At 42.0% G+C, this 72089-nt stretch overlaps 1 long non-coding RNA gene across 1 annotated transcript; it reads right to left on the bottom strand.

The window, feature by feature from the left end:
* Nucleotides 1-27388: 27388 nt before the first annotated feature.
* On the bottom strand, nucleotides 27389-60847 carry LOC124249545 (uncharacterized). Its single transcript, XR_006891420.1, has 6 exons — nucleotides 58935-60847; nucleotides 52471-52591; nucleotides 51938-52123; nucleotides 47339-47651; nucleotides 38307-39568; nucleotides 27389-27700 (listed from the first exon to the last, which is right to left on the bottom strand). It is a non-coding gene; the product is annotated as an uncharacterized LOC124249545 (long non-coding RNA).
* Between the last annotated feature and the right edge of the window lie 11242 nt (nucleotides 60848-72089).

Raw genomic sequence — 72089 nt, 5'->3', positions numbered from 1 at the left:
CTCAATGTCTGGCATATACCCAAGTGACATAGACACTAAAAAGTCGTTAGCTGACAAATGATTCAGAGTGGCATTTACTTCTCTATTGTTCTTTGGCTGTGTGATGTTTTTTAACCAGCATTACACTTGCTTTGAGGAATCCTATACTGAAGCCCTACTCTGAGTAAATATTACCCTCACTTACATTTTTAAATGATGCTTATTATACTATAAGCTCATAACTACCAAAATTGTTATGTTGAAAATAGTTTTTTTTTTTTTTAGGAAGATTAGCCCTGAGCTAACATCTTTTTGCTGAGGAAGACTGGCCCTGAGCTCACATCCGTGCCCATCTTCTTCTACTTTATATGTGGGACGCCTGCCACAGCATGGCTTGACAAGCAGTGCCATGTCCGCACCCGGGATCTGAACCAGTGAACCCTGGGCCGCCGAAGCAGAAAGTGCAAACTTAACCGCTATACCACGGGGCTGGCCCCCTGAAGACAGATATTTTTAAAACCCCATCTTTGGACCCTTCTTGTGGACGGCACTGAATAAGTTAGGAGCATTTATAGAGATAAGGGTACATTGAAACTTCTCCATCTCAGCCCTCAGACGGAGCCCAGAGTCCTCCAAGGACTTACTCTGTTCCTCTAAAGCAGTTGCTATCCCTCAAACTCCAAACAGTTGAATAAGTCAGACTCTAAAGGGCTCTTACACATCTCTCTCAAATGTATATAGCAAAGGAAAATAGCAATAGTAAATCGTTCTGATCAGAGAAACCATTCAGAAACAAATAATAAAATTCAAGGCATATATCCTTTTGATGTGGGTTGGTATTGTCATCTCAGTTTTAGGAAAGAAAGACAGCAGGCATAATTCCCTGTGATGCACCATGCATGCCTATGCATGGTGAATCAGCATGGGTAACTGCGTTAAGGAAGTATGCCCATGGTTTTTCACAAAGTTAGCATCCACTCTTTGGACAGGATGATTGGATACATGTAGCCAAAGCTTCTGGAATCCTATTAAGTTGTGAGTCACTGGGCTCATCTCTAAGTAATAGTCTTGATGTTGCAGGATGCTGTGATCATATAAACCCAGAGAGAAGAGTGGAAAATTATTCCTTGGCTGAGACATAAAATATTTAGGGACACCAGGATTCAATATGGTAACTGATGCCTTTAGAGACCCATACTGCCCTAAGAAATAAATGCCTCTCCAGCTGTCTCTCCACAGATAGGTCAAGTGTATAATGACCTTCTGAAACCATGTTACTTCAGCTAGAAAACATTTGGCCTTGTCTTCATGAATTGTTTGTTCTGTTACCCTCGTGTTTTAAAGGAAATGTTTGCTCCTCTTAAATGAGTCCAAAAAATAAATGATTGATTTGACCTATTCAACTAACTAGCAAACTTAGTGAGTAAACAATTAAAAAAAAACAACACTTGAACAAGTAGTGAAGATATGTATGCAGGAATTGCCCCTTCAAAGCCCTTGCTTCATTCACATGTGTATGGAGTAAGACAACATATAAGCACAAAGAAATCACATTGCCATATAGGCAGAAGGTCATCATCCTCCCCACATGAGCACAGGGTCATCACACTCTACATGAACACAAGGTCATCACCCTCCTACGTGAGTACAGGGTCATCACACTCCCCATGTGAGTACAATGTAATTTACACAGCCATGTAAATCCACAGTTGATTGGTTCCAGGGTAGATAACTGGCCCACACCAATGAGTCTATTTCTTTGAATTTCTTTGTGTACTTTGGGCAAAGGTAACCCAGTCCCTTTCAGGTGACCAAAACTATATGTATAAAACTAAAACATTGTCCACAGCCATATTTTCTCATCTACGGAAAGCCTGATCTATGGTGAAATAAGATAAAAAAGCTGACATATAGAATAAAAGCAGAACTGAAAGAAAGAGCCCTAAGCACATTTCAGTCTTCGGCTTCATTTCCTCCTAAGGGTCTGATGCATCCAGGCCCTTTCATTGTTTTGGTAATTCAGCTTTCCCATGCAACCTATTCTATAATCTACCATGCTTCCAGTAAAATCTCCTTTTAATATAAGACATTTACAATTTGGTTCTTTCAGCCTCCAATGACGGTTTTAATTTCTGTATCAGAAAAAGTATAAATTTTGTTGAAGTAACAAAGAAACTTCAAATAGCTTTCGAATATAACGTTTCATGTTTTGTTCTCGTCTGTTTGCCATAGAACTCAGATTCATCGAGCCACCATCTCAAATACGACTGGTCACTGTGGCGAAGGGAAAGAAGATTTTTGAGAGTCTCACTTTGTTAACAACTTATGGGTCAGGAATAGCCGCAGACCTACCCAGCCACAAGGGGGCCTGGAAGTGTAGTTCCACCATGTCACTAGAAAGCAGAGAGCCAGAAATATTGGGGAAATATCTCTAATCACCACCACACCCACATTTCAATGTCACCAGAATGAAACCTGGTATTATAGTGATCAAATATAATACGTACTGAAGCAAAGAGAAGTCACTTGTGCTGCTCGCGTTGTGGTGGGCTGCAAACGTTCACCTCCGCACCAGTGAGGTCAGCTCTGCTGAATAATACTGGTGTGTTGGCACCAGTACCCTCAGGATTCAAGTTTGGTGATTTAAAAAATAAGATAGTTTCAGCTGTGAGTTCTTTTTTAATTGTTTGAATGAAGCTAATGATAAGGTTAAAAGTGAAAATAAATTATTTGGTTACTTTTTGAGTTTTGATGCCAAAGTGCTTAACATGCAGACAACACAACTGATACTAAGGTTTAAAATTCTATAAGATACCCAGTAACCATAATCTAATGCATTCAGATTTTTGGATTGCAGGAGATGAGAAGCAAAGCCACCCCCCAATCCAGCCAATCTACGTTAGACATATAGTGGGAGCAAAAAAATAGAGCTTTGTATTTAAAAGCATTTGAAGTTTCTTTGTTGCTTCAGCAAAATCTATATTTTCTAAGTGATAGAGAAATTGGAACTGTTATTGGAGGCTGGAAGAATGCTAACAGTACAAAGCACTTGATAAAACTGTTGCCCATAACAACTTGGAAGGCAGTGAGACCCCTGGTGAACTTTCACACATCAGAGAAGATGCTGTAAAAAGGACGTTAGCAGCATGTTTGTTAAGTCAGCTGAATTCGACAAGGCACAGCAAGAGGAAGACAAGCTCTGAAAAAGGAATAGAGAAAATCCAGGAATTGGGGTAGGGGTAGGGATGGAAAAGGTAACATCTTATTATGTTAAGCAGTAAAAGATGAAACTGAGAGGATCTTTGAGCCAACTAAAATTCAGCCTTGAATTAAGGGTCAAATCAAGGACATGGCCATAACACCCATTTGTTAAAACCTCTGAATGAAATAAGGTGTCTCAGAGCAGAGATCCATTTAAGTTCCTGGTACCCAGTAGACATCTTCAACTGAACACAACAGTTTGAAGAAAAGAGATTAGACATCTGGTTCTCCCACTGAAGCCTGATAGACATAGAAACTCACAAAGAAAGAAGGGCATGATATCAAGAAAGCAGAATAATATAACAAACACAAGAAACGTCTGGGAAAAAACTGCAGGTGTGGCTATTGGCACAGAGAGTTGACTAGGATCAAATAAATAAGAATCCTAGTGAGTTTGTGAAGAGTTCTATTGCCAAAGAAACTCTGAGCCTGGTCTAAAAATGTTTATGGCTATTCAAAACCCAAAATGACATTTGGATTCCCACCATGGAGAGGAAGCTGGCTGAGAAAGCCATTCAGATTCCAAGAAGGGCATGTTCTGAAATATCATTTCAAATTTGTCTAAATTGAATTATGGAAAAAGAAGAATTTCCCGCAGGGACAGACACAGGGAAGGCCCATGAGAACATGAGTCAAGGAAACTAGTCCAAGAGTGTGAGTTAATCGAGAAGTATTCCCCACTCCCAGAGTAGAGGGCCATCACATCTGGCTAGTAAGAGCTCAGAATTGCTACACCCCCAAATCAAAGAGTTTATTTCAGTTATCCTGTCTCTATTCCACTATTGTATATTGGGCGTGAGGGCTGGAGCATGTGGTGGGTTGAACAGTGGCCCCCCTAAAAGATATGCCCACACTCCAATCACCAGAAGCTGTGAACATGACCTTATTTGGAAAAAAAGGGTCTTTGTAGATGTAGTTAAGAATCACTGACAGCTTGGACTGAAAGAGATAGAGACAGGAAAAATTGAACAAAAGCTATTGGACTTCAAAATTTCTACAGCCAGGAAACTGACTGATAGAGCTACTCTGCTGCAAACGCGTGCTACCCTTCAAGAAAAGGAAGGATGACTCCAAGGGCAGAAACAGAGCACAGAGGCCAATGGAGCCATCAAGGGCCCAGAGGGTGGAACCTTGAGCCATGAAGGCTTACTCTTAGGATTTGAAACCTGATGGAATTCGCCCTGCTTGATTTAGAACTTGCTTGGGACCAGTGACTTCTTCCTTCCTTCCAATTCCTCCCTTTTGGAATGGGAATGCCTATCCTATGCCTGTCCCCACATTGTGTTTTTGGAGCAGGTAACTTGTTTTCTAGTTTCATGAGTCCTTAAATGGAGAGAAATTTAACCCCAGTCTCATCCATACATGTTTTAAATGATTTAGGTGATGACCATGGGAACTTTTTGAACTGATGACATTTAGATGAGATTTGTGACTCCAAGTTGATGTTGTTATAGATTGAATATTTGAGGATATTGGATGAGGTGAATGTATTTTACATGTGGGATAAATATGAATTTGGGAGGCCAGACGGAAGACTATAGAGGGTTGAATGGTAGCCCCTCAAAATATACATCCACCTCTTAATCCCTGAACATATTAGTGTGACCTTATTATGGAAAAAGAGTCTTTCTAGATGCAATTAAGTTAAGGGTCATGAGATAAGATCATCCTACATTATCTGAATGGACCCTAAAGCCAATGACAAGTGTCACTCACAGACACCAGAGTACAAGGCCATGTGAAGATGGAGGCGGAGATTGGAGTTATGCAGCCACAAACCAAGGGGCACCTGAAGCTCCCAAAAACTGGAAAAGGCAGGGAAGGATTTTCTCCCAGAGCCTTTGGAGGAGGTACAGCCCTCCTGGCACCTTGATTTCAAACTTCTGGCCTCCAGGATTGTGGGAGGATAAATTTCTGTTGTTTTTAACCACCAATTATTGGTAATTTGTTATGGCAGCTACGGTAAACTAATACTGGACATTAAACTTGCCTTGTAATTTAATTCATCGAGTTCTGCAACAAGATGAGTCACATCCAGACCTGATGTGGAGCATTACCATCTGAGACAGGGACTGCCGTGCATCACCCAGAGCCCCCAGACTTTCAGCTTGATGACATGTCTAAGTAGAATTTTGGTGTGTCTCCCATGAGGAAGGGCCATATAAATAGTGCTGGCCAACAAGTTGGGAGCGGAAATGACATGTCATTTCAAATGTGGGACACTCAAGACCCTCCTTCCTTTACGATAGTGAGCACTAACATTTGAGGTGGTGGCTGCTCCCTCAGCCTGGATCCCAGCACGAGAAGATGAAAAACAGAGCTCCCAGCCAACCTATAACCAACATATAAATTTCACTGATATAAAACAATAAGACTCATTTTGTCATTGCTGCTGCTGCAGCATCACCAGACTTCCTGACTGTCAATCTTAAAGATTCAAAAATTCAAGTGAGCATCTACTGTACGTCGGCACTGGGATGGATATAAAGACAACCCAAAAGGCATTTAACCTTTTCAAGGAATTTACAACCTGGGAAAATTTCGAGCCATATAGAGCAATCCGTATTTGTGCATCAGAATTACCTATGGAGCTGTGCACCCCACGACAGCCCTACTGAGTCAGAATCTCTGGGGAAGAGTGGAGTGGTTTACAGCTGGAATCTGCGCAGTTTAATAAGCTCCACGACGTGCTGTTATTACAGCTCAGATTGAGACTCAGGGAGCAAGACCAATTATTATCTCATGTTTTTGGTCGCAGAACTCCTTCAGATGGCATCCTATTCAGAAGCTCAAGATGTAAAACAGTAAAGGTGGATTTGTCCTGGTTGAGTGGAGTGGAAGCCCCAACCTCACATTTTCCTCGCTCCTAGGTTGAGCCCTGAGATAAGGAACACCCAAGAGACTGGAAAGAGCACAGTTTCAAAATAGTGACTAACATAGAGTATGATAAATACAGTTAGAGTAAAATGTGGCGTTTGGGAGATTCAGAAGACAGTATAATCATACAGGGCTGGATCAAAGAAGGCTTCATGGAGGAAGAGGCATTTAAGACAAACTGAAAGACTGCTCGGGCTTTAACAGGTAACAGGAGTAGGGGGATGAGTAGTAGAGGGTAGAGATCAGTGTCCCCCTCCGTGACTGCTCATTTGCAGAGTCCCATAACTCTTCACGAGCCGCTAGACTCAAGCTCCGCCAGAGCAGCCTCTTCATCTGTTTTGTCCACTGTTGCAAACCCAGCTCCTGTAACACCCGAGGGGATGTTCAGTAAATATCCATTAAATAAAATGAAGGCTGTCTGCCAAGTGTCACTTACCTTTAGTGGCGTGTCCTTCATCAAAGTTCTCCTTTTGGCTAACCTTTCGGTTTGAGGTGGCGAATCTATGTAACTGTACACAATTCAACTTCAAATATGACAGTAGAAGCACGAATTTAAGTCCTTCCATCTTCAACTGGTAGTCACTGATCCAATCTTTATTTACAATTTTAATATTTTTTCATGATGGATTTTTAGTTATTTAAAAATCTAGCATTAAACTATTATTTATCTTAATTATTGAGTTTTTGACGTTCTCTTAAGTTTTGGGCCCCAGGGAAGTGTCACACTCACCTCACCCTCGTCCCAGCCCTAGACCAGCTACATTGACTTGTATTTTCACTTTGCTATAATGAAATCCAATGACGGTTGGAACCATGCAGAACAATATTAAAATATTAAAGATAGTTAATCACTCATGTTCCCGGATAAACTACTCATGAGTTCTCTCACACGATCTCAGAACAGGATTAGTTCTTAAAAAGTGGCGAAGTAGGTAGCCTCCTGCCATTTCCTCCTGTTCCAGGACCTTAAGGCCCCTAAGACTCAATGTAGACTGTTTTAAATATGATGGGTAGCATTAGAAACTAGTTTTCTCAAAATTTAAAATGCATAATACTTACCAAGGAAGATGGTTTAAAATGCAGAAATACAGTACACACCACCATCGGCACCAGTGCTCACCCAGCTGCCCCTCCATCACCATGATTTCATGTGTCTGGGAGGAGGTATAGACATCCAAGGTATTTTAACGCAGTTGGTGTATCTAGTGTGCTCTGAGGAGGGTTGTGAGCTCTTTTCTGCTGCCATTTTAACCATTCTTTAACACTAATGGAAACTAATTGGCAGTCATGGTATTGAAAGTGATTGATGGCTTCTTATAACAGATAAACACCAAAGTAGCAGCAATTTAACACAACATAAATTTACTTCTAAAGCACATAAGGCAGGAACTAATGCTGATGGAGCCTCTGTCATCTTCAAAACACGGTTTCTAAGATTGCCCCAGAAGTCTATATCCAGGGAATCGGTCATCAAGGAAAGAGATTTGAGGCATTCCATGGGAGCTTTCTGTGGATCAAGCCTACAAATGGCATACATCACTTCCACCCACGTTCCATTAGACACATGGCCACACCCAGATGCAAGAGGTTGGGAAATATACCCCTTGGTTACGTAGCCACTTCCCAGAAAACTCTTTCCTGTGGAGAAGGAAGCATAAACCATAGGTAGATAGCTAGTTGTCTCTGCCACAGACATCTATAAAGGAGAATGAGGCCCAGGCTAGGGCCGTGATGAGTGGGGCAAATTCCAGGCAAAAGTGAGGACCCAGAGTGAAAAAATGGTCCCAGGGACCAACATCCACCACCTGTCAATTTAGGCAAGATCAGCTTTAGGACTACAAGGTAAGTTTAAGGCTATAAGATTAGCTTTCTTTCAGGCCACATTGAAATTTGGAATACCTTTCCAATTGATGTAAGACATAGCATCTTAAATCTCATAGCCAGAAGGGAATTCTAAGTAGCACAGTTCGAGTGGTTAGAGTGCTAATACTGTTATTCCACGGATGAGGCATTCGAGGGACATGGAAGCCTGGAAAACGGCCCCTCAAAAGATACAACATCTTAATCCCTGAAACCCATGGATGTTACCTTATACGGCAAAAAAAAAAGAGTCTTTGTCGTGTGATTAAATCAAGGATTTTGAGATTGGGAGAGTATACTGGATTATCCAGGTGGGCCTGAAATGCAATCACATGTATCCTTACAAGAGGGAGGCAGAGGGAGATTTCACACATGGACACAGAGGAGAAGCTGATGCAAATGTGGAGCAGAGATTTGAAGATGCTAGCCTTGAAGGTCTGAGTGATGCAGCTACAAGCCAAGGCCTGTGAGCAGCCACCAGAAGCTGAAAGAAGCAAGGAGGCATTCTCCCTAGTACCTGCCTAGTTCCTCCTCTCCAAAAGGAGGATGGCCCCGAACATCTATACTTCAGCACAGCGATTCCGAGTTCAGACTTCTGGCCTCAAGAACTGTGAGAGAATAAGCTTCTGTTGTTTTAAGCTATTAAATTTCTGGTAATCAGTTACAGCAGCCCATGAAACTGATACAAAGCCCAGGGAGGTTAAGTGCCTCGGCTAAGGACTCGCAGCTAATGAAGAGCAGAGAGAAAATTAAAATACCTTTGTGTTTGCAGTGCTCTCTGCGCTACAACATTTACACTGAAGGCATTTTTATTAGATATGCAAGGGCTCAAGGTGGAAATGGGGATGAGAAGGGTTAGAGATGAGCATATTAGAAAATGTCACTCCAGCATTTCCCGGCTGTCTGGCCTAAGCGTTTAGTGCCTTTCAGGACCCCAATTTCACAATAGGAGAGCAGGGTTTCTAGGGCACAGAACTGGCATCCACTCCTCTAGCCAAGAGCATGAGTCAGCCCACAGCAGTGAGCATCGCTGGCCAAGACTGCGTGATGAGCCAGCTGTTCGGGTCTTTTCTTTTTTCTGTTCCAAGTTTGCAGGTGGATCAGCATATTTTTTGAACAGAAGAAAGATTCTGGAGTTTGGCAGGAAAAATCTATAGAGATTAACGGTCATTTTAGGCTGAGACCTAATTAATTGACTAAAATGATGAGTGAGGCTGACAGCTGCGGTTTGCTGCTCCCAACTCGCTGAGCACACCCTCATCACGGTAATCTTCATCGAGTCATTGACTCCTCAGCCAGCACAAAGCATGTTGCCCTTGCTCTTTTCAATTCACAAGGATAGTAGGATACATTCCATTAAAAAGCTCAGCATCTAAGAGGAGCATCTGATTGGAATTCGGAGCTTCTTATGCCCAGGGGAGTCTGAGGAAATGGGAAATCATCAGCCGGACTCAGGAGTAAAATGGTGCATATCAATGAGAGGACCGCTGGAATCTCTGAGCTCCAAAATTACTGTGTGTCCCTACACACAGGACTCAGTTATCAAGTGACTGCAGTGGAACAGCACTAGGAGTTAGGGGAACTGGCTTAAGTCCCCACTGTCCTAAAATCAGTTTGGCAATTCATTTGACACTTTTGAACCTCAACTTTCTTACCTGTAAAATGACAAAACGAAAGCCTTTAATGTTCTTCCTAGGGAAGCCTTGTGCACTGTTGGTGGGAATACAAATTATTACAGCCACTATGGAAAACAGTATAACGGTTCCTCAAGATATTAAAAATACAACTGCCACATAACCCAGCAATCCCGCTTTTGGATGCATACCCAAAGGAAAGGAAAACAGGATATCAAGAAGATATCTGCACTCTATGTTCACTGCGGCATTATTCACAATAGCCAAGATAAGGAAATAAAGCAAGCGTCCGTCAATAGATGAACGGATAAAGAAGACGTGGTGTGTACATATATATATATATATATATACACACACACAGTGCAATATTAGTCAACCATTGGTAAAAAGGAAATCCTGCCACTTGGGACAATATGTTTGGACCTTGAGGACATTATGCTAAGTGTAATAAGTGAGACAGAAAGGCAAATACTGCAGGGGTACCACTTATGTGGACTCTGAAAAAAAAGTTAAACTCATAGAAATAAAGAGTAGAAAAGCGATTGCCAGGGGCTGGGGGTGGGGGAAATAGGACAAGGTTGGTAGCAAGGCACAAATTTTCAGCTGTAAGATGAATAGGGTCTGAGAATCTAATGTACAGCATGGTGACAATAGTCGATAACAATGTGTTACATAATTGAAATTTGCTAAGGGAGTAGAACTTAAATATTCTCGCCAAAAAAAAAAAGGAGATACACATGTGAGGTGATGGATGCATTGATTAACTCTATGGGGGAATCCTTTCAAAACGTACACATGTATCAAATCACCATGATGTACACACTAAATATCTTACAATTTTCTTTGTCAATTATACCTCAATAAAGCTGAAATTTTAGAAAAAGAAAAAAATGCAAATCGAAAAAAACGTTCTCCGTGGCTCTACCATCTGGGACTCTACATCCAGGCCCTGGACATCTGGACAGATGGACACACCCATGCCCCTGACCACATCCTTCAGGCCCAATGGGCATTAGGTAGACAGGGACTGGGGACTCCCCTATGAGTGACCGGAGTCTATCAACACAGTGTTCTCTGCTTCGCAGCTATTTGTAAAGCTGTATTACGAATCTCATGAATTCACATTTATCCGTTACTTCCCAGCAGAGATTGGCCGCAGCGTGAATCATCAATCTATCTATTTTAGAAGTACCCATCTGCTATGTTGGAAGACAAGAGAGACATCAATATAAGTGAAACCGTGAAGGTCCATACATACGTAAAGAATTACCATCAAGAAAGCCTTGTTTTCCGAAAAAAGATAAAATTCTAAATTCTATACTCCCCTCCCTAGCTACTATAAGGAAATTCTGAAGAAAACATACAATCCCATGCAACTGATAGGCAAATGAAAACTTGCGTTCAAATTCCAAACTTTCATTGTCCTAAGTCAACAAACGAACCTTAGTTTGTGGACGGGGGCATTGTGGGTTATTAAGGGGAAGTGCAGGACATGCTTGATTTGAACCCAGCTCTTCTATGTAATAGGAGTGACAATGGGCAAATTAATTTTCTCAGACTCAGTGTTCTTATTTATAGTATGGGGATAATAATGATTCCCTCAGTGTTATCAGGATTCAAAGGAGATAGTCAACGTAATAGACTTTCTGTAGTGTGGGAATATCTAAGTTCTCAGTAATCAGTAGCTGATTTTGCCAAAGATTGAGGACAGCATGGGTAACTAATATCAATGGGAAAGGTGTTTAAATGATTATTTCAAGCAGGTTGGCTAAAAGGAGAAGAGGAAAGGAGAAGAGAAGCTGAGCTTGTTGGGGAAGATTGCGGGAAGTCGAAGGTGTCCTTGCCTGACAGCCACAGTGCCCTCCACGAGGTGGGGATTGAGGTTTTCTGGGCGAAGTGATGGCTGGATGCTCGAGGAGAGTCATGAATGTCCACAAAGTCGCTAGGAGAACAACTCATAACAACAAAGGATGAGTTTGTTTGTTTGTCCCAAAGGAGTGCACCTGGGACACACGAAAGACTTGCCAGATGAGACAGAGGGCTCAGTAGAGGTTGAAAACCAAATTTGTAGGATACAAATCTACAAAGCTATAATAACTTTTCTCCAACAGAGAAAGAAAGAAAGAAAGAAAGAAAGAAAGTCTCAGCCACCAAATTTAGGAATATAGAACCAGGGTCATCTGGGTGCGTCAGGAATGGAGTCTTGCTGAGTGATTGGAGGAGAATGGCAATACTACTCCTGATCATATTGCCATGTGCTTACTCTACGCCAGAGAGAGGAGTGTAGTTTGGACAGAGTTAGGCATCATAAAATGGGAATAATAGTGTCAATAACAGGACATTTTTTGTTTATCATTATTACTACCCTAATACACAAAAGTGATTAAAAGCTTAAATGTGGAGTTTGTCTTACAAAGCTGTTCACACAGGTTTAAAAATGGTGTTTTTAATTTCCCTACCTCAAGACAGCTCTTCCTTCACTCTTTCCCACCTCTGTGAATGCTGCCACCACTTACCTGTTGCTTACACCAAACCATCCTCACTCAGGATTCCTCTTTCACTGTCCCCTCCCGCCTCCACGTCCAGTCCAGCAGCCAGTCCTGTTTGCTCTACATCTGAAATATTTTTTTAATCCAACTGCTTCTTGCAATCTCCTTAGTCCAAGGCTTGGCAAACTTCTTCTCTAAGGGCCAGATGTGGTCCTCAGGCTATGGTTTGCCAACCCCTGTCCTAGTGTAAGCCTCATCATTTTTCATCTTTATGCTTTGTATACCTTTGTAAAGTATCTCCCTGATGCTAACTTTGCTCCACTATGGGCCATTCTCATAGTAGCTAGAGAGACCCTTTTGAAACAAAAGTCAGATTATCTTGCTTAAAATACTACCATGGCTTCCTGTTATATTTAGAACAAAGCCAGCTCCTGGCCTCGGAAGAACTCATGATCTGGCCCCTGCCTTCCAGTCCCTCCACCTCTCCTTCCATTCTCCCTTTTGCTAACCATGGTCTGCTGACATTGTCCATTTTTCTGTTCCTTGAACTCCCCAAGCCTTTTCTGGACTCAAGCCTTAGCCTTGCAGTGTCCTCTGCTGAAAGGGACTTCTCTGGGCTGGTTCTTCTCTCTCATTCGTACTACACATCACCTCCTCAGCCCTCCCTTCCCAATCACTTTGTGACCCATTAGTTAGTTTCTTCATAACACAACAACTTGAAATCCTTTCATTTATTTACTTATTTACATATTAAAGTCTCCTCCATGCCTATCGACTCCATGAAGGAAAGGATTTCATCTCATATGTTGGTGGGTCTGTAATCCCTTCAATACTCCTGGCAGATAGCAGGTACTCAAAAATATTTGGTGAGTGAACGAAAGAATAAACAAATGCATGAATGATCAATGTTAAACAGTCCGAGGATGAAATTCAATGCCAAAGGCCTCTCTCTGCCTCTCAGCATTTTTCCACACTCTCATTGTCAACAAATATTTGAGAAGCTTTTTAGAGGCTTGTGGAACTACATTGGAGACTATGAAATGTGCATCAAGAAAAAGAATCCATGCTAATAATTTAGTTGCCTAATTAATGTTTCCCTTCCCAGTATCACCATTGTCATATCTTAACTCAGGTAGTGATTCTAACTTGGAAAAGTCAAACTCTGGGGCCAATGGGAATGGGGGCTTTTATTGGTCCTGTGGGCCTTTGAGCATTATTCTGAATCAACAGAGAGGACGGTGCCAGGACAGCAGGATCTAGAGTCAGAAGACCTGAGGCTAAGCCCTGTTCTGCCGTTTACTGGATGTGGGACCATAGACAAAGTACTCAACCTCCTTCATACTCCACTTCATCATTTATAAACTGGGAGAAAGGGAAGATGACTCCATAGATGTACCATAAGGATTAATTTGGTTCTATGTGTAAAAGGGCTCTGTAAGTTCCTGCCGGGCTCATAGGAGGAACAGAGAAATTGTGTTCTCTTTGCCATAACTTATAGTGGGCAGCACAGCAACTGCCTCTTCTAGTCTAAAGGAAAAGGAGCCCAAAAGAGAGTGTCCTTCAAGAAGCTTTGAGTTCAAATGGGATGAAGGGGGATTTGGAGGGAAAGATCAGAGCTATGGGTTGATGCCTGGGGCAGGAACAGCCAGCTTTCTGTCGGGGGTGGGCAGTGGGGTCCCAAGTGAGGATCTGGAGTCTGAGGAATAGAGAGGAATGGACCTAACTATCCGTTTCTCAGATCTCCCCAGGGTGTAGTTTTTACAAGTGACTTTTCCACCTTACCCGGAACAAGAGAGCTTGGGAAATCTCCTGCCCAACCTCCAAATTCAACATTGACTGACTTACACCTATCTCTGGAGTCAGAGAGAAGGTTTTAAAAACCCAGGCCCCATTCAGGCATGAAATCTACCTAAATGTGCGGGAAAAGAAAGTGCCCAGCGAGGCATACACACTGAATGGTAGGTTACAGGTTGCACCAGATCTGGTGTTTCAGATTTGCTCAAAGGATTGCTCTAGTTCAGCTGGAGGCTGCTGCTGAGTGGTAGAAATAATTTCTAGTTGACAGAACTCTTTCTCTTTGCTTCTCTGTGAAATTTCTTCCAAAAGGAGCCTAATTGTTTCTTCTGATTAATTTCTAACTATATATACTTGGTAGAATTAAAAATAGGCAGATGTGCCATATAAGGAGACATCAAATGAGCTCCATCCTAAAAAGAACATTCTTTTTTCAAAGACAGAGTATGGCTACCTAAGCAAACCTCATCCGAGTCTACAATAGTGAAAAGAAAGCAATGAAATCTGGACTGGCCTCAAGGGCCCATAAAGCATTGTCATTACTGGTGATGAGCCAGTGGGGCCCCTCTCATGATGCTGAGGATGGCACACTGGCTCAGTCTTACTCACCAGGAAACCTGGAGCATGGCGAAGCAGCACAGCTTCTCATCAAAAACTGAGGACCAGGGATTGCTGGTCCTGGGTTAGGGATGAGGAATGTCTGGTCTGAGCCCAGTGGACAACATGCTCAAGGGCCGTGCACCTTGGGTTCTCCGAATCTGAGACGTGTTACTGGATGTTCCAAGCCATGAACAAGATTGCTTCCGGAAGAACAATTGTGGGTTTAGAGCCAGCAATCCCAGGTGAGGTCCTTGTAACAGATGTCTCCCCAAAATGCCTCCTCTGGCTACATCTGCATAGCACTAAGCAAAGAAACTTTTGAGTGAATCATACCAGCAGCTGCCTCAGATCTTCTTGGGAAGGGGGACCTGAGGATGATTTCTGCAGGGTCTGGTTTTTCAACTGCCTCGATGAGGAACTGAGAAAAGAATTACCTGGGAGGAATGGTCTTTCCTTCACCATCTACAATCCCTGTTTTCATGCTGAAGTAAGGCCCTAAAATTGGGAGGTACAAACTTGCGTTTTGGTAATGCTGTGAAACAGATAGAACTGGTGTCCTACACAGACTTCTGGGCTCTAGGCTGGCAGACTTGAGGTCGTGACCTGGTGCAATCCTCTGTTCGGATCAGAGTTGGCTGAGGTGGTCTACTACTTATCTTAAAAGCATTGACCTCTTGGCCATGCACACAGACATCTAAATCTTATTTCTCTTAAATCTTTAAAATGCTACATCAGATACGATTCAAAGGTGGAAGTACCCAGACAAGAAGGAACAATGAACTTAATTATTCTACCCATGTGCTTAGATTAGGTTATGATTCATACTCACGATAACAAAATTCAAACAATGCCCAAATCAGTCTCCCTTGTACCTTAGTCTCCCAGTTATTTTTCTCCTCTGAGAAAACCAATATTACCAGTTTGTCCTTTTTGTGCATCCTTTGAGAGAGCTGGTGCTTATAAAAGCATCCTTTAAAAATGCTAGTGGTAGTATAATATGTACACTCTTCTGCATTTTGTTTCTTTTCATTTACTAATCTGTCTTGGAGCTAATTTTATGTCAATAGGAGATCTACCTTACCCTTTTTAATGGGTGGATGCTGTGTAGATGCCTCTGTTGTAGGGAGGTACCATAATGTTTTTAACTAGTCCACCATTGGGGAGTGTTTAAGTGTGTCGAATATTTTGCTATTACAAGCAATGCTTCTGCTTGGATGTAGGAGCGGGTGTAATTTTGAGCAAAGGTGAATATGGTCAGGCTCTTAGCCCCCAAACCATCGGTCAGTTGCCTGTCTCCACAGTGTGTGCCGGAAGGCATCTGAAGCACAGAAGATTCAGTGTTCTTACCCCCCCCCCCATGCCCACACACAAATAATAATAATAATAAAGGGGGTGAGAAGAAACTTTGGGAGGTGATGAATACGTCTACGGCCTTGATGGTGATGGTTTCACAGGTATATACTTATCTCCAAATTCATCTTTAAATATGTACAGCTTTTCACATGTCAGTCATATCTCAATAAAGTAGTTAAAGAAAAAAGAAGCACAAAAGATACCATGACCAAATAGAGCATCCATGTGCTCTATCATGGGTGCAATAAATTGCTTGCAAAGATGGCTGCAATAATTCTACCCATCTCCGTCTGGACACTTCCTTGCAATGGACCTTGCCATTCCTCCCACTATGGGGGAGAGTCCATTTCTCTATGCCTCTATCTGACCTTGCCTTGTGACTTGTTTTCTACAGTAGAATATAGCGAACATGACATTGTGGAAGTTCCAGAGCCTAGGTATCAAGACGTTGTGTCAGTCCCAGCCTATCAGCAGTGATATTCTTGGCTGGGAATGCCAGAACTGCATTTATTTTTGAGCCCCACACACATTCCCCCCACGATCACTGGGGCCATTGCTGTGGCCAGACCCTTCCCTGTGGTTCTTATTATGATTGTAGGGCACATCTCAGCAAAACCATCAGGGAACTTTGAAGAACAAGATTATGGACTCACAGGTCCCAAGGCTATAGGTAAGCCTGAGGGCCACACAGCGAGGTCAAGGTCACAGGGAGAGAGGGAGGGAGGGAATGTGGACTGGGGCTCTGCCTTTATTAGGGTCCAGGGATGGAGTAGAGTTTCACGAGTTTACTCTTTATTGGTGAATTTGAAACATGAGAGCGGGAATTAGGGCATGGGAGGGGAGAAGCGGGGTCATTCAAGATGTCAGTTGGCTAAGTTACCCAGGACTTTATAAAAGGGGAACTTCACGGGGCGGGAGGCAGCCTGGTTCCTCATCTGCTTGGTTTGCTAGTAGCTGTGTCATACAGCTGACAGTGTGTTTCTTGGAGATAGATGTCTTTGAAAGGGATGCCTTGGCAATCAGAAACTCGTTGTCAGGTGCTCACACGGCAGACACCCTGCAGCTTCTCTTCCTGCCCTCTTAAAACACTGCCTGACACCCTGCAAGGAAGCACAGAGAGGCCTGGGGAAGGGGAGAGGCCACATGAAGAAGGCCAGCTGACAGAAGCACCAGCTCCCACGTGTGAACAAGGTCCCATCAGACCGTCAAAGCCAGGTCAAGCAGCAGGTGACTGCAACTGCCTGAGTGACCCCAGGCAAGACCCGCAGACTCTAGCCCGAACTGCTGACCCACAGGATCATAACCAGAACATGGTTGCTGCTTAAGCTAGTAAGGTTCTGGTGGGTTGTTAACTAGCAATAGACAATAGATTCCAGTAGCTAAGGATTCAGCCCAAACCTCTATTTCCGCCTTTTTCAAATTGCGTGTTCTGGGCTCTCGGCTCCCTGTGACAGAACCACCTGGACTGCTGTTTTAAAAATTGCAGATGCCTGGCCCTGAATTAAAATTCTAGGGATAGGCCTAGGAATTTCCATTTTAGCAGGTTCCCCAGATGGTTCTTTGTTAATGTAATATTTGAGGCATAACTTACCTGCTACATTTATGTATTATACGAGGTTATGAAGCAGAATAATAAAATAAACACCCATAAACCCACAATCATCTTATGATGGTAAATTAGAACTTACCAGCACAACAGTATCTATCTTTACTCTCCTTCCCTGTTCCATTCCACTGTCTCCCAGCTAGAGAGGTAACAACATCCCGAATTGGGAGTTCATCATTCCCTTGCATATATATAATATGTATGTACATAAATGTACTATATATACACTATATATACAGTATGTGTGTATGTGTGTGTGTATACATATATACATAAACACACATATAAATACACCAATATAAAACCAATATATTTTGTTTTTCTTATTTTTAAACTTTATTTAAAAATGTATTATACCACATGGCAAAGCAGAAGATTGGAGTGATAAGGGTGCGGTCTCTGGTGTTAAGCTGCACGTGTTCCAGTTCCAGCTCTGCCCTTTAGCATCTGTGTGACCTTAGGCAACTTACTTAACCTCTCTGTGATCTGGCTTCCACCTCTATAAAACAGAAGTGATAATAATATCTACCTTTGAGGGTCTGGGTGGAAGTTAGTGAGTTAGCATATGCGAAGCAATTAGAATAGTGCCCTACCTGGAGTAAGTGCTCCGTAAGTATTACTATTTTTATTTTGCAATTTTCTTTTTTTTTTTCCTTTTTTTAGAGATTGGCACCTGGGCTAACAACTCTTGCCAATCTTTTTTTTTTTTTTTTTCTGCTTTATCTCCCCAAACCCCCACTGTACATAGTTGTATATCTTAGCTATATCTTAGTTGCAGGTCTTTCTAGTTGTGGGATGTGGGACACCGCCTCAACATGGCCTGACCAGCGGTGCCATGTCCATGCCCAGGATCCAAACCCTGGGCTGCCGCAGCGGAGCGCGCAAACTTAACCACTTGGCCAAGGAGCCGGCCCCTATTTTGCAATTTTCTTATTTCACCCAGCACTGCGTGTGTACGATTCATCCTGCTGTGTGTAGCCCTGCAGCTCATTCATGGCTCACTGCTCTATAACACTCTAGGACATGCCCATACAACAACTCACTTAGCCATTCTCTAATTAATGGCTGTTGTCATTGTTTGCAACTCTGCTTTCACAGCAATGTTACTATGAATATTCTTTTACACGCCTCCTAGGGGATGTGTGGCATTTCCTCTGGGGTGTACATCTTGGAGTGGAGTTGCTGGGTCACGGATGACGAGAACGTTCAGCCAAGTGTTTTCCGCAGTGGTGGTACCAGGTTACAGCCCTGTGTGCCTGTGACTTCACATCGGCACCAGCGTTTCATTTTATCAGACTTCAGAAGTTTAGCGCATTTATGTTTGAGCCTTAGAGAAAAATTCTGGCTCAAGGTTTTGGTGAAAGTAAGGTATTCCCTTTTGAAAAAAAAAAAGTTTAATAATTTGACTTTGTTGACTTCACACTTGGGGAAGCCTAAAGGCCTTTCCTCAGTCCTTCTTAGACCCCCCACAGCCCAATTCCCCCATCACCCCTTCCCTATGGCAATCTTCCTTGGTCATTTCCTGAACAACACATCATTTGTGTTCTCCCCTTACGTCCCTGACCACTCTCCCCTTTTCCTGCCCTCTTTGCGGATCTCGCTGATTCTCTGCTGCCCTTTCAGGTTGCCTGACGCTTCTACTCACTGTGTAACTGTGGACAGGTTCCTTGATCTTGCTGTGTCTCAATTTCCTCTGCTCTAAAATGGGCATGATAAAAGTATCTACCTCACCCAGGAGCGAGGATTCAATGTAAAGCACCAGGAACAGGGGTGACAAGTATCAAGTACTCACTAAATGTTAGCTTCCATTGTTCACTTCCATCTCAAGTCAAGTTTCCTGGGAAGCAGACTCTGAGATTTGCATGGTGGGTTTATTGGGGAGCATCCTCTGCATCAATACGCTTGAGGGTTTGTAGGAAGCAGAGATGGGCAGAGAACCATGAAGCAGTAACAACAAAGGTCTCAGCCCAATCCTACAGGAGCTCTGGAGCTGGACAGCCTTTCAGAGCTGCCCCAAATTGGGGCTGGAGGTCAAGTGTTTACTATCCCACACCCAACGGTCGCTGGATGCCGGCTGACCTGGGGAAGGGGCTAATAGGCAAGGTGGCCCTTCAGCTGAAGACAAATCCCAAGAGACAGCCCAACTGGGGGTGGCTGGCTACTAACACTCCCAGTAGCTGGGGAAACAATGACTTCAGTCCTAAAGGTGGTCGGGAGAGGTTATTCGGGGGTATACTGCGATACCCACTATACTTTCTTCTATGTTTTCTCCCATGGAAACCACTCAGGTTATTTCTTCTTTTCAAATTATGCTCAACTTTTTCCTCCTTTGACACAAGTTGCCACATGGTATCAAAAAACTTGGTTGATAATAAGTCATTTTAAGGACCGAAAGAGTAGAATATTTTTGGCATTTTATGGACTAAAATCAGTTGCAGATTGACTTTTCTACCTTCTGGCAGTGACAGTGGTATTGTGAGCAGTCATTCAAAGTCTCTCTGTACTGCGTGTATATTACATTAGTTAAGAACAAACGGAAACGCACAGGCCTTCAGCAAAGTTGCCGTTCATTGATGCTGAGCTACACCAAACTATTTTTTTATCTTCCCTTTCAAATTGCAGAGATATCATAGTGCAAAGGACGTTACTTAATGTAGCTGAGACTCAGTTTTCTTCATCTTCAAAATGGCTAAAATTTACCTGTCTTAAAGGATTCAATGGAAAAAAAATACAAAGAGAAAGTCCAATAAAAAAAATGCCCACTCTCAGTGTAAGGTGTTAAATCGTCACACAGGTGACAACAGCACCTTAACTGCACACGTATAAAGCAGAATCTAAAAACTCTAGTACCTTAGAACCACAGTGACCACCAGCATATATGGTGACAGCAGAGGCCACTCAATGTTGAGAACTTTCTACAACAGACTCATTTATGCAGCCTCATTCATGAAGGGAAAATTTATCTGAATCACTTCTCTTAAAAAAATAGAATTGTTCCGATAAATGTCAGTCTGCTAGTAATAACCAAAAGCTGATTAAATATTGAGTGCCTACAGTCCAGTTTGAAGTGTTTGCTCGCCTTTTGTGCTTTCTAAAAGCTGATCAATAAAAATAGACTTTGGGTTTTGAGGTGTGGTCACAGGTGATGTCAAGACACCCTCTGACCACAGGAGTGCCAGGCATGCTATGGCATTCACCGATCTGCCTGATACCCAACATCCAGCCTGAAATTAGCACTAGGCGAGGATTAGGCTTCCTTACAAAAGAAAATACCAGGGACATTTTAGAACCACCTCTAAGGGAGAGGAGGAGAGCAAAGAAGGTGAAGCTGTAGATCTTTCTAAGGCTTTCTTTCTGCAAACCCACTCATGAATGGCTACAAACAACCATGGAACATTTTTCCTGCCTTCCGCTACCATTTCTCCTAGGTTATCATGATTTCTCAACATAATTTCCCCCTGTATTTTTTCTCTTTTCTCCATTTTCTCATAAATAAAGAGGAAAACTCAACCAATTTATTTTTCAACAAAATACAACATAAGGAATGAACTGAGAAGAGTTCTCTGCCCAAGAGCCTCAGAGATCCTTTCATTTACTCAGGAGATTACCCATGCTTCTTGGACCACCGCCCCTACCCCTTGGTCTGGTAATAATCATAGCACTTGGTTCTCCCCTCTCCTACTTCTCTTTGTCTTAGCACATTGAGCCAGTCGGGCATTCTTTGCTAAATCACTAGAGGATAAGACCAAAGAAAATGCAATCAATACAGCCAAGTTTCCGAAGTATAGACTCCTTTAAAAAGCAGTAAAGGAGTTGCTGACTTGCCATAGTCCAGCAATGCAACAATTAGAGCCACATTTCAAGAACTCTACTGAATTGTTTTCTATTTCCTGCCTGTTGCCCATGTGACCACCAGGATCCATTTTCTTTCTTTTCAACCAGGACAGTGATCTACCTGGACAACATTTTCATAAGGACCATTCAAACTACCTTAAAATGAAACTTGTCACGGTTACCTGCTCAGGCTCTGCCATTCAGCTTCTGTCTCTGCTCCAAGAAACGTTCTTATTAAATAACTGACAGTGATGATCAACATTCTCCAGGAACAACGTGACAAGAGCTCCCCTGGAAGTTTGTTGTCTCTGCTCAACTCCAGGTCTTTCTGTGAAGACACAGGTAATTCTTCTCAAAAAAAAAAAAAATAATCTTTAGCCTTTCCAATGTCTACCCATTGCAATTTCACAGAATAATCGTAATAACTATTCACTGGACACATGTGCCAGGCCCTATCCTACAAACTTGCACAAGGCGACCCAGTTAGTAAATAATGGAGCTGGGATTTAAACCTAGATCTCATTGACTCTAAAGCCATGCCCTTACCCACCACATGCTTTCTCCACTTACTTGCTAACAATTAGTACATGAGATAATGTAGATGAAGAGCCTAACACAATGTATAGCCCATAAATACTTCCACCCTCTTCTGCTCACCTGAATCATACAATAACAATAAAAAGAGTGAGCCAGATGTAAGAAGAGAAACATGATGCCCCAAATAATATACGAAGAATTAAAAATAAGGTGGTCACTTGGTTTAGCGAAGAGATACTCATACGTGGATTTTTTCCAACGTTAAGCCAAGAATATGTTTAGCTCACCTTGATGTCAGAGATTAATTAAGGAACACAATAAAGGAAATAGCTGTTCTTAATTACTTGTTGAGTATTACTTGTTCTGAGTGGGAAGATAAGTAGCTTATTTTCAAGGCCATGCTTAGTCAGATTACTAATGATAATAATTATAATGGTTATCTTTAACTTTATTAAGCATATATTATGAGCCATCTGCTGTTTGAGATATTTTATATATGGTATCCAATTTAACCTTTGAAAAAACCTTGTGAGATCAGTTGTATTACCCCTTTTTATACAGGTAAAAATTAAGATTCTATAAAGGTATGTGTCTTGGCCAAGATCACAGGAGTGGCAGATACTGAAGGTAGAATCAGAAACCAGATATGCGTGACTCCAAAGTCTTTCCTCTTTGTATGTTCTTCTTCATCTGACATTTATTTGCACATATATTTGTGCGTACCTATTGAGAGTCACACATTTGGCTAGGCTGCAGGGATACCATGCTGAACAATACAGATAGGATGCTGACACTCATGGATTCTTCAATCAGGTAAGAATGCCAGTACAACAAATATTTCTGTATGCTGAATGATACAAAAGGGGCATATGAAGTGTTGCGGGAACATAATTGTATCTAACCTAGTTTAGAGAGTCAATGAAAACTGTACGGTGAAAAAAATTTAATTTGAAGCTTAAAGAATGAGTAGGAGATGACCACAGGAAGGAGGATAAAGGAGTATTGGGGGCAGAAGTAAGAGCATGTTTGAAGGCCTGGAAGCAAGGTGATGTGGCTCACCAGAGGAGCCATGCAGTCCAACAGAACTTGAGAATGGAACTGCTCTATTACAGGCAAGGTTTTTGAGGGGGTAAGGGGGGAGTGGAGACGTTGCTATCAGTGGGCCAAAGATGAAGAATGAGAGATAGACAAAGGCCAAATCATGATGGGCATGTAATCCACCTTAAGAATATTGGACTTCATGCTAAGGACATGAGGAAAGCACATAAAGGGCTTAGGGAAGATCAGATTTATGCTTAGAGTGGGGCAAGAGTGGATGCCGACAGCCGTGGTCTGACTGTGATATTTTACAAAGTCACAAGTAGAAGAGAAGACATTCTTTTTTTTCACAAGGGACTTGGAGTCTAAAGAGGGGATATACCGATAGGTAGCACTTATTGAAACTCATGTGCCTTTCATTCATTTGCAGATATTTATTGAGAACCTACTTCATGCCCAGCACTGCCCTAGGTGCTGAAGAGGTGGCAGAAAACAAAAATGCACAAAAGTGCCTGTAGTCACAGAGCTTATATTTAAGATTTGAGTGCCAGACACTCAGTACTATACAGATATTGACTCATTAGTCCTCCCACAGCCTTATGATGTGGACTATCAGATTACTTCCTCTTACAAAATAAAAGGTGCAGGGTGGTCCAGGATTGCCCAAGATTTGCCTGCAGGTCTGACTGGCCTATCTTTGGGATAAACATAAGAGAAAGGCAGAGCTCCAGGAAGGAAAGCCTAAAGCACAGACCCTAAAGTAGCAGCAGCGGTGGGAGCAACTCAGGTCCTGCACATGCTGAATCCACAAACTTTAATTTCAGTCTTGTGAAAGGTGCTTCTAAAGCTTTCTACGATCTTTCAATTTGTTTTGCAACAAAATCACCATTGCCCTGTATTTGCAGTATTTCTATTGGGTAAATTCAATTCTCTGCTTGACACAGAAATTAGCTAGGCTCTCTGGAGACGGCATCCTCAGTAGACTGGCTCCACAGGGCAGGACGTTGTGATGGGTCACTTTGGGGTGTCTGACGGGGAGGCAACACCTATAGCTGCTCTGTTGATTTTCCTTTCAGCCTGTTCTCCCTTCTCCTCCCTGAGTCTTTAATGAAGGAAACTTTGTTTCATTTTAATCAGGAACCAGATCACCTCTTTGCTCACTCTATACGGTTATGCCCTCTTAGCATTCGGGGGCAGGATTGTTCCTGACACAGGGAACCCCATGAGCAAAGATCCTTCAGTGGGAGGGTTCACGGTACCTTTGAGGAGCTTGTCATGTAGTTCAGGAATAAATCAGAAGCTAATTAACTCTTGCCTGATTTGACTGTTATGAGAAGATTACCTGTCCTTTTACGCCCCACCTTCTCATTTCCTCAAGTACAAACTTGGAAGTCATTTTACTCATCTTCTTACTGAAAACCTCTCACAGGTGTCCCACTATGTGGTTAAAGGGACCTGCACAATGTGAGGGAAACCACACCGACTGACTTCAGCTGGGCAGAAGACAGGGGGGTGGGCGGAGGGGACAGGAAGAATCGAGGAGGAACATTGTCCTTGGCCAGGCTCTGCTTGTTAATGGGCTAAACAATCATCTGATTCTCATGTTCATTGCCAGCATCTTTACCAGGAGTTTGAGAGAAGTGTCCTGAAGCACCTTCTTCCAGAAACTAACTCTGAGATGGCCTCTTGATACTAGTTCCTGAGAGGTATTGAGATCTAAGGAGCTAGAAGAGTCAAAGATGGAGCTGAGGTGAAGGATGTGTAGACAAAAGCTCTTAGCTAAGTGCAGATGAGAATGAGCAAAAGCAGGTCAGAAGTAACAAGGAAGGATTCTGGGGAAGGGGTCTGTGTGACCAGCTGGTGACACACCAATCCTCATGGTCCGCAACTTTGAGTATGCAAGTGGGCCAAATCGGCTTACAGAACAAGGAGAAAAACAGCCCTCCAAAGCCCTCAAATTCTACAATTCTTGTAACCCTGTTTCTGGAGAACATTATAGAAGCCAAAACAGGATGAGAGCCCACCTCTCTGCTGACTAGTCATCATTCCACATGTTTACACATCTAAAAAGACACTATTTATCCTCGAATTTTCCCTCTTTATAGCAAGTGGACACAAGAACTCCTTGACCAGTATTTCCCAAAGTGTGTCCCAAGATATGTCACTAGTTAGCAAGAACCATGAGGGCTGCTGTAATCCCCAGTGCCTAGAACAATACCTGGCTCAAAGCACTCAAAAATATCTGTCGCACAAATAAACGAATGAATGTGACACACATATGTACACACCTACCAATGTTTCTTGGGTAAAGTTGGAAAAAAACCTGAGTTAAAACTCCTTTGCTGCAAGACTGCTTAGAGCCCCTAATATGGAATTTAAGACAATACAAGACACTTCTCAAATGTTTTTGAACATGGGATCATTTTCCCCCACATAGCTTCCCAATGTATATATTTTGAGAAAATCTTATCCCCAGATAATTGCTGGTAGCTCAGTGCCAGGGCCAACACTCCTCCAGCTCTAGATTTCCTCCTGCCTCTCCCTTCACACGATGCTCACTCAGGCCTGCCAGTCTCTGGGGACACCCTGTTCTTCAGAAGCAAATGAAACACAACACTGCCACAAAAGCTAAAGCAGGTGAGTTCAAACAATTCATTACGGCACTGTAAGAGCAAGAGGGTTTAAATTAACTCCCTTGTTGACTGAATCAGATCTCCTTGTTTCCCTCCAAATGTCTATGCAAAAATTCAGCCTCAGACAAGAGTACATATACCATTTAGAAAGAGGTAGTATTTACATTATTAGCATTGGAAGTAGCGGTTTTGGGGTATTAAAAATTTTATAAGGCTGTTGTGAGAACTAAATTAGATTAGATTTGTTATAGTACATAGCAGGCCCTCGAAAACCTGGGGTTAAAACCAGGTAGGTCCATAGGGCATACTGTGGAGCTTATGAACAGCATGAAATACAAAAGAGTTCTAAAAGTACACTGAATTATGGAAAATTATATATCACTGTTTCACAAGCCTGGATTCAGTTGATATGACAAATCATGCCTAGATGAAGGTCAAAGGAATATCATTAAGTGATTATTTGGTCAAATGTCAATGTGATAGAATATTTAATTTGTCTTTGTCAAAAGTTAGAGATGGAGCACTTGGTTTATTTTAAATGTTGGCTAGAAAGGCCAAAATAGAAACAGTTGTTAATGACAGCTTTCTGTTTGAAAATCTTTCTCATCATAAATATTTGTGCCTTTGACTTTTTTTCTCCAGTCACATTACTTTAGTCAGAGGATTTAGGCAGTTAAGGTAAATGTGGTATATCCTTCAAGGCTTACTAAAGTTGGTTCATTTACCCCAAAAATATTTAATTTATTCAACAAATACTTATTTTGAGCATTTACTATAGACAAGACAACGTACTAATTTTCCTGCGGATACAGGATGAATCAGACATGGGTTACTAACTCCCTCAAGGGTCTTAGAAACTAGAAGAACAGAGAAGGTCTGCATACATTGACAAGATTTCAAAGGAGAAATTATCTATGCCATCACTAATGTGCTGATAAAAAGTTATTGGAACTCCGAGTAGGAGACATCCCGTTGCATTTTAAGTTTTAATTCATATTTCCGATTCCCTTTGAGGGAATGGTGGGTTTTAGCTGTCCCGATATCGACAAGGAACAGACACATGACAGGCATTCAAAAATGTTTATTGAAGGAGTGAATCGAACAAATGAATGAAACTAAAGATTCTGGCATGTTTGCTTTTCAAAGTAATGCTACCATAGACTCATCCTTCATTTGTATATTTCATATGAAACAAATGAGGTTTCCTTAAGGCAGAGGGCCGTGCCACATCTCCTGTTACAGTCTTCACAGAACCTGCTTGGTACAGTTAAAGCACAATAAATATTTTCTGAATAAAATAAATAAACTAATCAGGAAGAACACTTTAACAAGGCATAGCAAAACAGCAACTCTAACTCATTTGTTAAAGCTCATAGAACTCTATGCAAAAAAGAATGTATTTTAATGTATGTGAATTTACATCAATAAACTTAAAAAAACAAAAAAACTCTAAGAGGTTTAAACAATAAGAAAGGTCGTTATGCCACAAAGCAAGCACTCCAGAGGTAGGGTGACTGCCAGGTCAGTGATTTAATGGCTCAACAACATTAAGGATCCAAGTTCTTTCTCTCTCTCTTCTGCGATTTTTGGTGGTTCATCTTGTCCTCAGGGTAGTTCTCGTGGTTATGAAATTCGACAGTAGTTCCACATGTGACATCATCCAGACATGAAAACATTCAGAGGGAGAAGAACCATCTCTCTGTATCTTTTTTTTTTTTTAAAGAGTTTTTTTTTTTTTTAAGATTTTATTTTTTCCTTTTTCTTCCCAAAGCCCCCGGGTACATAGTTGTATATTCTTCGCTGTGGGTCCTTCTAGTTGTGGCATGTGGGACGCTGCCTCAGCGTGGTCTGATGAGCAGTGCCATGTCCGCGCCCAGGATTCGAACCAACGAAACACTGGGCTGCCTGCAGCGGAGCGCGCGAACTTAACCACTCGGCCACGGGGCCAGCCCCTCTCTGTATCTTTTTAAAAACAAGTTAACTTTCCCTAGCAGCCCCCAGCAGACTTTTCCTCATGTTTCAATGGCCAGATTTGTCATTCATCCATGTCCCAATCAAAAACTCCTAAGAGGTCAGAACCACATTGATTGGCTTGGAACATCAGTATGAACCCCTTCACCCTCCACCCTCAGACTCACCCTGGGACCAATCTTCCCTAGACACCTGGCTCTCCGGAGGAGGTTGTATCCACTCACAAAATCGAGTCTGTTAGGGAGCAAGAGTGGGAGGAAAGAAATTGGTAACGAACCGTAATGCTACATAAAACAGACTTTCCAAGTCTAACTACTGAAAAAATTAAATTTTCATTTATGATGAGCCTAGAATCTCAGGTACCAAGACAAAGTCTCAGAGAACTTGAACCCAAGTAAAGCGAGTTTTTGACATTCCTCCTCCTTGCCTCCCTCACAGATGACCCTCTCCCCCTCACAGATCTCACTCCCATCCAGATGCTCTGCCCTTAAGCCAACTCCCAGTTGCCCAGGAGCCCCAAGGCACCTCATTCAGACCTCCACTCCCAGAGCCAGGCCTCACCTACACCTCATAGACTCTACTTCTCCTTCTATCAAAGGCTAACCAGACTCCCACCTATTTTTTTAGGGTTCAGCCCTCAGCAATCTAACAGCTTATTTTTTTTTTTTCTCATTTCCTTTTAAATTGTTTCCAGGAATCCTGGACATACTATCTGGCCAAAGATATGCACATTTTTGCAAGTTCCTATGGAGTAAAAGTGAGTTCAATTCAGAAATAAATCTCATCTCAGAATGGTATGTGTGACCCTGTGGCAGATTGAAGAGGAGAAATGGGGGAGGGGAAAACTTCCTAGAGGCCCTCAAGCATGCACACATCATCTCTCCCAACATTTTCTTTCTCTTTCCTGTGCTCTGTATAGTCCATTCTTCTTGTATCAAGAGTAGGTAAGGTAATTATGACAGCTGGAAAGCTGTGGAGAGACGGGTAAAGAAAGATGAGTTGTAGGAAGCAGGAAGTCTCACTGCCTTAAAAGCTGCAGCTGAAGCTGTCGGATGGCTCAGCTCCCCCTACAGGACACCGTGTAGCACAGCAGCACACACAAGGAAGGTACCATTTTGTTGATTTCCTAGCCCTTCAATTTCACCTTGTCCTGCGCTATCATATAAGAACACTGAGTCATGGATACCATCTCCAGCCTCTCTTCACCAAAAACTTTTTCCTGGTCTTCCTTAACCTTTGCAAATAGACTCAAAAATCTGGGAGTAAATCGTTTTCCACAATTAAAAAATAAATTGCAAACATTCCCAGTGGGAAGTTGAACTGAAAACCTTCCAATGTCTCCTCTAAGTCTAAGATATCATCGTCCTTCCTGCCAGATTACAAGCTGTTCACGTAGTAGGCTCTGGCTTCAGCTCACGTATGACCTGTAAAGACTTCTGCACCTCTGTCATTAGATAGAGAAACAACTGCTGAAGCTGGACCATGGGACAGAAGGCATGTATGTCACTCTGGAAACCTTCAGACAGCCCAGGACTAAGAAGTCTCAATTCTTTATTCTAAGAAAAATTTCAGCAGGGTTGTGTGTGCATGCACATGTGCACACAGAGCCTCCTGCACGTGGGTGGATCAGAAGGAAAGAAAGAGTGAGAGAGAGAGAGAGAAGAGACTGCTCTCTGGTTTATGTTGTATTAAATTGCACTTAGAGAAAACGCAAGCAACATAGAGCTGACTTTCATGTTGCAGAAACCTCTTTCATCACAGTCAGACAAACTGTTAGTAATTGGGCGGCTGACAGAATTACGCCACAGTGCCATCTAGCTCTCACTACCAGAGCCTAACATCCTACTCCCAGCCTGATTGAGAGGCTTAGAGTTAGTCGCTGCCCAAGGAAACTCAGCTGACTGCCAGTATTTGAAGATGAAAAAAAGCAAAATTCCCAAAGGAAGTGTATGCCTAATAATAACTTATATGGTTGCTTACATGCCAAACCAATTTTTCATTAAAAATATCAAAACATAGATCTCCTTGTTGAACATAGGTTAAATGTTGTCCTGGGTTAGTTTTGTTAACCAAACTTCCACAAAGTTTGCATTAATTGCCTCTGATCCTCTTTGAAAAGCTATCAGCAGATAGTGTTCCAGACTATAGATCTAAAGCCAACAGGTCACTAATTTTGTAGCCTGGTTTAACAAAGATCTCTGACAATGACAAGCAGTAAAATTCCATTTTAATTCACTCACATTGAATAGTAGAGTAGTTCACATAGTATTTGGGCTAAGGAGTAAGGGGTCATATAAAATAAAATAATAAATGGGTGTCACGATTGCAGAAGATCAAAATTCCTTGCTATAGGCATGGTCTAGAAGAAAGTCTAAGAACCATATTTTATGATGCTTCCAGATAATAAATTCTTTCTTTATTTGCTTGAGGAAGATTGTCCCTGAACTAACATCCGTGCCAATCTTTCTCCATTTTGTACATGGGATATCGCCACAGCATGGCTTGATGAGTGGTGTGTAGGTCCACACCCAGGATCTGAAGCCATGAACCTTGGGCCATGGAAGTGGAGCACATGAACTTAACCACTATACCACCAGGCCAGCCCCCAAATAATAAATTCTTTACAAAAGTACCCAGTTTGGGAAATTGTGCTTGCTTCCCATTGCTAGTGCTGGCTAGTGGGAGGAAACACCAATTATCCAAACCAGGACTGGATTTCTTCCCTTCAGTAGACACTATCATGCTGGAGAGAGCATGACTTTTGTCTTTACATTCTTGGATTCAAATATTCAAACAAGCACTTTCTAGGTGTTTGGGGAAATTAACCTTCCTGAGCCTTTCAGTGTTATTGCAAAAAGTAGTGTAGACAATGTATGTAAAATATCTAAAACTATATTTTTTCAGATAGTCTTTACCATTCCATGTAAATGCTATTAAAACATCAAAGAGGAACATAATCGGGTGCTGGCGTCTTTGTGGGTGTCATTAGACAGTGCATGTTTGGATCCCTGGTAATCTGATTATGATTTGAGCCTGTGATTTATGAGGGGCAAAAGGCTCTGTATCACATTACCTCTCCTCTGCGTCATGGCTTCTGAAAATAGGGACAGTACATCTTTTAGCAGATTTAGATGTCTGGAATACCTGCTAAACTGTTTGAATGTCAAAGTCATAAGCACAAGGTAAATTAACCCGAAATAGAACTGTAGCAGAAAAGAGTCAAGTGTGAGTGCATTCGGCAACAGAGACGGTGCTCACGTGCAGGACTCCTTCTGACTTCAGGGGGACAATTTGGTAGAGAAATAAGCAACAGACCTACGCAACAAGAAGCCCAACTTTCCACATGGCCTTTCCATTTACTAGCTGTGTGGGTAGAAACAAATCTACTTTCTCAGGTTCTTAATTACCTTTTGTAAATAGGAATTATATTTTTACTACCTCTCAAGGATTGTTGTAAAAACAAAAGAGAGAATGCATCTTAAAGTCTTCTGCAAATCATAAAGTTACAAACAAATGGTGTTCCCCATCTCAGTAATCAATCCACCCCATGTAGTGAGGGCTTAAGCCAAAATCTAGCAGCTTCTGAGTCCTGTCTCTCTCCCCATCACCCACTACCTCCAATGTAGCAACAAGTCCATTCATCTCTACTCTCTAAACACGCCCTGCATCTATACACTTCTTTCCATCTCTACTGGTGCCAACTCGTGCACAGCACCAATCTCTCTCATCCAAGCTACTACGTGCACCTCCCAACTGAACTCCCCCTTCACACTCTGACCTCGCTCAAAAACATTCTCCAAGGGAACCCTCATACACTGCTGGTGGCAGTGTAAACTGGTGCAGCCACTACGGAAAGCAGTATGGAGTTTCCTCAGAAAATTAAGAACAGATCTACCATATGATCCAGCTATTCCACTGCTGGGTATTTATCCAAAGAATTTGGAAATACAAATGCATAAAGATACCTGCACCCCTATGTTCATCACAGCATTATTCACAATAGCCAAGACTTGGAAGCAACATAGGTGCCCATCAAGGGACGAATGGGTAAAGAAGATGTGGTATATATACACAATGGAATACCACTCAGTCATAAAAAAGGATGAAATCCAGCCATTTGTGACAACATGGATGGACCTTGAGGGTGTTATGCTGAGTGAAATAAGTCAGAGGGAGAAAGTCAAATACTGTATGATCTCACTCATAAGTAGAAGATGAAAACAACGACAAACAAACAGATAGCAAAACGGAGAATGGATTGGTGGTTACCAGAGGCGAAGAGGGGAGGGAAGAGGGGGACAGCGGTGACTCTGCTCACATGTGTGGTGATGGACTATAATTAGTCTTTGGGTGGTGAACATGATGTAATCTTCACAGAATTCGAAATATGTTATGATGTACATCTGAAAGTTATATAATGTTATAATCCAATGTCACTGCTATAAAAACAAAAATTAAAATTAAGAAAAAATCATTCTCCAAACAACAGTCAGAACGACCTTGTTACAGCATAAATCAACAGACAACCAAATGTTACGTACCTTCTTCTGGAAGTATTCAATGACTTTAGGAAATAAGTTAAACATGATCAGCCCTGCCCCATTCTCCATTCATACCCAGTTCCTCACTACCTGTCACTACTGGGCTCCAGCCTCTTTGGCCCCACCCAAGGTCACTAAGATGTTCTTCTTGCTTTTGTTCTAAAAGTTTTACAGTTTTAGCTCTCGCATTTAGGTCTACGAGGATCCATATAAAGTTTATTTTTGTATCTGGTATGAGGTAAGATTTGAGGATTTTTTTTTTTTGCATGTGGATAGCAATTGTTTTCACACCATTTGTTATAAAGATTATTCTTTCCCCATTGAATTGCTTTACCACCTTTATCAAAAATCAATTGACCATACATACGTGGGTCTGTTCCCAGACTCAATTCTGTCCTCATTAATCTATGGCTTTTTTATATATATGCTAAAACTGTGCTGTTTTGACTACTGCAACTTTATAGTAAGTTTTAAAATCTGGTAGTATTAAGCCTTTAAACTTTATTCTTTTTCAAATTGGCTTTGGCTATTATAAGTCCTTTGTATTTCCATTTAAATCAGCTTGTCAATTTCTGAAAAAAGAATCTTACTGACCTGGTCACTTTCTATCCCATTGACTGATTTTAACTCTCTGCATCGCACTTATTTTTTTTTTATTGTCTATCATCAATGTCTTCCCACTAGAATATAAGCTTTCTGAAGGGAGAGGAATTATCTACTGTTTCTTTTTTTCTCCACTGTATCTCCAGCTCCTTGAATATGGCCTTTCACATAATAGGTTTTCAATACGTATTTGTTGAATAAATGAATTCATTAGTCTAAGGAGTTGTTTTTCTCATGACAATCCCTATTGTTCATGAAATCTATGCCTTGCCATTGAAGAATTCAGGGGTTGATCACCCTCCCCCAGTGTCTTCTTGAATTAGAAGAGTTTTCAAGGCTACCACCATGTTCTCTGTACCTAGAAAGACTGAGAACAGCCAAAATGTAACGGAAGGAGCTTTGGCCTAATATTTAGATCAAATGTCTAGTTCTGTTCCGCCACTAACTAGGAGTGTGATCTTGGGAAAGTCACTTAACCTCTCCACAGCTCTTTTTTTTTTTTTAATCTGTAATTTGGGGGATAATAATTGTATCTGCCCCATCTGTACATTATGAGAATTCAATGAGATAATAATGTAAAGCATTTGGTACTTTGCCTGTCATGTAACAATTGATCATAAATACTAGTGTATCATTATTTAGATGATTAACATGTTTAGAATATTCTTTGGGTTGTTTCAAGACAGATTGAAAGCTGGAAAAAAAAAAGAAAAGTCAAAAATAAGTAACCAACCCTTTTTTAGAGGTAGGAATTAGGGAATTAGTAGTGACTCTGGGCCTGGCTGCCCCAGGTGTAACTTTGACCCACTTCCTGATCTGAAATGAAACTGCTTAGTTGACCCCTGCTTGTTACAACCATCGTTCCTTACCAACAAACCTCCTTTCCAGAAAGTAGGATTCAGATCTCCACCAACAAATGTTTTTCATTCCCAAATGTCTTCTATATTTTACTCAAACTGCTCTTCTGCCTTTATCTCAGGACCTGGCTGCCTAAATGTCAAAGAGACACAGCAAACCAATAGTTCGTTCAGGCGTGTAAGCCATAGTTCTTTAAAATCGGGCTATGTGAAGTTGGTGGTCTTCCTCACTAATGCCGTTATTTGCTAAAACAAAAGAAGATTGGGCAAGGGGGAAAGAAAGGCTGGGAGATGCTGAAGGAGGGTACCACCTGCTTTGTGTAAGTGTGTTTGTTAGGATGTGTGTGTGTGGGGGGGGGGGGGGAGTGTCAGAGAGACAGAGAAAATAAGAGAAAGCACTTGCATTGGCATTGGTTGTAACTTGGGAGGACACCTGGACCGTCTCTTTCTTAACGGCTACATCAGGGACTCAAATCTTCCTATGTCTGCTCAGGACAGGGTTGGAACCCGAAGCAGTAGACTGGAGGGAAACAGCAGCTCCACTCTGCAGTCAGGGGTAGACACAATGACTGGCTAAATTTGTCCATTCTTTGGCTGAAGCATTTGGCTTCAGTTAGTGTACACACAGCACCGGATGGGTTGGCCAACTGAAAGGCATTCAAGTGCCGTGGGAATACGGACTCTCTCTCCCAGAGTTCAATGACCTATATTGACCTTCACTATTTGAAGGACCCAAATAGGAGATAAGATTCTTCCACCCTTCCCAGGGCTGTAGAGATGAGAGTGTGGGCACAAAGTTCTATTATAGGAAGCTTCAGAACTGTTCAAAGGAACCATGACAGAGGAACTGATAGCCTGCACAGGGCAGGCGAGTGGAATAACCTGGACCCCAGAGGAGAACAGGTGATGTGTGAGAAGAGTGGGTCCTGGTCCTTGGCATGGCACCACACATGGCCCCTCTCAGCCCTGCAGGAAGCACCCTGAACCCTGCATGGCAGGGGGCACAGCTCACTCCCCACTGAGCGCACAGAGGACATGGGACATCACTAAGAATAGAGTCTCAGTTTCCTCCACAGTGGATCACACAAGAAAATCCAGACAGACTAGAAAAATGTTGTTCTTGTTGTTGTTTTTCTCACAGGGAGGGGATGTTTATCTCTAAGCTGGTCCTGCTTCCCTGACCCCTACTTGCCAAACACTTGTCCAACACGTTCTCCCACTTGCTTTCTCTGACAGAGCAGTGTGCTGGGCAGACAGGGAAGGGCACCCAGGAAAGGGAAGCCATAAGGAAATAAAAACTTGTCACCACGGGCCACCTTCAGGACAACTGGGAAGTACAGTGACCTTGGAGGAAAGATGCTAGGAGAGCACACAATGCTACAGAAGTGACACTTTTCAAAATTGAAGACAACAAGGTCCAGAGGAGCATCCCCACGTCGCAGCACTCTGAGTTTGAAAGCAGGGTCAACCATCAGAGCTCAAGACATGGAGAAAGCTTTACCTGGCTCCACCATCATTCCACTAAAGTAGAGACAGCAATTACCCCCAATCTACTGGAAGGAAAATGTAAGGAAAACAAGACAAAAGGAAGGAAGCTTACAGTCCGTGGGGCCCTGCTGGGGCCAGTACAGGAGTCCTGCCAAAGCCACCCTGCGGGTGCTCGTCCTATCTTAGTTTAAACACACCTGGTGACAGGAGTTTGCCACTTCCTCTGGAAGCCTACTGGATTATTGGCCACAATCCTGATAGAATGGTTTCTCAGACCGTGCCAACATCTATCCCCTGCAACTGCCACAGACGTGGAACTGTCCCCATGTTCTGCCTTTGAAGCAATAAAAAATTTCTCTTGCTCTTTCGTACAACAGCCCTTCACGCATTTGCATATGACTATTAGCCTGCCTTAATGCATCCTCATCCAGTCTATTTACCTCTCCTCCCATCAGTTCACGTGTGACAACTCTTGTAATCCTCAACATCTCAATTGCCTCCTTTGTCCCAGGTCAGTTCAGCCACTGGGCATCAGCTGGAGGTGGGAAGGGACCTCTGTCATGCTTCCTGCCTGTGACAGGCAATACGTCTGAACTCTTTTCTGAGAGCTAAGGAGAAAAGAAAACAGCGCTCTATCGAACAATGTAATTTCTGAGCCCAGTATAAAACTGTCTCTATTTTCTGAGAAAGCAGAAAAAGAAATAGTTTGACCTTTTCTGTGGTATTGTACAGAGAGGATACGAACAAAAGCCGCTTTAGCTTATTGTGGGCAGATGATGGGCATAAAGTTTAACATTCACCTTTCAAATTTAGAAGCAGAGTTTTTCTGTCTCTCTTGTTTCTGGCTGTTGACATTCACCCATCACCTCTCCTCACATGTGCATGCACACACACACACACATATGCTATGCTAATACCTTGAAAAAGAGTCCATATACATACCGTGTAGCTAAGAGCACCCAGGGGGTGGCTCAAGAAACACTCTGAAAAGGGAGCCTGTTTCTCTAGAAGATACCTGACACCCAGAGCGAACAAGGGATCTGAGAGCTTCTCATTGCTTCACAACAAAGGTCAGTGGGGTTTCCCCCAGACAGAACAGGCTTCCACTTGGACACAGTTTTCTGAATCAGGTCAAGAAGAAAGTACAGTTAATTTAGCTAATAAGCTAAATACAGTTAAATGGTCTTTCTGAGGACGGCTTTGTGCCAGAAGTCCTCAGAACCATTCAGCAGCCAATTCTGTATAATCAGACGTGCCGTTGGCTCCCCGCATGCATCGTCATCATTTTGCATCCAGTTCTCTAACACTCACTTTGGCCCTCTCCGTGGATTTTTATGAGTAGCTTTAGAGAGGATCCAGACAAGGGTCTCTTTTCAGCAAATGCTTGCTCTGCTACTGCCCTCCTTCGCATGCATTTCTCCCTTCCTCACTGAACTGTTCAGGTTTCTTTGAGGCACCTGAGACTTAAGGCTTGTGCTTTTCGTCTTGGTGTCTCCCATCGGATTGTCTTCTACTTTTTGATCCATGACCTGTTACTTTAGATGGATTAGAGATAAAGTTCCTGAACCAAAGAAATGGTAATGTAGTTAAACCAAAATAAAACACCAAGAACAGGACCAACAACAGATAGACTACTAATTAGGAAAGAATTGTATAGCAAAGGTTTCCTAGTTGGTGGCTTAGAATTCTAAGTACATTTTCTCATGGTAACCATAATAAGCACAGCATGCGATGTAGTTAAATTAATGTAATATTGCCCTACTTTGAGTAAAAGAGGCCTTGGGAACTGGCCTGAGTACCTGATCATCATTTATAATAATGTCTCATGGGAAGACACCCTCCTGGTCTTACTCACCAAAAGGCTTTTCCTGAAATGGCAGACATGATTGGATTTTACTTGTTTTTGTAGGACAAGGGAATGAGTGAACAAATGCTTTCATTCAGTCTTCAGACATTCATTAAACATTCACCAAAGGCAGGTGCTATGCTAGGCACTGGGGCTATAGAGATAGTCCTTGCCATTAAGGAGCTCAGAGTTGAGAGAAGAAGAAAAATAATTAGAGTGTCAGAGAATCATGTGATGGTGCAGAATGCTGGTTAAACAGGAAGAGTGAGATAATACAGAGGAAAAGACCCTGTGGAATACCGTTAAAGCTGCTGATGGAGGAAGGGGAGTGTGCCAGGGTAACTGGGAAGAAGGTGTGAGAGAGGTCAGAAGGTGGAATGGCATCACAGAAGCCGAATAAGAAGAGCACTTGAAGGAGTGAGTGGCAGTCACTCACTTCTCTTTGGAATGTACATTGCAGCCCAGACTTCTACCCTGAACTTGGAGCATCCACCTGCCCATCCCACATCTCCACATGGATACCTAACAGGCATCTCATCAAAACTGCCAACAATTAGAAAGCACATTTGGACAAATATATAGGAATAGATTTTTAAACTCTTAATCATAAGAGCTAGAACAAAAACCTGAGGCATGGAGGATGTCAGGAGTTTCTTGTGGAAGGTAAACTGTAAGATTTGCCTTAGGGAAGTTGTAAACGATGAAAAGAGGGAAGAAATCTTGAGTTTGGAAAGAAGAGTGTGAATCCTTGAACAGATCTGTCCATTAACCAAAACTTGACAAGTCAGATGATACATAAATTTCTTACGGCAAGACCCTAAGTTTGACAAACGTATCCCCCACCTTCTTGAGCACTAATTATCCAGTCTAAGGAAAATCTTCCTTTAAATTAGATAGAACCATGCTCAGTTGATAGATAATTTTATCAAATGTGAGTAGGTCAGCTATCAGGACAAGCAGCTTAGGACAATAGGGACATTTTCATTCCTCTTCAAACCACTTATTTTTATTTTTTAAGAAGTCTTAAGAATAACTCCCCGCCTCCCATCCATTGTTTCACAGGATAACCTGGAAACGAACAAAAACATCTCTGAACCAGATGGTTCCTCCTCCAGTGGGTCAGAGCCTACATTTTTCCATTGAGAAAATCGAGGTACAGCAGGTGCTGTTGACGTTCAAGCAGTAAGCATCCTGCTTCTTGTAAATGCACTTAATAAATAGGGAACTAAAAGAGAAGTGGATCTCAGCAGAATTTCCTCCTAGCAAATGTTCAGCAAATCCTTTCCAAAGTGAGGGACTCCGATGTTAACTTTTTAATTTGGTTTACTTGTTTCTCAGGGATTAATATTAACAACATTTTATGTGAAGCCAAATTATGGAACACTGTCATAGGTAAAATTTTATTTGGTACCAATTTCTTGATTTAGTCAGTTTTCTTCTGGAAGAAAATGTCTATGCAATCTACCCTCCTGGACCCCTGCTCCAGGCTCGGTGACATCACTCACCTCCGAAGTTGCCTTAGCAACTTGGCTAAAATTGCTTGATTTCCTCTGGAACTTCTGTGAAGATTGTTTCTGGAGTATTCAGTCTCTCTTTCCTGGGTATAATTCAGGAGGTAATGACTCCTGGTTTGGGTGCCAAAGAGTTAGTTTTTCCATTGCGTTTAGCCAGGTCTTGGCCATTAACGATAGATCGACATTTCTACCAAAGGTCAGATTCTCTACCTGCCACCCTCCATCATGTCTCCATGAGGGTCAAGGGCATCCAGGTATACTTTTCCACCTGCCATTGTCTCTGCTCAGGGACACTGAGAACTTAGCCCATGTTATTACCAGGATGTGTCTGTGTGCAACCTTTCACCCCACATCTGGTACACAGGACACCAAGGGCTGGAATAAACCATAACGAATGAAAATTCATTAGACAGGATTCTTGCTAGATTAGACTTCTTGCTAGGAACATTGACAAATGAGGCTGGGGATGAGTGGGGATCATCCGTTATTATTATTAGATATGTGGACCTACTCAAAGTAAGGCATAGCAGGAAACAAAAAATTAAGACTTAAGTTGCTTCTGGAGAAAAGATATTAGAGGTTCACTTAAGAAATATAACAGCACAGGCAGAATTTGATGGCCTGAAAACTAATATCACTGCCTTACCATGCCCAGGCCAGCATGCAGAAAGCTCCCCATGCTGTCTGCCCCAATCTCTTCTGCAGCCCCAGAGACCTGGAATCAAGCTTAGTTCTTCAGTCCCCCAGCTCAGACTAACAAAAAGGTACTGAGAGTCATGGGTAACTGAGTTTAACCTACTCTATGCCAGACACTGGGCTAAGAATTGCAGCAGGATATAGACCACGGCCTCTAAGCTCAAGAAATTTACAGTTTAATGAAGTAAATCCCATTATTCGACTTCGTAAAAATAAAATGAGACCCAGTCAAATTACAGTGTTTCTCTTGCATAATCCAAACATCGTTTGCACCAACGTATCCTGAGATGCTTGATTAAAATGCATGTCTTCCTGAGTCCCATCTGAAACTTCTAATTCAGAATATTTGATGGACCAGACTTGGGAATCCCTAATTTAACAAGCTCCCTGAGCGACTCTTACACCCATTAAACTTTGAGAACCATCAATAAATCACTTCATGAGAGTAAGCGCCTCAGAGAAGTCCCATGCTGTCCTTTTGAGGAGAAGAGTGGGAGTCAACATAGCAGGTTGTATTATCGGTGTCTGAGTCAGCCAGATGCAGTATGCTGATAAATCTACAGAAGAAAAGAAAGAAGAATCTCAGCAACATGCCATACTCCAGCGCTACAAATGGCCTTGAGGGAGTCAGGAGACCTCAAGCACTAGGAGAGAGGGCAGGAGTGACTCTCAGCTTGCACAAGCAGGTTCTTAAATGGGACTCTCCAGTGCAGTGCAGTGCAGTGCAGGAAGCTTTGCGGCACAGGGACCTGCTCTAGATCCTTCTGGACATGATGTTGAGGACTATACCCTCTTCTGACATCACTGATCTGTTGGATCAACTACCCACGGGTGAAAGAGCACGTGCCCTGGAGCCTGTGGACTGCAGCTGGAGAACATGTTGCACCTGCCCTTCTGTCATCTTTACTTTTTGACGCCGGCTGCCAGGCTGGCCCCAAGCAGAATTGTGAGGCTTTCAGCAAATGGTGTTTTTATGTGTTTGTCTTTCAGGGCCTTTTGCTCCTCTTTATGGCTATTGTAGTTTCTCTAATTAAGAAGAAAAGTAATTTGATAAATTATTTCACATAAAGTGTTAGGCATTTGATTTGCCGACTTCTCTCAAGGACATTAAATTTTAAGGAGATTGACTTGAATAGTTATTAAGGCATTTAAGGCCCTGAAAGGTCAGGCAGAAAGCAAATTTGGGGCTTCCAGGAAAGGCCTTCTTTCCCACTCTCCTCTGCAAGTCATAACCACATAGGGCAGAAGTTCAGGGAAGGGGTGAGAATAGATGGAAACTGGGCTCTGAGCATCTCTGGGTGCTTCTACCCTGAAATATTCCAGGTCTGGTATTTAACCTTGAAGTCGAACTAGGTCATTAGCTTTCAGTCTTTGCCATTGCCCATCCTCCCACATCCCCCCACCACACTAATGCTTTCATTCTCTGAAATAGTCATGTCATTCCCACATCAGTTCTTCTCATATTCCCCCTGCCTTGCCCGCAGTTTCTCTTCTCTAAACTGGTGTCTGGAAAGCCTTTGGGGTCAGAGGACCTGGAACTGTGTTCTACCATTTCTTAGCTGAGTGACCTGGAGTTTTTCCCTTAACTTCTTTGGCTCTCTATTTCCTTGTGTGTAAAATGGGCATGCTAATACTAACGCTCATAAGATTATTGTGAGGGTTAGACTATGTGATAGATGTGAGAGTTTAGCCTTGTAAACCTATAAACCCCAATTGATACTGTACTGGAGAAGAAACTGTCCTGCTCTGAAGGTTACTGATTACATCATGGTGACATCGGGGCAAAGACTGGACCTGGGTAGACACATATCTCAGGAGCAGCCATTGTAGAATGACCACAAAAGGGTCTATCAGAGGTGATGGAGATTATGGATCCACTAGTGACTCTCTTGAGCAGGTTGGGGCACACTTATTGATTGATTGATTTTTTATTGTGGTAACATTGGTTTATAACATTATATCAGTTTCAAGTGTGCATCATTATATTTTGATTTCTGTGTAGATTACATCATGCTCACCACCCAAAGACTAACTGCCATCCATCACCACACACATGTGCGTAACCACCCCTTTTGCTCTCCTCCCTTACTCCTTACCCTGTGGTAAGCACCAATCTAATCTCTGTCTCCATGTGATTGTTTGTTGTTGTTTTTATCTTATATTTATGAGTGAGATCATATGGTATTTGACTTTCTTTCTCTGACTTATTTAGCTTAGCATAATACCCTCAAGGTCCATCCATGTTGTCACAAATGGCTGGATTTCACCATTTTTTATGGCTAAGTTGTATACCATTGTGTATATATGCCACATCTTCTTTATCTATTCACCTGTTGATAGGCACCTAGGTTGCTTCCAAGTCTTGGCTATTGTGAAAAATGCTGCAATGAACATAGGGGTTCATGTGTCTTCATGCATTCATGTTTTCAAGTTCTTTGGATAAATATCCAGCAGTGGAATAGCTGGATCATATGGTAGTTCTGTTCTTAATTTTTGGAGGAATCTCCATACTGTTTTCCACAATGGCTGCACCAGTTTGCACTCCCACCAGTAGTGTATGAGAGTTCCTTTCTCTCCACATCCTCTCCAACACTTGTTGTTTCCTGTCTTGTTAATTATAGCCATTCTGACAGGAATTAGGTGATATCTCATTTAGTTTTTATTTGCATTTCTATGATAGCTAGTGATGTTGAACATCTTTTCATGTGCCTGTTGTCCATCTGTATATCTTCTTTGGAGAAATGTCTATTCAGATCTTTTGCCCATTTTTTATTTGGGTTGTTAGTTTTTTTGTTGTTGAGCTGTATGACTTCTTTATATATTTTGGATATTAACCCCTTATCAGCTGTAGGGTTTGCAAATATCTTCTCCCAGTTCTTAGGTAGTCTTTTCATTTTGTTGATGGTATCCTTTGCTGTGCAGAAGCTTTTTAGTTTGATTTAGGTCAAAACAGTAATCAAAAATCTCCCAAAAAATAAAAGCCCAGGACCAGATGGCTTCCCTGATGGATTCTACCAAACATTCCAAGAAGACTTAATACCTATCCTTCTCAAACTCTTCCAAATTTGAAGAGGAGGGGAAGCTTCCTAACTTATTCTATGAAGCCAATGTTACCCTGGTACCAAAACCAGATAAGGACAACCCAAAAAAAGAAAATTACAGGCCAATATCACTGATGAACATCAAAGCAAAAATTCTCAACAAAATACTAGCAAATTGAATACAACAATACATTAAAAAGATCATATGCCATGATCATGTGGGATTTATTCCAGGGATGGTTCAATGTCCTGCAAATCAATTAACGTTCTGCACCACATTAACAAGATGAAGAATAAAAATCACATAATCATCTCAATAGATGTAGAGAAAGCATTTGACTAGATATGGCATTAATTTGTGATAAAAAAAAAAAAACACCTCTGAATAAAATGGGTATAGAAGGAAAGTACCTCAACATAATAAAGACCATACATGACAAACTCACAGCTAACATCATTCTCAATGGAGAAAAACTGAAAGCTATCCCTCTAAGAAGAAAAGCCAGACAAGGATGCCCACTTTTGCCACTCTTATTTAACATAGTATTGGAAGTGCTAGCCAGAGCAATCAGGCAAGAAAAAGAAATAAAAGAGACCCAAATTGGAAAGGAAGAAGTGAAGCTACTACTATTTGCAGATGACATGATTTTATATAGGGAAAATGCTAAAGAATCCACCAAAAAATCTTTTAGAAATAATAAATGAATACAGTAAAGTTGCAGGATACAACTCAACATACAAAAATCAGTTACATTTCTATGCACTGACAATGAGGCAGCAGAAAGAGAAATTAAGAATATAATCCCATTTTCAAATGCAACAAAAAGAATAAAACACCTAGGAGTAAACTTAACCAAATACGTTAAAGATCTGTACACTGAAAACTATAAAACATTGTTGAAAGAAGTAGGAGAATGCACAAAGAAATGGAAAGATATGCCATGCTCTTGGATTGGAAGAATTAGCATAGTTAAAATGTTCATACTTCGTAAAACAATCTACAGATTCAATGCAATCCCTATCAAAGTTCCAAAAACATTTTTCACAGAAATAGAACATAGAATCCTAAAATTTGTGTGGAACAACAAAAGACCACAAATAAGCAAAGGAATCCTAAGAAAAAAGAACAAAGCTAGAGGTATCACATGCCCTGATTTCAAAATATACCAGAAAGCTATAATAACCAAAAGAGCATGATACTGGCACAAAAACAGACACACAGATCAATGGAACAGAATTAAGAGCTGAGAAATAAACCCACACATCTATGGACAGTTAATTTTCAACAAAGAAGCCAAGAACCTACAATGGAGAAAGGAAAGTCTCTTCAATAAATTGTGTTGGGAAAACTGGACAGCCACATGCAAAAGAATGAAAGTAGACCATTATCTTACACCACGCACAAAAATCAACTCAAAATGGATGAAAAACTTGGATGTAAGACCTGAAACCACGTCACTTTTAGAAGAAAATATAGGCAGGATGCTCTTCGACATGGGTCTTAGCAGCATATTTTCAAGAACTATGTCTGACCAGGCAAGGGAAACAATAGAAAAAATAAACAAATGGGGCACATTTAAAAAGGTCAGCACTTAAAAATGGGGGGAAGAAAACAAACACAGATAGAGGAAATAGCAAGGCAAAAGACTAGAAGGCAGAATCTGTAAAAGAGAATGGAGGTGGCAACAGGAAGAGCGCAAAGAGTAGAAGAGCCACCAGAACAGAGAAACACTAGAGTAGAAATCAACAGATGTCTGCTGCTGAGCGGGGGCAAGATTGTTCAAGCTACACCAAACCCTAAATAATGTAGTTCCTAAACAACAGTCTCTGTGTGGCCTGGCATCCTGCTGCTTCTTTTCCTTCAGGAGGTCCATGCAATGCAACTTCTGTTTTTCTTAATTCTATACGTATATTGAAAACAAACCCTGTCACTTAAGGAAACCCCAATGGACCTCCTTCTTCCCGCTTGAAAGAGCCTAACACCCAAATGGTAGGTTTTATTTGAGGTCATGATCCTCTTTTGTTTGGCCCAAAACCCTTGGATCATTTACTAATGGTCATTTAAAAAAAAAAATCCACCAACACTTCCTGAAATTTAAAAAAGAAATCAATATAGTGACTAAATAAATAAATATGATTATAACTAGATTTGAAGAAGTGACATCCATGCAGCTGAGAAAACACCAAAAAAGTAATATTCATAAACCCTGTTTGACACACAGACCTGCCTGAGGAAGCTCTAGACCCGTCACTGTCTCACGATAACCTATGTGAATCCATAAAGCAGAATCTCCTAAGAGGGCGATCCATGGAGCAGCTTTAGGGAAACAGGGAATTCCACGAAAATGTACCAACATTTGGAATTTATATACTCTTTTTTATCCATTGATTTCACCAAATTCTCAAAAACCACTGACTTAGATGTTCATAAATACCTTCTTTCTGGGACCCCTTTGACCTCTCAGTGTATTTTACAAATTTAATCTTCTTTTATTGGTCGTCCCCATAGCTTGAGTTTCAATCCTAAATAATGACACTCTTTTCCTACGTCCTCCTTTTTCCCTTTCTCTTTTCTGGTTCCTTCCTTCTTTATTGATCTCTTCCCTTCACCTTTTCTAACTCCCTCTCCAACTTCCCTCTCTCTCCTAACTTTCATTAGGCCACCAGTGACTTCTGTGTTTCTCATCTCTCAAAGCTAAAGAGGGTGCTAATTCCTCATTTAAAATATTTCATCTAAGTCTCAATCCTTCTTCTCCTCCCTCCATATTTTTGTAGATCTATCCCCACCCTTCCCCTCTGGCAAGTGCCTGGAGAGTCACACAGTGTGAGTCACTGTGATATTAATAATGTTCTTCATGTAGGAAGATGACATCACTAATTCACCATCAGTGGGACATGTGCCCTTGAGCAATTTTCTCCATAGTAGGAACAAGTGAGCATTGATATTTCCACATGCCTCAGCTCAGTGCCCCCAAGAACAATTTCAAGAACCTTCTAAGCTGAAAATTGGGGTACAGAAGAGGACCCAGAACAGAAAGAAACCAATTTACTGTCTGCTGAGGTTCTGATCCAGGGCAAGAAGAGTCTTAGGAGGCCCATGCCCAAAACTCACAGCAGTCAGAACATTTTCACTGAAATTGATTTTTTTTATAACTGTCTAATTTTTATTATTCTTCCCTAATTTGAAAAAAATCAGGTGTCAAGTATTAGAGTCCTCAATAATGAAGTTGCCAGGTGGTGAGCATGGGTATGTAACATCGTCTCTGATTCTCCCAAACATCCTTAGGAAACTGAAATTCACTGAGATTAAGTAAATTGCAAAAGCCACAGAGCTAGTAAGTGTTAAACCCAGGATTTGAATCTCCTTTTCTTTCCATTACACCACACTGTCATGTGTGTTACAGCTTCAGTTCCCCTCTTCTTGGATGTTAATAACACGAGCCCGGTTACGGCAGAGAAGAGCCCGGCAGTAGCTTAAGTGACTGAGATCCTCCTCTTGTCAACCTCCCCTTTCACAGCCCCTGTCCTACACCAAATCAGAGTCTCTTTCAGTCACTGGAGATATGATGACTAATGCTTGTCCTCAGAGTTTTACGTGTATTTTTATAATATGCTACCTTATCCCTGTCACGGAAGTGGAGTCCATTCTATGCCTGGCTTTACTGGGCACTTAGCAGTTTTAATTACTTTGACCAGCTGGTGCAGGAAGCTGTTGAAATGACCTCAGAATAGTTTGTTTCCTTTCTGTCGTGCCAAGAGAGTGATCATTTCTTGATTGGAACCAGATGTGCCATCTGTGCTCCACATCAAGTGAGGGCTCTTAACTATCAGTCATATACTGAGCTTTGGTTGCATCATGTATGTGTCCTTCTTCCCTACATCCATTATAAGCAAGATGGACATTGTCTCTGTGTTAATGATGATGACGGTACCCACAATGACAATAACAATAATGACAGATAGCATAACATTAGCTACCTGTGATATAGCAGGCAACATGCTATCAATTGCTGGAATAGGATTCCAGAAGAGACCTGCTGACATCAGACACTATACATTTAGTCACTACTATATGTTGTTGCAGAAATTCTGATAGGGGTAATTTGGGAAAAGAGAAAGGAGGCTCTTTTAAATGTAAGTCAGTTTCCTGGCTTTGAGGATTAGAGAGAACTCTCAATTCTATAAGCATTTGTTAGATGCCTACTATATCCTAGCCTTTTTACTAAACAGCAAAGAGATCCAGAGATGTATAAAAAATCTTAAATCTAGCTCAGACATGCAAGGAAAAAGACTTTCAAGATGAGTTGGGGGAAGGGAGACTGAGAAAGAGAAGCATCCGCAAAATGTAATAGGAGTCCAGAGGAAGGAAAGAGTAAATCTGACCAAGAGAATCTGGAGGGGATTTTCACGGAGGTTGGCATCAAGTTGGTCCTGAAAAGGTAAAGAAGATTTCTGTACATGGAAAGAAAAAATAAGAATTTTCCCACTTAAGGAATCCACCAAAGTTCCTAATAATCACAGCTACCGTTGTCGGAGTTATTCTGTGTACCCAACGCTATTCACATTACATTATATACATTGATTTATTCAACCCTGATAACAATCTCAAGGGTAGATATTATCTTCTCTACTTCACACATCATAAAAGTAAGGTTCTTGGAAGTTAAGTAGCTTGGCCAAGTGCCTAGGCTGCCTGAGGGCTCTCTGGCTCAAAACCTCTTCCCACTACCCAACCTTACCTTCACGTCACATTTGGGATGTGTTTCATGGTTGTCAATATCATCCTTGTATAAGAACTACATTAACCAATCTATTAATTTCTGTCGTATATTTAAACAATTTTCTTCATGGTATGGAAAAAGACACAGAAACAAGAAGCAGGTAAGCTCTAGCCACGGCATAATGATAAAATAATAAGAATAATCTGTCAGTATTATTATGTTGTTTAATATATATTGAGCTTTACTATCTGCCAGATACCGTTCTGAGTGTTTTACGGGTATTAATGCTGAACTGCTCTCTGAGTAAATACTGTTCTTTCCCTAGCTCGCAGAGATGGGCGCGTCAACACATGTCTACATCGCTGGATTCTAGGCTAGCCTCCTTTCCCTTTTGATTTGTGGAGTTGTGCTTTGTGTTTGTGGGGAGATCATTTTATCTCAAGCGTATTTCATTTAAATCATATCCAAACTTTACTGCTTCTTTGACTGCCTCCTTCCCTGACACCACTCTCACCTTTAAGAAAAGCTCTAGATCCGCCCACCTCAGAATCCAGTCTATTCTTACCGTCCCTGGGCAAATGGATTCCACTGCAATTCGGTGCAGGCTCTGCTGATTGAGCATTCCAAGGGTCCCTAAGTCCCCTCCGGCGTAAAGGGCAGTGACGTGGATTGCATAGGATGGCTGCCGGGCCAGCTTAGAACACATTTAGATGCTTAAAATACCAGCGCAGTCAAAGGCCAGCCTGCCAGATGAACACTGACTGGCAGGAAGAACAGACATTCCAGAGAAAGCTCTGTCTCTCTTCAAGCCCCAGCTCTCATCCGGAATTCACCGCGGTGGTTGGAAAAAACAGCCAAGAGCTTCAAGAGTTTGCATGCTGCAAGAGAAAAGAGAGGAAAGGAAGGGAGTTGGTGGTGCACCTTTTCCTCCCCGAACCTCCAGTCTAGCTGGAGAAAACACACAGCCATGTAACTGGCGGCAGTGCTCAGCCACTAACCTCCCTGAGGCCCTTCCTGGCGACCTCCATCCCATTACACATCCTTAGTCCAATCAATCTCCCTCTTCTCTAGACAAGAATTTTACACCTTCTCCTCCCACCTTAAAGCTCCAACAACGCCTCTCGTTCTCAGCTGATGACATGGCTTCCTATTTCCTACAGAAATTAGACACAATTAGAAAAGGACTGCACATGCTTCCACCTATCAATCTACCAGCAGCTCCTACCTATAAGAGTCGTCTTATCTCCTGTTACAGTGTATGCACTATCCATGGTCCTAGCTGGGGTCAACCCCTCTACTGGTACTCTGGGTCTCACCCCCTTTCACCTTCTCAAGGACTTTGCTCGCTCCAATATTTCATCTCTTTCCTACATAATGAATTTTCCTATCTGGATACAAACATACTTTTTAAAATCTCATTTTAAACCCATCTGTCAATCCCACTTCTGCCTTCAGCTACTACACTATTTCTCTGCTCCTCTGTATACCAGGAGTCATCAGGAGCAGTCTACACACAGTGTCTTCTCTTCCACTCTTTGCACTCTCTCTTTTTATTTCATTTTATTTTTTATTGAGGCCATATTGGTTTATAACATTACATGAATTTGTAAATCATTATATTTTGACTTCTGTATAGACTGCATCATGTTCACCATCAAAAGTCTAGTTGCCATCCACCCTTGTACACTGGTGCCCTTTTACCCTTTTTGCCCTACCCCTCTTGGTATTCACCAGTCTGTTCTCTGTATCTTTGTGTTTGTTTATCTTCTACATAAGAGTGAAATCATACAATATTTGTCTTTCTCCATCTGACTTATTTCGTTTAGTGTAATACCCTCAAGGTCCATCCATGTTGTCACTAATGGCAAGATTTCATCTTCTTTATGGGTAAGTAGTATTCCATTGTGTACACATACCATCTCTTCTTTATCCATTCATTTGTCAATGGGCACTTGGGTTGCTTCCAAGTATTGGCTATTGTGAATAATGGTGCAATGAACATAGGTGTGCATTTACCTTTTTGAATTACTGTTTCCTTATTCTTTGGATAAATAGGCAGAAGTGAAATAGCTAGATATGATAGTTCTATTTTTCACTTTTTGAGGAATCTCCATATCATTTTCCATAATGGCTGCCCCAGTTTGCATTCCCATCAGCAGTGTACAAGAATTCCCTTTTCTCCACATCCTCTCCAACACTTGTTATTTCTTGTCTTTTTAATAATAGCCACTCTGACGGGCATGAGGTATCTCGTTGTGGTTTTGATTTACATCTCCCTAATATTTAGTGATGTTGAACATCTTTTCACATGCCTACTGGCCATCTGTATATCTTCTTTGGAAAAATGTCTGTTCAGATCCTCTGTCCATTTTTTAATAGGGTTGTTTGTTGTTTTGTTGTTGAGTTATATGAGTTCTTTATATTTTGGATATGGATCCCTTATCAGATATATAGGCACCACACTCTTTCATGTCAGTCTTTGCAGTATCTTTTTGAATATGTCTCTTTAGGTAATGGAAACAAAGGAAAAAATAAACAAATGGGACTACATCAAACTAAAAAGCTTCTGCATGGCAAAGGAAACCATCAACAAGATGAAAAGACAACCTACCAATTGGGAGAAGATATTTTCATTCTCTCTTAGACTCATTCCAATCATTCCTTCCCAACAGGCCTTAAAAACTGCTCTTGTCAAGGTCTTCAATCCCCTCTCCCACTCCCCCAACACACACACTCCTACACATATACACCCACACACAGATAGCCAAATCCAGGGGTTAATTCTCACACTTCATCCTACTTGACCTAACAGCAAAATTTGACCCTGAGGATCACAGTTTTCTTCCTGAAATACTTTTTTTTTTCTGGAACATCATTCTTGGTTCTTTATCTACTTCATTGGCTGCTCCCGCTCAGTCTCCTTTGTTGGTTCCTACTTATATCTGCCATCTAAGTGTGCACAGGACTGGGGCTTACCTTCAGATATCTTCAACATCTACACTCACTCCCTTGGTGATCTCCACCAGTTTCATAGATTTAAACACTATGCCTATGTTGACAATTCCCTATTTTATATCTCTAACCTAATATCCCCTCTGAAGATCACCCTTACACATACAACTGCCAGTTAATATCTGCACTTGGATTTTTAATAGTCATTTCAAATTTATCATGACAAAAAATAAACTCTTAATTTCCCATCCTATCCCCAATCCTGCTTCTCCTGTAGTCTTTCCCATTTCAGTAAATGATAACTCCATTCCTCCCGTTGCTCAGGCCAAAATCTTAGAGTAATCTTTGACTCCTCTTCTCCCTAAGATAAACAAATCCCGCCAATTTCTCTCTCAATTTATAGCCAGAACGTGACCACATCTCACTACATTCACTGTTACCACCTCGGTTCTATCCACCATTATCTCTTTCCTGCATTACTGTAAAATTGTCCAATTAATCTCTTTTTCCGTCCTTGTTCACTTATAGTCTATTCTCTAATCAGCAGAGTGACCTTCTCAAATGTAAGTCAGGTTGTGTCACTCCTCTGCTCAAAGCTTCCATGCTTCTCATGTCACTCAGAGTAAAATCCAAAGTCCTTACCATTGGCAGGGGGACAGCAGGGTGGACTGAGTTTTTCTGTGTGATAGCCCGACTTGAAAGAACAGAATTGACGGGTATTCTCCCATTTGTTCACGCCAAAACCTTGGAACTGCTTTTGACTCCTGAGTCTTTCTCTCACACTTAGTCTCCACTCCACCTGCAAATCCTCTCAACTCTACAGTTAAAACATCCCCAGAACCTGACCATTTTTCACCACTTACATTGCTACCATATTAGCTCAAGCCACCACTATACCTCATACATACTATTCTAATGGTATTCTAATTGTTCTCCCTGCCTTCATACTTGCACCTTTCAGCATGACCTTGATGAAGCATACGTTATATTATGTCACTTCTCTGTTCATAATTCTCCAACAGCTTCTGACCTGAGAGAAAAATACAAGCTCTTCACTATAGGTCAAGTAGCCTGTAGGTTTGGTGATATGGAGATAGCCATGATAAGAGTAGTTTCAAGGAAGTAATGGGCAGAAACCATATGAGTTCAAGAGTTAATCAGACGTGATAAAATGGGAACAACCAGTAGAAACTGCTATTTTGAGAAATGTGGCTGAAACAGAAGGAAAAAAAAACAGGATAGTAGATGCAGGTGGGTTAGGCTTGAGTGGGAATTCTTCCATAAGATAGAATAGATGTGAGCCTACTTTCATGCTAAGCGTAGTGACTAGAAAGGAAGAGGTGAAGAAGCAGTAGAGAGAGACAGTGAATAGCCCCAGGTGGAAGGGAAGGAGATGGTTGGAGGTTTGGTTGAAAAAGACGCTTCAAACAGGAGGTAGGACATACATTCTAATGAGACAGAAAAGGAGAAAAGAATTGGTTCTATGCAGATAAGCTTGTAGGTGGCAGGGATAGAAGCCAAAGGTAACAAAGTGATCCATATGATTTGAAAGTTTCACTAATATTGATCATACTTGTCAAATAAGCTGATATATTTTAAAATCAATATCAAATTCTTACCAATTAAATTAAGACAAAATTCAATTCTGGATGGATTTTCCTTTAAAAACATAGTTTTCAATATTATAGCTCTGGTGCACATACTCCAATTTGATGTCGGATCTTTATTACAACGAGGAATATCAGTGTTTCCAAAATGGTGGTTTGTGAAACCCCAAGAGTTCAAAACTGGGTTCCAGTGAGTTCATTTGATTAAAAACAATAATGCTATTTGTTTCCATTGCTATTTTGAAAGATTGATCAGTAAAATAATTATTTAAACTTTTTTCATCACAAAATGGAAGCTTAAGAATGCCCAAGTAATATTAAAAGAGATCATATGGCAGTGAGTGGCATTCAGATAAGCATGCTGGTGACTCAGTCAGTTCATCGCTCAGCTGAACAAGACTAAGTGTGGAGGTTTTCACTCGTACATAGATTTACATCTGTTCCTCCTTAGTCATGTTTTATTTGACATACACATAATTAACCTATAACCATAATTAACCATCATGAAGACAGATGAAGTCATGTTGCTGTTGAAATATAGGATGTTACTAGGAAGCACAAGGAATTATAAGAAGTTCTCAAGTTTGCCCCAAGATGCCCTTTACCAGATACATGTTGAATGCATTTGGTCAAAATCCTCTTGTATCCTCTATCTTGCCAAGTGGTACACCATCCATTCAGTCCTTAGACACAGAAACCTTTGAATCTTCTTATTCTTTTCTCTCTCTCAAGTCGGGAAAAGAGCATCAACTTTCTTCTTAAAAAGGAGATATACGTAATTGTACACACTTCTAAAAAACAATCATAAAGCCACAAAATATACAAGAGTCAAACAAGGAACATACAGTAATCTCGTTTTGACAATTCAGAGGACATTTGAGATTTCATAATAGAATCACCAGATTGAAGATGCTCAAAAAATGTCTGCTGGACAGAAGTCTCTGCATGACAGAACGGCGCACAAGTACTGTCACAAATTTCCTAAGACAATTCTTCTGTCCCATTTCAAAATGAAAATTAAAATTCTTGCTGAAACCATACGTCCTTACTTATAACAATGCTTAATTTATTTCTATTTCAACTCTGGGTACTTAGTTTTGGAGTTTAAGGATTGCAAGTCTCTGTTTTTAGCACTGACCTGTGGAAGAGAAATACAAGATGCTTCTTTTCCAAACTTGTAAGGTCCATTTCAAGTTCTGCCTCCTCTACAGAGACTTCTGGGCAGTGGAATGCCGATAGATGTGTAACAACCAGCTCTCCTGAAGAGTGAGTGGAGAAGGAACGCTGATTTATAGTGTTTGCCAATTTTCATGGTGTAAATACTCCCACCATGGCCAATTTGAAACTACCAATGGTTTAACAACTAGCTCACAATATTGCTGTACGTTTCACAATTAGCTTAAGAGCAAGTTTAAGCTAACTCCACCATACGACGCTCCCAGGTAACACTGGTCCACAGAGACCTCTTGCTTATCTGAGCTCTGAAGCACTCAAGGCCTGCTCTTGCCCCACAGCAATCCCCCTTTCATACCTAACAGTCACCGCCTCATATTCTGACACAGTCGGAACTTACCTGAGCCCTGTGCTCCTGGAAAATAACAAAGGTAAGAAATTCCCCCCGTCCTTTCAGTTCTGAGACATCTCCTACGTCTTTTGGTTTCCAAAGTTGTTAACTTCAAAGGCCCACCTTCCCTCCAATAGTCTGAATGTTCTGAGATAAGACCCGTCCTCATGATGTCATTTGTTTGCCTCTGTACCACCACGGGGTCTCCTTCCTTTACCTTGAGACATTGCTCATTCATGAATTTCTCCCTGTTACAATAGTCTCAATTAAATCATCTCCTTAATTGTCTGGTGTATTTCGTCTTTCACCACTCTTTGTTGTCAGTTTACTGGTACCCTGAAACCTCCCCCACCTCCCCGATGGATTGTCCTATGAGAACTGTTAACCATCTATCTCTTGGGCTGTGCCTCAGGAGCAGGAAAACCCAAGCCCCTCTACAGCAGCCCCAGCCTTTAGTTACCCCCGCAGCATTGCTTGTTCTGATGAAAGAGAGGTCTCCAGGTGCGAGAGTGGAAACAGCTCCAGGCCTGAACTGCAGTCCATGGGCAATCCTTCTTTCCCACATACTAGGATCTCTCTCTCACCTGGTACAGCTCCACTGGCCAGCAATCATGGTGTTATGGGGGAGCGGGGATGAAGACCCGCACTTTCCTCCTTACCAACACCCCTCCTATAATGCCTTCACCTATAAACTCACAAGCTCAGCCCCTGAGGCAATGTCTGGATTTGCTATAAGCTGGTCAGCCTGGTATCGCCTCTGCCCCAGAGCAGCCCCTCTGTGGCACTACCAGAGTCTTGCCCTGAGAGCTTACAAGAAAGGCAAGATCTAAGGTCCCAGATATACCGAAATGGAACCTGCATTTTAACAACATTCCAAGTGATTTATTTGCACATTCCAGTTTCAGGAGGTAGCTGCTGCACAGTGTGGCAGAGGAAATACAGTGTGCAGTGGAGGGGCTCCTAATCCACTTTGAGGGGTCTCAAGTCAAGTTTCCACAAGAAGTGACATCTAAGCTGGGGCCTTAAAACCCACACCCAGTTGCCGGCAACTTCAGTGGGAACAGAATAATTGCAGCAGGACCTGCTGACCCTTCCCTGCTTTCTTGCCTCCCCTTGCCCCTGCCCTCTGGCTCTCTGGAGCCACACTCTGCTCCCTGGCTCCATGCCTGGCACTCTCAGGCACTCCTCACATCATCCCAGTCAGGAGAAAACCCCTTTGGCCCGGTGAATTCTTGCTCTTAGAATGGCTTTTACCCCTGGTGGAGAGCAAGCGCCTCTTTTGGAAGGATTTTTCTCTATGTGTCACTTGGATGGAGGATGACTGATGGCTTGATGAATTGTATGCTGAACTCTGACTTTCAGGCACTAAAAATAGACTGTGCACATGCCGGAAGAGCTAAAGTTAGCAGCGCTGGCATGGGGTGGGGAGTGGCTTTCGGGGGCTCTCCTGGGACTGAATGGAAACAGCCCTGAGTGATGCCCCGGCAGCTGCTGCAGCCTAGGATTAATTTATTATTCCTGTCAGGGAAGGGGGTGCGCTGGAAATCTCATCCTAGGCTCATTTGTTTGTTAGAGGGGTTTGTTGAGAGAGTCATTTTTCTGTTTAAAAAACAACAACAACAACAAATGCAGATCGGGGAGGCGTCTGCCTGCGTCTATCTGATTCATCTCCCATCTTTGGGTCGTAGCACGGTGCTGTCCTCCTCGGGCTGAGTGCTCATCTCCCGGTGGGTTGGTTCTAATTCTGTCCCACGCTGCCCTAAATGTTCCCTTAGTGAGATGAGCAAGCTCTAATTACTTAGATTGGAGGTCAGAAGGAGAGAGAATCTCTAATGCTGCCAAATTGCAATACCCCACGAGCCCTTTCCGGTTAAAAATCCCAGTGGCCCAGCGTACTTTGAGGAAAGCCACTCAGCTGCTCATCTTTGTTTAGGTTGGGACGAAGGGAGGAGGAAACCAGGTCCCTCGGTGCTGCCTCCCCTCCAGCAGCGTAAAAGAGAGCTGGAGGACAGCGCTTGGCCTCTCCTGGCAGAAAGCAGGCAAGTCGATGCAGGCGAGTGTCAGCTCAAGACACAAAGTGTGTCTTCTGGCCCTCTACCCTCTGTCCCCCACCTCCACCCCAGTTGGCCACCTGCAGACAGAGAAGCCACAATAAACATCCATTTGCCATTTTCCCCTTCATTATCAAGAATCCGTGTTCCTCTCCTACAGTAAGATAGAGCTCGTCTGCACTTTGGTGGCCATCTTTGGGTAAAGACAACGGGAAACAGACTCCCGCTACAATCAGGTCCCATTAATTGGACTTAATTATGTGGCCCAAGTAAGAAAAAGAGAAAGCAAAGCCATCTCATTCCTGCCTACGAATAAATCATATTCGATTGATCCCACAGTGTCTTCCTTCACTTCTCCCTGATTCCCCAAACTCAGGAGGAGTCGGAGAACACTGTGGGAGATGCACCATATCACCCAGCATCACAACTGAGAACCACTCACTCTGCCATTTCTCTCTCACTTACCTTCCTCCCTGTGGTGCTCTAAGAAACTGGCTGGTCTCACTTCCAAAAAATGGAGACAGGGAAGAGATTGGCCCCTTGATTATTTAAATGTTCTCATGCTCAGCAGTTTGCAGACCATACTCAAAGTGACTGTAATTTAGGGAGCTCCCAAACCAGGCTTTGAGAAACACAGCTGACTGCCTTCTAGGAACTAAGGGCAAACTCAGCATTGAGTTCCTGGAAAAAACTTTCCAAGGAGTCTTAATCCTTCTAATTCTGGGTATTTCTACTAGCCCATGAGTATGTCCAAAGTGGCTGGAAAAAAGTCTCCCACTTCATGGAGACTGAATATGTTACCACACAAAATTGGGGTTCTCTCGCCCAATGCATATAAAAAAAGCCAATTAACTATGGCAGCTTTGGGGAAAAGAAATCAGCTCTATTCTGCAAGATTAATCTTCAGGGGGACAGAAGGCAAGTGCCCTCAGATCTGATTCTCTGATTAAGGATTTGGGGTGAAATTAAAGAGGTTAGGCACATGGAAACGCTGGCAAGACAGGTTTTGATGGGTGGGCTTCAAGCATTTACGGTAAGGTTCTACACATTCAGGATGAAGTTATAAACATGTATGATGAGGTTGTAAACACTTACGGTAAGGTGGGGAAGCAGTTTTAACACCAGATCTTCCAGAATGACAAACCCCTTGCTTCTGATGAAAGTCTGACTTTTAAGTTCTAGTCAGGTCCTGGCCCTTTGATTCCATGAGAAGGGGAATCCTTGGTTCCACAGTCATTTCAGGTCAAGTTTCCTTTCTCTGCACATGCTCTGGCTGGGTGACTTTGCAATTTTTCTAAAAGACAATTTCTTAATTACTCTGTTGATAAGATGGAGTCAGTTGAACTGGTCCTGGAGGGCTCACGATTACAAATATGTTAATATAAATGTGGTTCCCGGACTTATGATAGACAGTGCTGGAGAAGCCAGGAAGTCAGAGGAGGGAGCTCTCCTATTTTGCGGCCCAGTGGCTTAGTGTTGATCAAACCACCATGGGCCTAGACCCTCCCTCCCTCTCCCCTTCCCAACTTCAGGGTTCCTATCCCACTCCCCGGGAGACCTGAGGCATGACTTCTTGCTCAAGCCTGCAGCACCTCCGGAAGAGGAGTCATCAGGCCATAGAATCTCTCTGATGAGCCTGATAGCAAAAAGCAGCCTCTGGTACCAGGTATCCTGGTATCAGTTATCAACACTAAACAGTCTCACATTTGAAGGAGGGTGGTCTTGATCCTGGGAACCCAAGGGGTTTGCTAAGGTAGCATCACAAATGTAGTCACCTCATTTTATATAATGAACTCACAAGTGTCAATGCTTCTCACAAATAAACCTCCCCTCTTTCCAACTTAAAAGGTATTTTATCATTTGATTCATCTTTAAACATCAGGAACTCTACTGGGTGTCCTTTCAGGAAAGACCTGGGCACAGGCTAGCAGACTCTGGGAACTATCTGATTCTATAGGCTGTGCATCTTCAACTGTTTTCATTCACTAGGCAATTTGACAGCTCTGTAGGAATGCAAGTTAAGTTTCAGAAAACTGATAGTAAAGCACATGATTCTTTCCTATAAAAATGCAAATGTATCTTTCTGGTAGAGATCTGATTGATTTCCATCCTGTAAAAAAGTTGACTCTAAATATTATACTTTGCAAACATCGCGCTATAGGCTATTAACGGGTTTTGTATCCATTAGCAAATTCATCTCTACATTCCTGGTTGTGTGTGTGTGTTCTTCAAATTCTCCTTTGAACAGATGTTAGCATCTTACTCATTCCCTAATTAAGGGGTTAAATAAAACGTTTGAAGTTTATGCGTTTTGTATTTGTATGTGAGTCATAATTTTTACCTTTTTGAAAATTGCTCTTTAGCATGACCTTTTAATTTAATGTTGAGAGCTATTACATCATATTAATAATCATTCCCTATATCAACTTTAGTTTCCATTTTCTTAAAGGTAAAGTGGCAAAAGAAGAAAAAGTTATCTCCCCATGTTAGATTTAATTCTGAGGTGCAGAATGTTAGCACAGAGGGCTCTTCTGTTATTTCCTAACTCCTTATAAGTAAAGGAAGGAGATAGTCACCTGTATTCGTATTTATTTCCCAGGTACTTCTAAGAACGTTGTTTAATTTACACCTCACGGCAACCTTGAGACGAAATTATTATTGTTATTATCATTATTATAAAAAACTTACTCTGTGCTAGCCACTGTCTTAAGCTCTCTGCATATTTTAACATATTTAATCCTCACAGCAACCCTATGATGTAGGTGCTATTATTATCCCCATTTTCCAGATGAAGAAACTGAGGCACTGGGAGGTTTAGCAACTTAGCCATGATCACACAGCTAATAAGTGGTGGGTTCTGTATTCACACCCAGGCAGGGTCACTTCAGAGCCTGTGCTCTTAACCACATTTTATTTAAGTCCCATTTCACAGACAAGAAAACTGACAGCGAGTGAAGTTACTTGCCCAACAACCCAAAGCAAGTAAATGGCAGTGCCAAGACCTCTACCCAGGTCCGTCTGCTTTTCAAAGCCAGCTTTCCCTCCCAGAGCACAGAGAGATGAATATATGGAGACCGGATAGAAGCTGAAATGTACGATTGGCTTTAGGCCTATGGACAACCCGATCAGATTGGCAGAGATCAGACAAAATGACCCCCATCTTGCTCCTCCAAAGCAGAAAATCAGCTGGAAGGACAGAGGTGTTAGGTATGTGAATCTACAAAAAAAAAACATGTAGCCTTTGCATCTCCCTCCAGGTTTTCAGGTACCATCTTGGGCTGTATTACTTATTTATCTGGGCCATTGTCCTATTTCTTACCATTATCCTGCTAGACCCAGAGGGCAGGAATATGCCCTGAAAAAGCCCAGCCTTGCTCCTTGTGCAGAATAAGTTCAAATAAATATTGTGGGATTGCAACCACCTGATTGGTGCACCATGCAGGCGCCTACTCGGCTGAGATGTAGAGCATCCCCAGCGGGACGACTCCAGCAGAGGCTTCTGCCGCTTACCAGGGGCTGGGCGGGCAGCTGTGCGCTGCGGCTTCGCTTCGGAGAGCCAAAGATGGGGTGAAATTATAAGGAAGACAGAATTTAGGGGAGAGGCCCATAGGAGAAACCCTGCTGCTAATCAGTTACAGGAGCCTGCCGCTTTAATTCCTGCCGCCTATGAAGCAGCTCCAAGGCCGCTGACCTTTGCCTCTCCCCTCTGCCTCCTCAGCTCCCTCCCACACTGCACACCCCCACCTATTGTCACAAGCAACCCCAATAAGGCAGCTTTCCCCACCATCCCCAGCCCTACCCCCTGAGCATTGCCAAATTAGGGCTTTGCGCCCCAGCACCGCCGCTAGAAGCTCCTCTGCTCCCTCCTCCGCCCCTTCTGCTGGCTCTGCACTGCAGGGTTTCAGTCACCGCGGCACCTCCACGCGCAGCTCTGCGGCCGAGACTGCACTGCGGCGCCTGCCCGGCCAGCTCTCCCTGCCCCCGCACCTCGCCGCATTCCTTTCCCCACTCCGCCTGCCGCCTGCGGCTTACATAAGCCCGGCGCACGCACGCAGTGAATCCATCTTCTCCGTCGTCCAAGCTCCCGCGAGACAGCAAAAGCTGAAAGGCTCCTAGATTGTCCTCTCCCCTCCCCGGAGCTGTCAGTCACGCCCCGAAACAACAAATCGAGCGGCAGAAACAAATACCCTGTGACAGGTCAGAAAGGCGCCCTTATCTAACCGTGGACAGAGAACTCTCTTTCCTAAGAAAAGAGGAACACTTGAGACACGCCATCTGAGCAAGTGCCTGAACGTCTGTGCTTAGCATAGCGCCTCCTCTGACCTGCTGGGACAACCTGCCCTCTCTGGTGGGCCGGGGAAAGCCAGCCAAAGCCAGCCGACCCGCTTTGCCAAGAGAAATGAAGGACAAACTGGTCCGTGCTGGATCTACTCAGTTAACTCATAGACTGATTGACGTTGTAGGTAATTGCTCCCTGCCTGGCTTTGCTAAAATGTTCTACCCCGGGAACATTAAGAATTCTCCCTGGGGCAATGGGATAGTCCTAATTTCCTGCTGGCATGAGTGAGCGGCACCAACACCTCTTCCTGTCACCTCTGACCAGCCACAGCCACTCTCTTCCACTCCTAGGAGCCTCTCCAGTCTCACACCAGGAAGCCCAGGCCCCAGAAAATCTGCCCTTCACCTTTGTGGGGACTGTCCTTGTCCTACAGAGCAAAAGGCCACTGCTCCGCCTTTGTTAGATGTAGATGGAGCCACAGAACGTCTTTCCAGCCAGGGCAATGCGTTTTGCAGAGTCTGACTCATCACCCCACGAAGCAGGGAGAGGGAACGCCTTCAGATCAAGATCAACTCCACCATACCTGAGCCACGCAGGCCCATCTCCCTCTGCCTCGGGTGATCCCAGGGGATGTCTGTTTGCTATTAACAAGCCCCTGTGGCAGCAGGATCAACTTGCAAAAATTAGTCCTAAATATAGGAATGGAAGAGGCAGGATTCAGGGAGAGCAGCTGGTGCAGGAAATCAGGACCACTCGAGTTTGCCCCGGATCAAAGGGAGAACACGGGACTTTCAGCTGGAACAGTCCGGGGTGGACTGGGACAAGCTGGTCACCCAAGGTAGGGTTGGGGGATGGTAAAGCAATTTTTTTTTGGCAACTAAAGCTCTGGACTGAAAGGAATTCTTTTCCTTCCCAAAAGTATATGAGAGAATATTTGCTCCCTGAAGAGTGGCGAGGAAGAGGACATCTCTTTATGAACCTTCTGCAAATGTGATAAACAGAAACTGGCTTGGGAATGTAAACAGGACAGAATTCTGGGAGAAGGTGTCAGGAAATCTAATGGGCTAATGACGTTGAGGACGTTTAATCTTCAGCTATGCCTTGTGTATGCCAGTTGGAGTGGCATAAGCCATAAAAAAAGACTCCATATCCAGGATGGCAGGACGGCGTCCCCATCCTTCACCCCTGGCTGTACCCACTACACACTGCCCCCCACCCCACCCCCAACTTAAACTTAGAATCGTAACAGCCGTCTTCCACATGGCATTTTCCGGGCATCGGATGTGGGTCTCTTGGAAGTGGGCAGCTAAGCATAGTGGGAGGGGCCTGGCCTAGATGTCAGGGCACCTGAGTTCTATTTTCATCTTATCCCTTGTGGCTGTATGACTTTGGGCAAGCACCTAACCTTCCCTCAACTGTAAAATGGAGAAAACCATTCCCATCCTCCTTTCTCCCTGCACTGTTGCGAGGATTAAATGAGGTGACTGGGGCCTTGGGCTTCCAGCGACTCTGACAGACTCAGGCCTTGACAAACAATGCCCAGGCTGTCTTAGTCCTACTTTCCTAGGCTAACCAACTTCTCGCCCCCCGGTTTGGGAATCATCAGTTCCCCTCCACTTGGTTTTTGTGCATCTTCTTCTTGTGCATCGTCATGGTCTTGAATAGAGTACCTTGAACTCTGAAGGTGTAAGTTATATCTCTTTCAGGCGTGTTTTGACTAATTTACGCACCTTTAACAATGGTTCTGTGGGAAGGTCAGATGCCCAAAGTTAGGGGTGGGCTGGAGGCCAGTCATAACCAGAGGCTAAAAGCCTATGGCAACCACTTGGGTTGGGAGCACCTGAAGATCCAAGGACCTTGGAAGAATTTCCAGGGTTTGAGTCCCTAAAAGATCAGCATTTGAACCTGGAGGGGGAAGTCTGAGGGTTTGTGTGGGAGAGTTGTCGCTGCAGCTGACTACATGGATGCTCTAAATTTCAAGTTCATCATCATCAAAGCAGGGGTGGAAGCAGGGGGTATGAAGGAAATGGTAAATATTCTGCCTAGTTCATGGGGCTATGAGGATTAAATGAGATATTATGACAATCTTTTGTAAACTATAAAATCTAATACCATTTAAATGTGAAGGACCAAAGTAACAGATGTTTTTTGTGTGGTAAAATATATGTAACAAAATTTGTAACTTTAGATGTACAATTCAGTGGCGTTAATTACATTCACAACATTATGCAACCATTACCACTTTTTTTTTCCATAACTTTCATCACCCCAAACAGAAACTTTGTGCCCACTGAAACAGTAACACCCATTCGCACACCCCCTCAGCCCCTGGCAACCTCGGGTTATCTCATGGGGTTTACTTTCTGGCTCCATGAATTTGCCTCTTCTAGATATTTCATATAAGTGGAATCATACAATATTTGTCCTATTGTGTCTGACTTATTTCACGTAACATCATGTTTTCAAGGTTCATCATGTTGTAGCATGTATCAGAATTTTATTCCTATAAAGCTGAAGAATATTCCACTGTAGTAGATACTACATTTTTTTATCCATGCAGCTGTTGCCGGACACTTGGGTTGTTTCCACCTTTGCCTGTTGTGAATAATGCTGCTATGAACATTGGCATATGAGTATCTGTTGAGTCCTTGTTTTCAATTCTTTTTTCAGAGTAGAACTGCTGAGCCATCTACTAATTTTTGTTTAGCTCTTTGAGGAACTGACAAACTGTTTTCCACAGGGGCTGCTCCCTTTTACATTCCCATGAGCCATGTATGAGGGTTCCAATTACTGCACATCATTGTCAACACTTGTTACTTTCTGGGGTTTTTTTTATCATAGCCATCCTGGTGGATGTGAAGTAGTATACAGACTTTTTCAAGGCACATGCAATTCTCAGACAAAAACTGTCAATCAATACATGTACATGAATTGAGCATCAACTATATACAATTAGAAATTATTTCTTGAGTAGAGTACACTGCATGTATATGTGGTTTGGGAGAAGGATGAGAACGCTGGAAATAAAGACGGACACAAAATTAAATAGAGACATTTGGCCCAACCAATTGGTCAGCAGAAAGACCATTTGCCAAGTGGTTATGGATGATAAGAAAAGACTGAAGATTCTGGGATCCATTGCTCAAGCTAATACCTGTTCTTTGTTTAATTTCGCTAATCCACAAAACTTATATCACCGTCTTTATATCGCCAGTAATTTATGAAATTATGTTATCATGATTTCTGGCTCTTGTGCACTCGACGAGGGGTACAACATGTATACACTACCATGCTGAAATCCTGCCTCTCTAAGTTGCCCTGAGTCTACTGATGTGTAGCTTTCCATTAAAGCTCCTTGGCCTGTCCAAATCAGGTTTTTTAAATTTGGATGATGCTTGACACAGAGAACTGCTGCCTTTCTTCCTTCTCCCTTAGTTTCTTTTTTTGCTTCCTGATGTTTTAGCACATATTCATTTTTCTTTGTCAAGGAAAGGATATGAAGCAAACTTCCAGCCTCACTTGAAGTTTCCTTGAGCGTTTCCTCTCAGATCAGTTGATCTCCAGACAGAGAGGCTGGGCCGGGAAAGAGAGCAAAGCATGAGGAGTTACAGCCATTTGACATCCAAAGTGAATTCGAAGCATCTCTGAAACTATAGTCGGTGTCAAAGGAAAAGCAGACTATAACTAAAAGAAAGAAAAACAACAGGCTAGTCTCCACAGCGCTGTGTTTTCTGTGTAAAGGAGGAACACAGGCATTCCAGGAAATCAGCAATGTGTGAGTCATTTAAGAGCAAACCTCATATCTCATGATTGTGTGCCTCCGGGACACCGACTGCCATTTGTTCCTTGGTGTCTGTTCTTTACTTAATCCATCTGATTTTTAGCTGGAAAATGATCACTTGGAAAAAAGACTGCATTTCCCACCCTCCCTTGCAGCTGAATTTGGCTGTCTGGGCAACGAGCTGTACGAGGAAGAGACATGCAGCTTCTGCAAAGTGTCTTCTGGAAAGAGCAGCGTAGCTCCTGGGCCCTTCTCTCCTTCCTGCTGGATGGAATGTGGATGCAAACTTGGGAACGGAAAATGGCAAGAACCTGGTTTCATGGATCTCACACCAGCCTTGGCCTGCTTAACTCCTAGTTTTGTTGATATGAGAAAGAGAAAAAAAATCTATCTAGTTTCAACCACTGGTATTTGGATTTTTGGTCACTCACAGCTGAGCCTACTCCTTAGTGATACACCCCTTTAACCTCTGAAAGAACAACTTGCATTCAGTCAACAACTACAGTTGCCAGAATTACCATCGACCAAACAAACATGTTGGGGTGTTACTTTCCTCACATTTTTGGAAGGTTTGGTGTCTTGGAGTCACAAGGATATATGTGAGACAGAGGATTGGGGCATGATTCGCTTTAATACCATAAGCAAAGCAGCCTGAGAGAAGTATATTTCATATATATAAATATGGGAAAATACCTACCTAGGTGATAGATGATAGACAGATGATAGATACGATACCATTCAGCGGGAGGTACAGTGAGCCAGGGCTCAAGGAGAGGCACTGTTGCTGGCCCATGGGAGTATAAATTGGTAATACTTTTTGGAAGCAGTTTGCCAATATGTATCACAACCTTTAAAATGTTTATTCTCTTTTATCCAGTAATTCCATTTTTAGGAAGCTACTCTAAAGAAAGAATGTGGACAAAGAGTGATCTCCAAATTCTCACCGTAGCACCAGGTGTGGAGAAAGTTACTGAACCTAGGGGTTCAGACTATAAACACACGTGTCATGAAACATCAGAGTGGGCAGTTAACTGGAGTCCTTTTATCTGAGTTGATTTTCACTGAGGAAAGAGCTTCTGAGAAGGAAATTTGGCTTGGACACCAACGTATAGAGATGACGACATGTCTGCCTGGACCCAGGCCCGTTGGTCGGTCCACCCACAAGGGAGAGAGGATTACCCACAGGTGCTGAACCAGCTGTTTTCATTAATGAGACAGAGAGGCCTGAAAACTCTGTCCAGTACTCAGGAAAGACGTGGAGGAGCCAATGCAGAGTCTTCTTCACTTGGGGAGAACCTCGATTAGGTTCGACACAGATGAAGTGGAGGCATGCTTTGGCAACCTGAGGGTCTGCAGCTTTGGGAGGATGAGAGGACCTGGCCTGAGGAGAGACGCCAGCGTGGCCATGGTGGGCACCCGCTGCAGTGGCAGTGGGGAGGTGCTGCCCTCCAGTGGCTGTGCGGACTGTAAACACAGCAAGGGGTCAAAAGTGGAAGAGCAGGAGGACCATTTGTGAACACACCTGAGCTCCCTGAGAGACCTGAAATGGGGTGTGTGGTTAAGACCTATGCAGGTGGGGACACCAGCCAGTGAAATCTGAGTTATCATGGTCTCGTCTGTAGCCACAGGCCAGGAGAATAACCTAAATGTGCAATGATGGGGAAAATTAGGTAAAGTATGGTTTGTCTCATAACCTGTGGGCCTGATATTATCTATGCAAGCTCAGTGTCTTCCATGTCCTTCTAAGCTCCCCCGGACCACAGGTGCTGAAAGCTTGGGAACTGTATTTCTCAAATTTCCTTGGTGGCAGCTGTCTGTTTGGATATCATCAGGGGACAGCACTTTTTGAGGTTTGCATGGCAGAAGAAAAGGAGAAGCCATTCTTTCTGGCAGAAGCTCTAGGCCTGTGTGTGGGCATCAGCAAATGGCTGCTGTGGGGTTTTGCCAGCAGCTCTCAGGTGCTGCAGGCAGCTGAGCTCAGCAACAGTGACATCGCTGCAATATTTGTATTTCTGGGTCTAGGGCCTTCCTGACCTCCGCTCTCTTCCAATGGAGACATAAACGAAGGTTGTATAAGCCTTGCATTCCCTGTAGGTTCCTCACATTCCCTTCATACTGAAAAAATTAGAGTGCTTCCATTTTCATAAACAAAACCTGCCTCCTACAGTGCAGCCTGTGGCTCTGCACCTGAGCTCTGGGGTCACTCAGACTTGGTTCAACCCCAAGATCTGCACTTATTTCTGGCGACACCTTGAGCAAGTTCTTTAACCCATATTTGCCCAATTTCTCCATGTGCAAAATGGATTAATAAAATCATCTACCTCATAGAACTGTCACATGGGTAAAATTATATGATGTTTATTAGCATCCAGGAACATTAGGTTGCAATATTCATCATTATTGAATATCACATGACCATTAAAGTGTTGAATAGTAGGTGGAAAGGGAAGAAAAATTACATATACAGTATAATCTCAGCTCTCTGAAATATACAAATATACAAGAGTGTCTCGGTTTAGACAATAATGTGTGTTTGTGCTCTATGGAAGACTTATCCAATAGCAGTGACTCTTGGATTTTAATAAAGGTCTGTATACAACAATCTGCATACAATTGGTTTTTAGTTAACTACTCAAGAATAGCATCAGTTTTGTCACTGTTTTTTCAAAAGTTTAGGGCTTTTTTGTTGTGGTGGTATGATTGACGTACAACATTGTATCAGTACACCCGGAACCAGTACAATGCTGTGTGTTTTGTTTTTGATGAGCTTCTTGCCTTGAGAGGTTGTGGCTCACCTCCAACTACCTGAAACCACATATCTTATATTTTTCCTTCCTCCAGCTAGGAGGAAGTTGGACTCCTAGGGTACCTCCTTGAAAAATAAGTATTTTATTTTTAAAAATAATAGTTTCTTCTATACCTGTGTTTCTACCTTTATTTATGTAACATGCGCACCTGCTAGGAAATTCCAAGCAGTCGTATCAAATGTAACCCCATAATCAAGTCTCATTTTTCTCCATATCGCCAGGGCCTATGCAACAGCAGTTTGTAGAAATGAAACAAATCCTAGTTGGACTGAATCGAACTTGCTGGGAGTTACTAACAAAGGAGAAGATAGAGGAATCCATTATTCGGGCTTATCTATTAATCATTTCTGTGGAGGTTGTTTTCCAATCGACATCCTGCAAAGAAATATTGTTTGGGTGGGAATTTTTATTTACTTTTTAATTTCTTTTTTATTTTTTCATTGTACTTGGAATAGAGTCAGCATATAGCAGATGCATCAATCAGTTGAGTCACTGGGCTGTATGCTGGTAGAGATAAAAATCATTAATACAGAGACATTGCCTTTGAGTTATAGTGTGGGGCAGAAGATAAAATATATACCCAGCATGTTTTTGATTTGTTAGTGCATAATCTTGATAACCTACAGCATGCATCTGCGTTTTCTCCTCATTACCCCTTCCTCCTGTCTTTGCCTCTCTACTTCTTAGCTGCAAGATGGAGTACTAATTTATTTGAGAAAGAAATGTTAATGTGGATCTGAAGGTAAAGGTGATGGAGCCCATCCCTAAAGAGTCCTACAAACACTCATGAAAAGCTTAACAACAAGAGGAGCCTTGCATGGCAAGTGCTAGATGAGCGCTTTAAAGTCTTAAAGAGAAAGAGACGAAATGGGCTTTGGAGTCAGAAGTAGAGGGCTCTTGCAGGAACTGAGGTGTGAACTAGATCTTGAGTATTGAGATGTGCAGAACAATGGATCTTTTGGAAAGGACCTCACTATGCAGACAGAACTCTAGCCCCCATAAGAAGTTCTGGGAAACCAGTGGGGCACAAAAGCAACATTATAATCCCATAGCTCAAAAGTAGAGGAGAGTCACATGGACATGACTGAGAGATATCCTAATTGTGACTGCATGGAACAGTGGATACCTGTGTGGACCAAGGACTGGATGGGTTTTTGTCCCAGTGTGTTGGCTTTACTCACAAGTAAAAGCTTTACTTACAAGTCTCCTGAAACTAGACTTAAAGCCAGGATGGTAAAGGCAGTGGTGAGAGAAGACTCCAGAATGAGTGAGAATACATTGCCCGACACTAGTGAAATGGGGCTTGAAATTAACACTAAGTAGGTGACATCATCATCATGGCAGCATGAGAGGATCCCTTTGTCTCTCCCTTTCAATCTACAGTGAGTAAAACATCCATAACCCAACAAAAGCTACACTGTCCAACACACCAGGATGCTGGAAAGATCCACACATTGGTACACATGAAGGTGGGTGGAATGGAGCACACAGAGGAGACTAAATGGGGGAACAGCAGAGATGATGCCGAAGATCTTGGACCCCCAGCTGTGCTGGCTCAACCGACAGCCCTGAGCCTCAGAGAACCCAGTGGGCAGCAATAGAGATATATGGATGACTTCACTGAGCCAGCTGCAGTGGCACCTCTAGCCACAGGGAGTGAAGCCCCATGATCCTTGGCTCCCAGTGACAGCTTGGAGCCTGGTAGCAGCAATAGAAGCATGCATAAGACTCTGACATCTCAACCACAGCATCACCTATCACCATAAAGTGAGTGGCAACAGCTAAGATGGTGCCCTGTGTAGCCAGGCCCCTCCTCCCCACTCCCTCCTTCCAATCCAAGTGATCCTGGACTCAGTAGAGGTGTCAGCCACCCAAATACCCCCCAGAAATGAAGCCTGCAACCACAGTGACACAGTCAACAGCAAGGCATCAGTGACTCCTAGAGGTACAGGCAATGACAACAAGAGTACAGGCCACATCCTGAATACAGGCAGTTTTTGAGAGTGGAACATGCAGAGCCTCAAATATAGCCAGAGGCAGCTCAGGTAATAGGAACCAAAAACTAGTGCTATAGCACCACATACCAAAAAAACAAAAGAAAGGTAGAAAAGTTTGAATCAGAACAAACAAAGCTATACCTGTATGTGAAAAGTGTTTACTACGACAAATGCACCAGGAGAGGAATAACTCAGCAAGCACCACAAAAAGCCACAGTAACATGGCATCACAAAAAGAAGACAACAATTCTCCAGAAATGAAACATAAAGTCATGGAATGTTGTGATCTAACTGATAGTAATTCAAAATAGCTGTCATGAAGAAATTTGATAAAATACAAGAAAACTCAGAAAGACAGTTTCATGAGCTCAGGAACACAATCAATGAACAAAAGGAACACTTTACCAAAGAGATTGAAACTCTAAAAAAAGACAAAACCGAAATTCTGAAGCTGAAGAACTCAATAAATGAGATGGAGAATGCGTTAGAAAGCATTGGAAATAGAGCAGACCAAATGGAAGAGAGAATTAGTGAGCTGGAATATAGAAACCTAGAAATGATGCAGATAGAAGAAGAGAGGGAACTGAGATTTTTTCTTATACATAGAAATTCTATGAGAATTATCCAACTTCGTTAGAAAGCACAACATAAGGATAATGGGTATCTCAGAAGAATGACAGAGAGAAGGGAGCTGGGAGCTTATTTAAAGAAGTAATCACTGAGAATTTCCCAAACCTGAGGAAAGAACTGGATACACAAATCCTTGAAGCTAATAAAACACTCAGTTATCTCAATGCAAAAAGACCTTCTCCAAGACACATGACAACAAAGCTCTCAATCAAAGTTCAATCTCAATCAAAGTTCAATCTCAATCAAAACTCCAAAGAAAGAAAGGATATTAAATGCAGCCAGAGGAAAAAATCAGTAATCTACAAGGGAATCTCTATTAGTCTATGTGCAGATTTATCAGCAGAAACTCCACAGGCCAGGAGAGAGTGAGATGACATATCAAAATATTGAAATGAAAACTGTCAGCCAAATATACTCTATCCAGCAAAGTTATCTTTCAGATATAAAGGAGAAGTAAAGCCTTTTGCAGACAAACAAAAGCTGAGGAAGTTGATCACCACTAGACCTACCTTACAAGAAATGTTGGAAGGAGCTCTCCTACCTGAAGCAAAAAGGCAAAGTTATGCAAAGTGATAAATAGACAGACATGATCACAAATTGTAGCTCTATAACAGAATAGGTTAGTAAACACCTAACTATAACAGAAAGGTTAGAGGAAAAGGAAGCATTAAAAGTAACTATAACCACTTCAATTTGGTAATGAACTCACAATACAAAAAAGGGGTAATTCGTGACAAAAAAAAAAAACATAGAAGGGGAATAGGGAAAGGACAGAACCTGCATAAACAAATGAAGATAAGAGGCTGTCAGCAGAAAAAGAGCTGTCTCATCTATGAGACTTTTCATACAAACCTCATGGTAACTATAAAACAAAAATTCAGAGCAGAGTCATGAAACAAAAAAAGGGGAAACTGACAAAAACCTAACACAAAACCATCGCCTGAAATGGCAGACAGAAACACAAGGATAAAGAAACAATGGAAATATAGAGCAACCAGCAAACAAAAGATAAAATGGCAACATTAAACCCTCATATAAGAATAATGACCATTAATGGATTGAATTCACCAATCAAAAGACAAAGAGTGGCTGGATGGATTAAAAAACAAGACCCAACAATATCCTACCTCCAGGAGACCCATCTCAGCTTTAAAGAGAATCATAGGCTCAGAGTGAAGGGATAGAAGATGGTACTCCAAGCAAATGGGAACCAAAAGAAACTGAGTGGAGTCATACTTGTACCAGACAAAATAGACTTCAAGCCAAAAAAGACAAGAGACAAAGATGGACATTATATAATAATAAGAGGGATAATCCATAAAGAAGACATAACACTTATTAATATATATGCACCTAACATAGGAGCACCAAAGTATATAAAGCAATTATTAACAAACCTAAAGGGAGAAACTGACAGCAACACAATAATAATAGTGAGACTTTAACACCCACTTACATCAATGAATAGATCATCCAGACAGAAAGCCAACAAGAAATCACCAGCCTTAAATGAAACATTAGACCAGATGGACTGAATATATATACAGAGAGAGAGAAAATTCTATTCAAAAGCAACAGAATACACATTCTTCTCAATTGTTGATGAAACATTCTCAAAGATAGACTATGTTAGGAAATAAAACAAGTCACTAATAATTTAAGAATGTTGAAATCATATCAAGCATCTTTTCTGCTCACAATAGTAAGAAACTAGTCAACTAGAAGAAGAATGCTGGAAAAGTTACAAGTATGTGGAGACTAAACAACATGCTACTGAACAACTATTAGATCAAAGGAGAAGTCAAAGAAGAAATCAAAAAAACACCTGGAAACAAATGAAAATGAAAACACAACATACCAAAATCTGTGGAATGCAGCAAAAGTGATAATAAAAGAGAAGTTTATAACATTCAGGCCTATCTCAAGAAACAAGAAAAATCTCAAAGAAACAGTCCAATATTATACCTAAAGGAATGAGAAGAAGAACAAGCAAAGCCTAAAATCAGTGGAAGAAAGGAAATAATAAAAATCAAAGAAGAAATAAATGAAAAACTAAAAGCAAAATAGAAAATATCATTGAAACTAAGAGCTGGTTCTTTGAAAAGATAAACAAAATTAACAAATCTTCAGCTAGACTCACTAAGAAAAAAGAGAGAAGTCTCAAACAAATAAAATCGGCAGCATATGAGGAGAAATTACAACAGATACCACAGAATACAAAGTATTGTAAGACTATACTATGAAAAGCTATATGCCAACAAATTGGATAACCTAGAAGAAATGGGTAAATTCTTGGAATCATACAACCTCCCAAAACTGAATCAAGAAAAAATAGAGAATCTGAATAGACTAATCATTAGCAAAGAGATTAAAACAGTAATCAAAAATCTCCCAAAAAACTAAAGTCCAGGACCAGACGGCTTCTCTGGTGAATTCTACCAAACGTTCAGAGAAGATTTAATACCTATCCTTCTCAAACTCTTCCAAAAAATTAAAGAGGAGAGGGTGCTTCCTAACTCATTTTAGGAAGCCAACATTACTCTGATACCAAACCAGACGAGGACAACACAAAAAAAGAAATTTACAGGCCAATATCACTGATTAACATAGATGCAAAATGATCAACAAAATATTAGCAAACTGAATAAAGCAATGTGTTGAGGATCATACAATATGATCAAGTGTGATTTACTCCAGTAATGCAAAAATGGCTGAACATCCACAAATCAATCAACATGATATACCACATTAGCAAAATGAAGAATAAAAATCACATGATCATCTCAACAGATGCAGAGAAAGTATTTGACAAGATTCAGTATCCATTTATGATAAAAACTCTGAATAAAATGGGTACAAAAGGAAAGTACATAAACATAATAAAGGCCATATATGACAAACCCACAGCTAACATTGTATTCAATGGAGAAAAGCTGAAGGCTATCCCTCTAAGAACAGGAACAAGACAAGGATTCCCACTTTCATCACTCTTATTCAAAATAGTATTGGAAGTTCTAGCCAGGGTAACTAGGTAAGAAAAAGAAACAAATCCTATCCAAATTGGAAAAGAAGAAGTAAAACTGTAACTATTTGCAGATGACATGATTTTATATAGAGAAAACCTTAAAGAATCCACCAAAAAGTGTTAGAAATAATAAATGAATACAGTAAAGTTGCAGGGTACAAAATCAACATACAAAAGTCATTTCTATACACTAACAATGAACTAGCAGAAAGAGAAATCAAGAATACAATCCAACTTACAATCACAACAAAAAGAATAAAATACCTGGGAATAAATTCAACCAAGGAGGTGAAAGACCTGTACACAGAAAAGTATAAGACATTGTTGAAAGAAATCAAGGAAGACATAAAGTAATGGAAAGATATTCCATGGTCGTGGATTGGAAGAATTAAGATAGTTAAAATGTCCATATTACCAAAAGCATTCTACAGATTCAATGCAATCCCTGTGAAAATTTCAATGACATTTTTCACAGAAATAGAACAAAGAATCTAAAGTTTATATGGAACAACAGAAGACCTTCAACAGCCAAAACAATCCTGAGGAAAAAAGAACAAACTTCGAGGCATCACACTGTCTGATTTCAAAGCATACTACAAAGCTATAGTAATCAGAACAGCATG

Source organism: Equus quagga, chromosome 13, assembly GCF_021613505.1.
Source record: "Equus quagga isolate Etosha38 chromosome 13, UCLA_HA_Equagga_1.0, whole genome shotgun sequence".
NCBI classification, from domain to species: Eukaryota; Metazoa; Chordata; class Mammalia; order Perissodactyla; family Equidae; genus Equus; species Equus quagga.
Note: the sequence above shows the minus strand (reverse complement) of the source record. Positions and strands in the feature narration are given on the sequence as shown.